Here is a 72,089-nt window from a genome sequence, read left to right as displayed (position 1 = left end):
CCTGGGCATGTGTCCTGACCAGGAATCGAACCACTGACCTCTTGGTTCATGGGTCGATGCTCAACCACTGAAACACACCAGCCAGGCTCCACACATTTCTTATGCTGAAGGGAGAATTTCACTTTGTATTCCCCTTTGGATTACACTGAAAGGGATCCCATTATGGTACATTTTGCATTGAAACTTAGCTACTGAAACAAGTAAAACTAAGAAAAAATATGATTATTCCTAAAGACTATAGAACAATCTTCAGGAAGGAAAACAATTATCCATAGAACATGTGTCTTTCTCACTGGTATTAGTACACATGTGTGCTCCACTCGCTCTTAGAAATACCCAAACCCTCCTGTGAACCTTCTGTGACTGAAATAATACAACTGTTTTGTATTAACGACACATGCTCAGGCCACATTTCATTTGTAAATAAGAAAAGCTATACAACAATTGTTTACCTATGTGTCAATTTTACCCTAAACACTACTTTGCCTCAATTATCTTTCTATTTGAAATTTCCTTTTATCCATTCAGACTCTCTCAAGGAACACATAAACTACCAGTTCCCATGGCACAGTTATTCAACTTCTTGAGTCTAGAAGCAACCTTCCATCTTGTCCATAATGTATAAATACAGTTTTTACACAGTTTTAATAAATGGATTATTTGTATATCATATTAGGTGCTATAAGGTAACAATAAGAGGAAAAAAATGTAAGTTAATCATTGTATTCTTACTCTCTGTGCTTGTAATTATTTTTGTCTTTCTTGTTTTTGTAGAAACCAGATATAATGACATTGAGACACCCCGACCTTTATGCTTGGATTTTATCTCCTGGCCATAGTTTAGATGTTCTGAATATTATCTAGAAATATATGTATGTGTGTGTATATACATAATACAAATATGTTTTAAATCTGAACTTTAACATATAGACTTTGAGAAAACTCTACCAATGTTTTAGCTTCACCTGAAGTTGCAAGGTATCTATCTAGATGTTTATCAACCAAGGAGGCAACTTCACAGCCCTTTTGGATGCAAGAGTCAGGTAAAAAGGATCGGCTTAAATAATGAAATCAGTTTGGGATGTGTGGTCGTGTATGCGCGGTGGCCTGCACATTCGCTGTGAGCTTTAATGATGGTTGGGAGTGTAAAGAAGGTATCAGAGGTGGGTGGGCCACTTTCTGCGGTTAGGATACCATCTTCATGTGATTCACTCTCTATTTATGAAAACTGGGGTCAGCATTGCTTCAAGGGCCCATCTCCTTCCCAATGAGATCTTACTGCAGTAGGCTTTCACCACCCCTGTCTCAAGGTTTTCAAGCTCCAGGAATCTGGCCAATAACATTAACCATGGTTCTTTCAAGGGTGCCTATGAAAATTCTCATCTACTTCCATCTGTCTTTTGCTCACTGCAGAACAACAATAGAAAACCGTTTCCTTGTTAATTTGGGGGATATGATTTTAAACCTGGAGTTTAGTAAGCCACCTGCTGGCTGCAGAGTGTGTGGCTGTACACTCTCAGGTTCTTGACATTGAATACGTTCCAAAGAACACGGTCTGGAACGTTTGAGGGTGGAAAGTAGATAAGAAATTTAGACAGGGTGCATTTTGGTATATAATTCATTCTCAAGTCGTAAATAAAATGCATATTCATGGATCATATGCTAGCCTCCCTCATAAGAGGCCACAGGGTGTTCTCAATACTTCTGTGCTTCGGAAATGATCACAATAATGAATTTATCTTCATCCAGTGGCCAAGAGTGGACTTCCCCAGTCACAAAAAGAATGCAACAGCATGCAGAACTTTACCAGGGAAGACTTCATGGAAGCCTAATTTATCAGTAAAGATCTGCAACCCCAAGAGCCACGGTAGAAAGGGTATGTCTGGGTGGGGGAACCAGTGACTAAGGAAAGCAGCTCTATCCCCTTGGGTCTCACTTTCCCTTGACGTTTCTCATTGTGAGTCCTGCCGTCTTGTACCATATCCGCCTTCGTGTGATACTGACAGTGAGCTCTGCTGGAACAAACCTCTTCCTTCTATGTCCTTTTATGCAGATAAGTGGGCGAACGGAGGCATTTTAATAAAGGGAGACAAACACCACGAGACATAATCATATCTCACATACAAAGGGAGAATTTTATTCATGACAACATTCACGTCTCTGTAGCTTACAGACCCAATTCCCTGATGAAGCCCAGGGGGAAAAGGGTCTTGCCCTGGCTTCGAACTCACAGCTCTTGCCTGTCTCCAACCATCTCCTAGACCTTCCAACCTCTTTACATTCAGGGTTCAGGGAGCTCAAGTTTTCTCTTTAACTATCCGAGATGCCCCCTTTGCCTTCCTCTGTCGGGTTGAGCACGTGCCCGTTGGCCGGGGATGCTGCCCGCGGCCGGACGTCCCTGGCCGAGGTCCGCGGCGGAGTCTGCGAGAGTCCCGGGGCCGAGAGCGAGGGTGGCTGCAGTGGTCAAACCTTGAAACCAGAGAGAGAATGTCTCGAGTTCAAGGGCAGGGGCCAGAAACTGCCATCAAGACACCACCAGGGAACGAGAAACAGGTTGAAATCAGAAGCAGCAGAACCAGTGAAGGGGAGAGGTTCGTATGGCCTGGAGCTGCGGTTCGACTTTTGGACCCACGTGCATGCAAGTTGCACGGTTTGGTGGCATGGATTTAAGATACACGCCTACGGCCAGAATTGACTTTACCTCTCCCGTATTTTCCTTATTTCTTAAATAAATGATATTAATACCAGAAAGGGATATTTATGCTTATAGACCGCGCATGTGATAATAGCACCTGATAAATGGGTACCTTTTACCTGCAGCACTGCTATCCTGTTGGCTGATAACAACTATAGGCTAAAATGACCACTACGCGCTCTGTCCTCACTCCGAAACCTGACATTCTCTCCAATAATTTGTTTTGTTGTAGAGGACTTAGAGCCTTTATTTCACTTTTCTCAGAGACTGATGAGGAAGTAAGTGCCACCTAGTACAGTAAGAGCTGAAGAAGAGAGAAGATCAGATCTCAGGATACTTTGCAATGTAATGAGGGCAGTGGAGGTCCGTTCGGCTTAGGGCCTTTAGTGTACGTTTATATGATGAGGTAGAGTGTTACCTCTTTGCTTGGCTGACTTATGAGGGACAGAGAGAGGGAGTGTGGGCTGGTAAAGCCACCCACAAAGAAAAATTAGCTGTTTCCCCCAGGGCCGTGACCTTGGAGGGCTCAAGGCACTTCTAGCACTCCTGCAGGAGGTGTGGGATGACCTTTGAGGAGCACCTTGTCCAACTACGGAGGGGACCAATATCCTGATTGATTAATAACCAGGAGCCGTCATGGGGCCTGATCCCTTGTGGTTAAAGAAATATTTGTTGCAAATTTGACAAGATTTTAGCTTTATCTGTGAAGCTTCAGATCTAGAGTCTCTCTGGCAATTTTCAGTAACACAATACCTTTGAATTGTGGGGGCGGGGCTTGCAATGTATCCTGTGGGGGGAAGTAGAGCCTTTGGGTGTTAACAAGAAAAAAACTTTGAAATCAATAGTTCGTCGTTGATGTGAAGGAAATAAATATGGATCCTGGTTCCTAAAGATTTCCAATTAAATGAAGGCTGCCTATAATTAGTTAACATAGACAACATTTAACTGTTAAAAAATTGAAATACTTTTTTTTTTTAATCTAGAGTTTGACTTTTACAATATATTGCGTGGGAAATACATTCCTGATAAAAGACTTATATTCAGTAAGTAATTTTCCTGGCAAGAAGAGTAAAAAAAATTCTGTGTGTAATTTCACTAGGCATCTACATTTCCAAGCAATTTCTGAATTGGTTTCTTCTGCTATCACTCACTGACAACCTGTGATTTATGGATTTGGAATAATTGAATTTCTTGGTTGTCATGTACGTGGAGTAAGAAATATGACATGTGTTTAAAAAAAATGATTTAAGGAAGAAAAGAATGGAGTGATGCCAAGGTCTGAAGCTTTATTTGGAAACTGTTCTGACTAAATGGTAACTTAAGATACTCTAACTTTCTGAAACATGTTTGCTAAATAATCTTTGAAGAACTTTTGAAGTCATTTTCGACACCAGGTTTCTAAGCATGCCACTTTTTTTTTTTTTTTTTTATCATCCTCACCCGAGGACATTTTTCCATTCTTTGTTCAGGCAGAGTGGGAGGGAGACAGAGGAACAGAGAGAGAGAGAAACATCGATGTGAAAGGGACACATCGAGTGGTCGCCACCCGCACAACCAACCAGGGCCAGGGACAAACTGCAACCAAGGTACGTGCCCTTAGCGGGAACCAAACCCGGGTCTCTCCGGACCGCAGGCCAATGCTCTAACCGCTGAGCCAAACCAGCCAGGGCTAAACATACCACTTCTGAGCAGAATCGGTGGCAGGAGCCCAGAGCAGTGCACTGTTACTCTCACCTTCCCAAGCACACAAAATGTAGAACTTTTCCTTGACACATGGTAAGAAGCAAAATACATTTCTTCGAAAGTTAAAGCGACACAACATTTCATTTCACCTGTCAAACAGAAAATATGTAATGATTTAGTAAAATCTTGCCATGAACAGAATTTTTTAAAAAACATGTAATCCCTAAAGCAACTTCTCAACTTTATTGTGGTTTTGGCCTTAACTGTATTTTTTGTAAGATTTTGTTAGTTTTGCTCAGTCCACGGATGGAGCTGGTCCATCCACTTCAAATTCCATGGAGTGTCTTGTTGTACATTATTACAATGATAATTGTTGAATGTGGCAGAACCTGTATATGAGAGCAGTTTCCTCTATGTGCTTTTTTTTTCTTTTATTGATTTTAGAGAGAGTGGAAGGGAGAGGGAGAAAGAGATAGAAACATTGATGAGAGAGAACATCAATTGGCCGCTTCCTGCATACCCCTTTCTGGGGATTTAGTTCACAACCTGGGCATGTGTCCTGACTGGGAATTGAACCGGGGACCTCCTGGTGCATGGGTTGACACTCAACCACTGAGCCACACTGGCTGGACCCTTTAATGTGCTTTTGACTAGCATTGTCCAATAGGACTTTCTGAGATGATAGAAATACACTATCACTCTTGTCCAGATGTGGCTATTCAGCCGTAGGAATGTGGCTAGTTCAACTGATAAGCTGAATATTTGTTTTTGTTTTAATTAACTTATATTTAAATTTAAATAATCATATGAGCTAGGATAGTGGCTATTGTATCAGATAATATAGGCCAACCTTAGAACAGTGAGTCTATGGCTCTGAGAAGGGCAAGTCTACATGTGTGGGTGGCATTAACATTGTCCGCTCTGGTCCAGCCAGTGTGGCTCACTGGTTGAGCATCAACCCATGCACCCAAGAGGTCATTAGTTCGATTCCTGGTCAGGGCACATGCCCAGATTGTGGGCCAAATCACCAGTGGGGAGCATGTGGGAGGCGGCCAATTGATGTTCTCACTCATTGATGTTTCTATCTCTCTCCTTCTCCCTTCCTCTCTCTACAAAATCAATAAAGAGAAGATGGCAGCAGGCAGGACTGGAGGGAGGGTGAGTGTGAGAGTGAGCGAGTGTGTGAGAGAGTGTGAGTGGACGTGAAGGTGGACGACCACACCCGAGCACTGCAGAGCCGGGAGCAGAAGGTCCCTGTGCTGTGGACGGAGCAGCCGGCTACCGAGGTGAGCCGCCCTTCAGGGGCTTCTCCCTGCCCGTGGGGAGGTCCCACCATTTGGAAGATCCTGGGTCTTCCCTGGGAGGAGGCAGTGGGAGAGGCCAGGGCCCAGCCACCTGAGCCCACAAGTGCATCTGGCACCACCAGACCAGAGGACACTCTGTCAACACAGACCGGTGCACAGTAGTGGAGCTCCCAAGGTGTGGGTCGCAGAAGCTGCAAACAGATGGGAGCCCAGCGCCATCCCCCACAGTAGCAGCCCGATTAGAGTCCAGATGTACCCCCAGCAACAGAGGCTGGGGAGCAGACATCCATCCCCAGGCTACAGAAGCACAGACAGGCAGCTGAGACCCATCCCTAAAAACTACAACAGAAGCTGAGCAGGAGCTGAGCCCCACAGGGCAGCAGCACCCCCAGGCGCCAGCAGTGGGACCTGGGGCTCCACAGAGGCCTGTGAGGTCCAGTAGCCCACAAGTACAGTGGGAAGCCTGAGCCCTAGAGGGGCTGAAGCACCAGAGAGGCCTGTGTAACCCAGCAGGGACTGCGCGATCTAATTACCCACAGGGCCTGTGGGATGCTGAAGCAGCAGAGAGGCCTGCTCGACCCAGCAGGGACTGTGCCATCCAGTTACCTGTGGGACCTGTGGGGTGCTGAAGCAGCAGAGAGGCCTGTGTGACCCACCAGCCCATTACATAAGCATAGAGCTGGGTCCCAAAGGGACTGTGTGATCCAGTTACCCACGGGACCTGCAAGGTGTGGGGGCACCAGGAAGGCCTGTGCAACCCAGCTGCGCACAAGATAGGCCTAGAGGATGTGAAAAATGGAAGCGGAGTGAATAGAAGCTACACAGACAATATCCCAGGACCAAACAGGAATTACAACTAAAATAAAGACAAATCCTCAGAAAAAAAAAGCAACAGAAAAACAGCAGGACAGGACCATATAACCAGGAACACTGGCAGGATCTGTGGAGGTGCGAGAGGGTGGCAGGCTGGGAACCCACAGACAGCAGCAGTCTTAGCTATGAGCAGCGCCCTTGGGGAATAAAGACCAAGCCCCCTCCACAGCACAGAGAGCCAGAATAGAGAGCTAATATAGCCACAGCCACTCACCTGAGGCCTACAGCAGAGGGAGGAAAGACTGGGCTGGAACTCTGTGGGGACACCTGAGATTTGGAGGACACTGAGAGTTTTTGCTGAGTTGTGGCCACAAAGGACAGTGGCCAGTGTGCTCCTTCCCAGAGCTGTGGGGGAAAAGCAGCAGCTTCCCCCTCGGAGATTCAGCCTTTCCCAGGTGAGGCAAAAAATGCAAATCGAGGCTCATTAACAACCACCATCTATCACACCCTCTGGAAATCCTCTTATGCAGAACACCAGAACTACATTCCAAGGCACCGAGTAACTGAGACTATTAGTCACCAGGAAAAAGCTAGAGGATAACTGAACCTTTCCTGGGCTTGCAAATCTACCCAGGAAAGTAAGACTTGACAGTGGTGGTTAACGTGGGCCCACCCAGGCTCATCCAAACCCAGTAGAGGGAGCCACAAACAGCAGAACACCAACACCCACAGGGAAAATTTGGCAGGCTCCATAATCCACTGAGATAGCCAAAATGGTGAAACAAAGAAACTAATCCCAAATGAAAGAACAAGAGAACTCTATCAAAGATGAGATAAATAAAATGCAGCTAACCAAATTGTCAGAGGTAGAGTTCAGAGCCATGATCTTGAGGAAGCTCAACAGCACGAGTAAGGACATCAGCACGAGTAAAGATACAGACACATTGAAAACCAACCAAGTGGAAATGAAGAATGACATAGCAAAAACTAAGAAAACATTGGAAGGACTAAAGAGCAGAGTAGAGGCAGTTGAAGACCGGATCAGTGAAGTAGAAGACAGGGTAGAAAAAAATCAACCAATAAGAAAGCCAAAAGGAAAAAAACAATTGAAAAACAGGAAGACAGCTTAAGAGAACTGTGGGACAACTGGAAACAAAATAACATTCACATCATAGGAGTCCCGAAGAGGAAGAAAATGGGCACGGGTTAGAGAATATATTTGAAGAAATAGTGACAGAAAACTTTCCTAACTTGGTAAATGAAGAAGGTATACAAGTTCAAGAAGCACAGAGAGCCCCAAGTAAGAAGAACCCAAACAGGCCCACACCAAGACACATAGTAATTAAAATGCCAAAAATTAAAGACAAAAAGAGAATCCTAAAGGCTGCAAGAGATAAACAACAGGTTACCTACAAAGGAACCCCCATAAGGCTCTCAGTGGACTTCTCAAGAAAACACTACAGGCAAGAAGGGAGTGGCATGAAGTAATCAAGGTCATGAAAAACAAGGATCTGAAATCAAGACTATTCTATTCAGCAAGGCTATCATTCAAAATAGAAGGTCAAATGAAGAGCTTTCCAGACAAAAAAAAGGCTAAGGGAATATATTAACACCAAACCAGCACTGCAAAATATGCTAAAAGGACTGCTGTAATTAGTAGAAGAAATAGGAAGAAAAATAGAACCACACTAAACAAAAATGCCAATAAATAAGTACATATCAATTGTCACCTTAAATGTGAATGGTTTGAATGCTCCGATAAAAAGACACAGAGTAGCTGACTGGATAAGAAAGCATGACTCACATATATGTTGTTAACAAGAGACCCACCTCACAACAAAATATTTACATAGGTTGAAAGTGAAGGGATGGACAAAAATCTTTCAAGCAAACAGAAAACAAACAAACAAAAAAAGCTGGGGTAGCAATACTCATGTCTGATAAAGTCGATTTCAAAATGAAGGTCATAACTAGAGACAAAAAAGGCCACTACATAATATTGAAAGGATCTATCCAACAGGAAGATATAACCTTGGTAAACATATATGCCCCCAATTTAGGAGCACCAACATATATTAAAACTCGTCTGGAGGACTTCAAAGGAGAAATCAACAGCAATACAATCATAGCAGGGGACTTCAATACCCCACTGACATCACTGGATAGATCTTCTAGACAAAAAATTAACAAGGAAACACAGACTCTAAATGAAGCGCTAGATCAAATGGATTTAATAGATATCTACAGAAAATTACACCCCAAAACTGCAGAATTCACATTCTTCTCAAGTGCACAAGGGACATTCTCAAAGATAGATCACATGTTTGGGCAAAAACGAAGTCTCTACAAGTTCAGGAGGATTGAAATCATATCAAGCACCTTCTCAGATCACAGTGGCATGCAACTAGAAATCAATTGCAACAAGAACATGCAAGGACATTTGAAGACATGGAGGCTAAATAGCATGTTATTGAACAATGAATGGGTTACCATGGAGATCAAGGAAGAAATTAAAAACTTTCTGTAAACCAATAAAAATGAACACACAACAACCCAAAATCTATGGTATGCAGCGAAAGCAGTTCTGAGAGGGAAGTTCATAGCAATACTGGCCTACCTCAAGAAACAAGAAAAATTTCTAATAGACTATCTAACCTCACAACTTAAAGAACTAGAGAGCAAAAAGAAAGAAAACCCCAGAGCAAGTAGAAGGAAGGAAATAGTAAAGATCAGAGCAGAAATAAATGACATGGAGACCAAAAGAACAATTCAAAGGATCAATGAAACAAAGAGTTGAGTCTTTGAAAAGATAAACAAGATTGATGGACCGTTAGCTAGACTCACCAAGAAACAAAGAGAGAGAACCCAAATATACAAAATCAGAAATGAAAGAGGAGAAATAATAACTGACACCACAGAAATACAAAGCATCATTAACAAACATTATGAACAATTATACGGCAACAAATTCGACAATCTAAGCGAAATGGACAAATTTCTAGAAACACATAGTCTCACAAAACTGAACCAAGAAGAGATAGAAAATTTGAAGAGACCAATAACAAAAAAAAAAAAATTGAAGATGTAATCAAGACTCTCCCAGCAAACAAAAGCCCAGGCCCGGACTGCTTCACGGGGGCATTTTAGCGAACATTCAAAGAAGAACTAATTCCCATTCTCCTCAAACTATTTCAAAAAATTCAAGAAGAAGGAAGACTTCCAAACTTGTTTCATGAGGCCAGCATAATTCTAATTCCAAAACCAGGAAAATACATCACAAAGAAAGAAAACTACAGACCAATATCCCTGATGAACATAGATGCCAAAATGCTGAACAAAATACTAGCAATTTGAATCCAGCAATATATAAAAAAAAATTAGTCTCCATGACCAAGTGGGATTCATCCCAGGGATGCAAGGGTGGTACAATATTTTCAAATCAATAAATGTGATACACCACATAAACAAAATGAAAGATAAAAATAATATGATCATATCAATAGATGCTAAAAAAGCATTTGACAAAATCCAGCACCCATTTCTAATAAAAACACTCAGCAATCTGGGAATAGAGGAATCATATCTCGACAAAATAAAGGCCATATAGGAAAGACCTACAGCAAACATCATACTCAATAGGCAAAAATTAAAAGCATTTCCTTTAAGAACAGGAACAAGACAAGGATGACCACTTTTGCCACCCTTATTTAACATAGTTCTAGAAAACTTAGCCACAGCAATCAGAGAGGAAGACAAAATAAAAGGGATCCAAATTGGAAAGGAGGAAGTGAAACTGTCATTATTCGCAGATGACATGATACTATACGTAGACAACCCCAAAAACTCCATCAAAAATTTACTAGACTTAATAAATGAATTTGGCATAGTAGCAGGATACAAAATTAACGTCAAGAAATCAATGGCATTCTTATACACCAATGATGAACTCACAGAAAGAGAAACTAAAAATCAATCCCATTTACCATTGCAGCAAATAAATTAAGATACCTAGGAATAAACTTAACCAAAGAAATAAAGAACCTATTTGCAGAAAACTACAGGTCATTGAAAAAAGAAATAGAGGAAGATATAAAAAAATGGAAGCATATACCTTGTTCATGGATTGGAAGAATTAACATCATTAAAATGTCCATATTGCCCAAAGCAATCTATAGATTCAATGCAATCCCCATCAAAATACCAATGACAGCCCTGGCCGATTTTGCTCAGAGGTTAGAGCGCCGGCCTGCGATCCGGAGACCTGAGTTCGGTTCCCGCTGGGAGCATGTGCCTCGGTTGCAGTTTGTCCACAGCCCAAGTTGGGTTGTGCGGGTGGCAACCACTCGATGTGTTCCTTTCACGTCAATGTTTCTCTCTCTCTCTCTCTCTCTCTCTCTCTCTCTCTCTCCCTCCCACTCTATCTGAACAAAATATGGAAAAATGTTCTTGAGTGAGAATAAAAAAAAAAAAATACCAACGACATGCTTTGCAGAACTAGAACAAATACTTCAAAAGTTCATATGGAACCAAAAAAGACCTCGAATAGCCACAGCAATCTTGAAAAAGAAGAACAAAGTTGGAGGGATCACATTACCAGATTATACTACAAAGCCACTGTAATCAAAACAGCCCGGTACTGGCACAAGAACAAGCATATAGACCAGTGGAACAGAACTGAGAACCCAGAAATGGACCCAAGGCAATATGCTCCATTAATATTTGACAAAGGTGGCAAGAGCCTACAGTAGAGTAAAGACAGCCTCTTTAATAAATGGTGTTGGGAAAATTGGACAGCTACATGCAGAAAAATGAAACTAGACCATCAACTTACACCACACACCAGAATAAACTCAAAATAAATAAAAGACTTAAATGTGACTCATGACTCCATAGAAATCCTAGAAGAAAATGTAGGCAACAAAATTTCAGACATCATACACAGCAGAATTTTCACTGATACATCACCTAAGGCAACAGAAACAAAGGAGAAAATGAACACATGGGACTGCATCAAGCTCAAAAGCTTCTGCACAGCGAAAGATACAATCATCAAAATGGAAAGGCAACCCACTGTAATGGAGAACATAATTGCCAATGATATATCAGATAAGGGGTTAATTTTTAACATATATATAGAGTGCTCATACAACTCAACAAAAGGAAGACAAAGAACCCAATTAAAAAATGGGCAGAGGAACTAAATAGACACCTCTCCAAACAGGACATACAAATGGCTAAGAGACATATGAAGAAATGCTCAACATCACTAATCATCAGAGAGATGCAAATTAAAACAACAATGAGGTATCACCTCATACCTGTCAGAATGGCTGCCATCAACAAATCATCAAACAAGTGTTGGCGAGGGTATGGAGAAAAGGGGACTCTAGTACACTGCTGGTGGGAATGCAGACTGGTGCAGCCACTATGAAAAACAATATGGTGTTACCTCAAAAAATTAAAAATTGAACTGCCATTTGACCCAGTGATCCCACTTCTAGGAATATACCCTAAGAAGCCTGAAACACCAATCAGAAAGAATATATGTACCCTCATGTTCGTAGCAGCACTATTTACAATAGCTAAGATCTCGAAACAGCCCAAATGTCCATCAGTAGACGAATAGATAAAAAAGCAGTGGTACATATACACAATGGAGTACTATGCATCTGTAAGAAAGAAAGATCTCTTATCCTTTGAGACGACATGGAGGGAACTGGAAAGTATTATTCTAAGCACAACAAACCAAACATAGAAAGACAAGTATCATATGATGTCACTTATTTGTGGAATATAATGAACATAACAGTCTGAGGAATGGAGTAGTCTGAGAGATGTGGAAGTGGGGTACAGACTGACAATCCCCAGAACAGGGGGTTGTGGGGGAGAGATAAACCACAGAACTTATATGTATATATGCATGAACAGTGGACATGGACAACAAAGCTGGGGACAGGGCGGGGAGGAGGAGAGGGGGGAATCAGTGGGGGAAAAGGAGAAACATCTGTAACAAAAATAAATAAATTAATTAATTAATGAGAAAAACAAAATCAATAAAGAAAAAAAATTTTTTAATTGTCTGCTTTGGATCATGTTCAGAGGTTTTTCTTGGTGGCTCTTAAGTAGGGGGCAATAATTCCCTATCAAAGAGACAGGTAAAAATGTGTAGGATAGTTTTGTTTGTTACAACTGTGATGTCCTCCTGGCATTAGAGACTGGGTCCTAGATGTGCTTAGTGGCCTGAAATGTACAGGGAAGTCTGCACAATGAATTGTCGACCCCTTCTAATGCCAGCAGCAACCAATCTGACAAACCCAAACAGATCAGCAGAGTTCTCCAAATTCAGATATTCCTTGACTGACGAGGTTGCAATACAGTAAACCCATCATAAGTGGAAAATATCATGTCCAAATGCATTTAATATACCTAACCTCCTGAATATTAGAGCTCTTGGCCTAGCCTACCTTAAACACACTCAGAAGCTTAGATTATCAGGACATATTCCCACCATAAACCAAGGAGCAGACGTAATTGCCTTCCTCTTCTTTTCACCAGAAGCAGGAGACATATAGGTGTTTTGTAGACATGATGGGATAAGAAAACAGAAAGCATCTTATCCAAAAAATGCTGGCAATATAGTATATTGTAGAGTAGCAGTTGTGTACCTTCATAATCACGTGGCCGACTGAGAGATGAGGGTCACTGCTACCCAGCATCAGGAGAGAGTATCGTACTGCATATTGTAGCCCAGAAGAGCAAATTCAAACTCTGAAGTACAGTCTCTACTGAGTGCCTGTAGCTTTCACACCATTGGAAAGTTGAAAAATCCAAAGTCAAACCATCTGCACTGCAGTTTCATTTGTGAGATCTCCTGTGAGCTCAATCCTATCTACAGTTAATTCTGTCTCTCATGATCCGATCTGATTCCCTTCTGCCTCCTCAGGGACCTCACTTTCCAATTATGCTCACTTTGCTTTACGAGTGCAACCACTCCCTCTTTATATCTGAGCACACTCTGATCTATTCTATCTCAAATAATACCTTCTCTTAATTCCATGTACTCAAGCTGGACCATTTCTGCCTCCTGTCATTGCCAATCTCAGAGCAGAGCACTTATCACCTGGCTATTCGGGGGAATTATTTTTCGTATTGTGATGAAAAGAAAGCCCACACCATATATAGTTTCAAAACACACCATTTTTATTATATAGACATATCAATAGAGTCATCATACCATGTTCAAACAATTGTATATATTTGTGTGTGTAGGTGTGTACACCTACACACACACATATATGGTTAAAAAATTCCATGAGTTCACTTTTGATCTTTTACGCTTACAGTGACTGTACCTTTTATAGTACTCTCTACAGCAAACCACCACACTAATTTTATGTATTTTTTTCTATTTTTGGATCACATTACTTTTTTTCCAAGGGTAGGCTCATACTTAAGCTGTAATGCAGCCACTTAAAAATATTCTCGTTCATACTTCAATGTATTGTGAAAATTAAATTTTCAAGTACTGCAACAATGTCTTCCTAATTTCCCCTACCTATCTCGAAAAGAATGACTACACATCTCAAATACATCAGTCTAAATAACTGAGCTCTAAAAATACTGGGTTAAAAGAATTTACATTTAAAGATATAGCTATACTTGGTTAAATACATTGTAGACTATTTGGAAAATTGTGATGATTGTATTTCCTTTTAACTCTATGTCAAAGCAATGATATGCCTACTTTTGTCCCTTAAGTGTGATTTCATTAATTATTTCAAAGGCATTAAAACATCTTACTGGTGTATTATAACTCTGTATTGTGCAAACATGTCTACGAAGAAATGCCACCTAAGATTAGAGCCGGTGGTTATTCTTTTAGAACAAGATTACATCTTTGGATACATTCAGTAGACCCACATACACATAAAATATGTGCGTTTTATGGTTTAAATGTTCAGAAGAAAAGATCATTCCTGCCTGTGGCATCCAACGGTGCTGATGCTGATTCACCATCAAAGGCTGCATTTATGGCAACTTCTGTAATCTACTGGGTGATGAGGTTATCCGAATGGGTTGGGAGACTTCAAAATGACACCACACAACCATGGTCCTGTTATTTCTTTAGACTAGATACAGCCAGAAACTTTTTACGAGCTGATTTAAATATAGTAGGTGATGAGCATGTCACTCTAAAACTAAAAGACCTTTAGATTTCCATGAACTGGAATTATTATTTTCTGAGCACGATTAAAACTCAAGTTATAACATGTTCTCATACTGGATATTGAAGGTGTTAATTTACCTATGGTTCAGTGAGCAACTCATAAAAAAAATGAGTTGAAATTGATTAGCTTTGGGGAAAAATAAAAGTATGCAATACAGTGAGAGTTATATATTTAAAAATATATGAGTTCTTTATCTGCTGCCAGAGGTTATGTTTTCATAAATAATTTCCAAGGCCACGCTGTTTCCTTGCCTGTGCATCGTCCCAGGTTGCTGGTTTAACATTCCACCATGGAAGGATTTGAATCTTGCTGTGTAAATGTGAGCCCACCTTTCTATTTTCTTCCACAGAGAATTCTTTCAGGTTCTTTGGATACATGCATTCTGGGAAATGCCTTGTCTGTATTGCTGCATGTGAACTGTAAACCAACCACAGCACTCATTTAAAAGACAGCAAAGCTGCTCTGGCTGGTTTGGCTCAGCAGTTGAAGCATCGGCCTGCAGACCAGAGAGTCCCGGGTTCGGTTCCCACTAGGAGCACGTACCAAAAAAATAATAATAATAATAATAAATAAATAAAATAAACGACAGCAAAGCTAGTTGTAATTTCATCACTTAGGCATACTTCAGCCATCCTTTCGCATAATGTAATTGGGCTCTAAAGTGTTTAAAATGTAAATATCATGAATAATCATGAGTCATTATGTGGAAGAACATGATTTAAAGTTATGTTTATAAATCAATATTAACTTGCTCCTGCAGAAATAGCATAATAATAATAAACTATCCAAACAATTAAATAATTTATCTTTATACTACATTGTTCAGATCACTCAACTCCATAAATCTCAGCCACAATAATTTTTACACAAAACAAACATAATAAAAAGAATAAAAATGAAAAAATTTTGTAAAAATTAAAATGTGATTTTGTGGGCATAGAAAAGCTTCGAACAAATGCCTTCCCATCTCTGTGGGAATGGAATCTCGAAAACCCCCCCACAGCATCACAATTTCCACTACTTGCTTACATCCATGAATGCTAGAAATATGTGCTGTATATATTGTCAATATTTACAGTATATATACGCACATGAACACACAGACTTAATTTAGCCTCATTCATGAACATGCAGATCAATCTGCACGGTATGATCAATACATGTTTATTTGCCTTAAATGATACTCATTTACAACTTTTCACTCTTGTGCAAAAATGCAAAAATATCATACAGATTAGTATTTTCTCTCTAAAAAATCTTTTTTAATGCTTTCGGGTTTTTGTCATTTACAAATAAATTATGAAATATAGTTCATTCACAAGTTGAAAATAATTACAATGTTTTTACAAGGCATTGCTGAGGTCTCGAATCCATTGTCTTTCAAAACAAAGACACCACTGAGTGATTGTTATTGATATTTGCACTTTCTGATTACCTATATGGAATACATCAAGACAGATCTAACGCTCATGCTAGTCAAAGAGTATTTGTATAGAATAGAAAATTTTCTCTTTTCTCTATTCTTTTTTTTCCCCCCGGAAAAGTCTTTTGTAGAACCATCTGGAAAGTGTTGAAATTTCTGTACTACAATCTTTCTGGAAAGTTTTTCACCCAATAAAAAAAAGCTGAAGACATCAGAGAGTCAAAATTGAGCAAGAATGATTTTCGTGGGTGCTCAGGAGTGACAACAGCGAATCTAAGAACAGTTTCAGTTTCATCGCCTCGACCTTTGGTATTTTCTTGCCTCACGAAAATCCTAAAAAATGTTCAGTTCTTTAAAACACTGATTATATTCTTCCATTAAATATCAGATGGGGTCCTCCATTGCTCATGTTGTCTGTCATTTCCTGTTAGAAAAAGAACATGAATGAATGAAAATTCCTTTCAGAGTGAAACATTGATTTGGTTAAAAGGGTTGCAAACCAGAAATTTCAAACCATTGAAAAACCTGCTGGGCTGGGGGAGGTCGAGGATTGGCACTGGCGTTGCGTTTGGGAAAATGAAATTTCGTGGCATCTCAGGGCACATGAAGGTGCCGAAGTGACATTCTAGAGGCCGATATGCTACCCGCAAAAACAGCTCGGTCTCTCCCCAGTCCCCAGTTTCCCCTTTTGTTCCTCAACTCTCTTTTGGAAAGCCCTCACCTTAAAAGAAGGTGATTGTAAGTTTCTCCAATGCATAGGCTCCTCTGCTGAGCATGTCCACAAAGAGACAAGTAGGGATACCTCTGTCCTGTGGAAAGGTATGTGGCCTTTTTGCGAAGCACTGAAAAGGGCCCTTAAGGGGGTCATTGCTTATTTGTAACTATGGCTCACTAATAAATCACAGTGAAGAGAATATTTTTATTTTTATGACACTGTCACTTATACAGTAAAAAATAAAAAAGTAAAACTCTTTTATTTATTTTTTCTTTATTGATTAGAGAGAGAGGAAGGGAGAGCGAGAGAGCTATAGAAACATCATGAGAGAGAACACCGATTGGCCGCCTCCTGCACGCCTCCCACTGGGGATCGGGCCCACAGCCTGGGCATGTGCCCTGACTGGGAATGGAACCCGTGACCTCTTGGTGCCTAGGCTGATGCTCAACCAGTGAGCCACACTGGCCTGGCAAAAAGTAAAACTCTTAACATGTTGTTTAAGGGATCAATTACTAAGTTAATAAGGAAAACTACAGGAGAAGGCAATACACATTTAAATATAAAAGATGACCTAACATAAAAAGTTCCATTTGCAATGATAGAAAGTATGTTAAGAAAAATTTAGAAGCTTTGAATTCGTGTTTTATTAAACATTAAGCTCTTTCCTACACAAAAATGGTAATGAGGAAATACCATATTATAAATAATATTTAGGCTGTCTAAAAATAGATGACACATCTTTCGTCACTTGAACAAGCCTATTTGCAACAGAGCCGTAAAGAATAATTCAAATGGAAATGATTTTCTCAATTATTTCCTGCCTATCAGTTTATATCTACTTGCAGTTGGGGTGAGTTAACAATTACAAAGTAAGTGTTTGCTTTTATAAATGTTAGAAATTCTTCCAAATATTTATTTGAAAATGAAAAGTTATCCACGCCTCATTTTCAGTCTTTTTCTCTTTGCAAATTCAATGCAGAAGGTGAAAGAGTGAAAACGCTTGTTCTTTTCTATTGGGTGGCTTTGCACCTTACTCAGGAGGAGCATTGAGGAACTTGAAGTTGGGAACTGGCCCGGTGTTTGAACTTAACTTTTGAAAACTTCGCTGTTTTTTAGAAGAGGGAGTAGTTTCTTCCAAGGAAATTCTGGGGAAGGAGACCATATCTAGCAGAGACTTCTCCTCTCTCACCTCAAGACCTGGCTTTGCAAGCAAAGTGCCCTGGCCTCTCCAGGCTGTTGGGGGGTGAGCTGTCTTGTCCCTGGGCATCCATTATACATGCTCCCCACCCCCACCCCCATGGTAAGATGCTAAGAAATTACCAGGAAAAAAAAATCCTTTAAAAATTCCAACCCCTGTAGCTCTGACAGGAAGTGGAGAACATCCCTCCAGCCTCTGTGGTCTGCGAGTTCAGCTAATTGAGGGGCTGGCTTGCTAGAGCTATGTGAGGTGCAAACAGGTCTAAAAATACACTGATATTGTCAGGCTGTGGTTAATTTAGTCATAAGAACCTGATTTGAAGCTTCATTCAAGAACTTAGTGTTCACAGCAAGATACGTGGAAATAGTCCCTCCAAAACAAAATGCTCTTGAACAAAATTTACTCATCCACCTTTTTCTTTGTCTCTGACTAGAAACAATACAATTCCTAATGAATTTATACGAATTAGGTTTCTTAGGTTCCCTCCCTTCTTCTAATATGACTTTGCATTGAAAATGGAGCTTCAAAACCATTGAAAAAGGAATCTAATATGAAATCTTCACTGTAAGATTCTATAAATCCTGTTTTTAAAAATCGTACCCCCCCCCCCCGGAAAAAAGGATTTTAATAACTAAACTCACCCGAATATAGAAACAATAAAATTACTGATAGAAAATAACAGTGAAAATTCATTTTTAAATGGCTGAGTATCTTCAGTTCATTTGCAAGTAGGCATGTCCAACATAAGAAGACGATTACACTCTAAATTTGGGCCTGACCAAATGAGAGCATTTGCAAATGGACGTATTTTCTGCAGTTGGCCCACAGTATCAGTGTGACTTTCCGTATTTCCAATTATATTGTTTAACCAAATCAAGAATGGCAATTATTTTCAGCAATCCAAAATATGGCAGATGAAGTTGAAGTGTATCGCATCAGATCATTTTACAAGAAGAGAGTTTTCATACAGAATTTTTACTGTATTAGTGCCAGACTTATCTGCTCATGCAATTTTGGCACGAGGCAAACGCAGTGTTTCTTTATCAGATGCATCTATTATTTAAAACAAAACTCTGGTCTGAGAATGATGAGACTGAGTCAGAATCATGATGCAGCAGAGAATAAAGGAGTCAGGAATCATCCAAGCAGAAATGGGTTTGGATGCTTAGAGGCAGGCTGAATATTTTAAATACTCAACCAAGTTTCAAGCTGCAAACTTCTGCCATGTTGGCTATGTCGGGTCCTCAAAGTTGCTCTCATGAAAGCGGTACTTTGAGGAGCCACATCCAGCATCAGTCCAGGCTGATCTGCTGTCACCATGGCTTCCCGGAAGAGGCAGCACTTCCTGCAGCGACATTACAACATGGTAACTCCCTAGAAATCAGCGTACCTTGTAGGTAACTCTGGTGTCGGGGGCACCACCGGGCAGCTGGGCAAGTCGGTTATTTCAATAGCCCTCAATCTCTAATATAAATATAACAATTATACAGTAAATATTGCACAAACATACACATAAAACACTAAATCACACTAGCATAAGAAATAGAGCACGAAACAGCCACTATCCAGATATATAATGCTAATCTGTTTTGAACAACCCCTTTCTGTAAATGACCAGTCTATTAGTACTATTAACTCTTTTCTGAAGGACACACATAAATCTGTTTAAAATTGCTCTCCTGAAACAATTAAAGAGCATTTACTCTCCTGATTGGAATGCATAGACTGTATACAGAAGAAAAACACATAAAACTACCAAATGAATACTTTTTCTTCAAAATAACATTATATAGAAATACGCAATAGTAACTCTTGCTATTCTTTCTTCTGGTCTGTGCTTGTGCAGTTTTATTTCCCAGATAGCCAGTAAAATATGATGTAGCCATTATCTTAGTGAGTTTATGTCACAGATGCTTGACTTTTCCTTAATAGATCCGGTAGCAGGAACTAAATTTAAGAAGATGGGCAAATAATTAGAAACACAGGCAGTTCACTATATCATTGGTCCTTTTCTGTGGTAAATGTAACTTCCTGTTTGAATGGGTTTCATGAAACAATTATGCAAAGACCATTGTTTAAAATACAGGCAAAGCTGCCCAAATATGCATGAAGTGTGGATGCGAATTAAATGAAGCTTTATGTAAATTATAATTTCTGCACTGATAGGCAAGGCTTTGGGTGGCTTTATTAAAAGGCCCTTTTATACTTGAAAATCTAATTTACATAATCAAATGCATCTACTTACAAGCACAAGGGGTGAGCTAGAAAGGCGAATTCACCCGATTTCTCAAAGTGGTGTTTTTGAGTTGAGAGTGTTTTTTGTGTTTTTCCTTAGTACAATACATAAAAATCCATACTTATAAGGCATTTACTATTTTATGAAATTCTATTTTAGAAACTGTGAAACTGTTTTTGTACAGAGAGAATAAAAACTTAGGTTGAAAACAGGTGTAGCCAGAATTGCAGAGAGAGAGAGAGAGAGAGAGAGAGAGAGAGAGAGAGAGAGAGAAATTCTACCCTTCCTACAATAGGACCAACATTTCATAACAGCTAATTTCTCACATTCTCATCTACAGCTCCAAGGCGATTCACCGAGATCTGACTGCGGTCTTCATCACAGACCAGCAGCGAGGGGCAAGGGGCAAGACTCACTTTCTCAGCCATTTCGTGAGAGTGATGCAGCGAATGCTCCCTCTCGGAGAACATCCTCCTCTGCTCATAGCTGGCCAGTCGACAAGTGAGCCATGAAGACAGGGTGCAGCCCCCGATCCCAATGCACGCCAGAGACATGGAGGCGACGTGCAGCGGATAGAGGGAAGAGGTCCTCTTTGTCACTGCCCGAAGGAACTGAAAATTCAGGATGCCCCCGATGAGTCCACAGATGCAGCAGGCGGAAAAGAGGATCATCTGATGAGAAAAAGCAAAGGAGTGTTCACGTTGAGAGAGCAAAGCTGACTCAACTCCGGGCACCGCCCTGCTGCACGCCCAGGACGCTTGAGCTACAATAAAGAGAAGAAGCTTTTGGTGCTTCCCAGAGGACAGGAGCTACGCTTTCACCAGGATTCTGTGTAATCTGACTCGGTGGAGAGGGTACAGACCACAGTGTTTCGGGAAATAATAGCTGACTATACAAAGGCCACGTCTTATGAAAGCTCTGAAGTAGGCAAAATTTGTCTTCTAGGTAGATTCAGATTTAAATAATATTTATTTAGTATCTATTGTGTGCTTCTATGCTAGGAACTTGAACTGATATCTTGTTCAGCAACCCTCTGAGAGGGGCAGGTAACAATCTTATTCAGGGACTGAACTCAAATCTAGTTTCACAATGTTAAGCCCCCTGCCCTCCAAGTATCGAAATGTCTTCTCATTGAACTGCCATTAGTTCCTCAAGGCTTTGAATTTTTATACATCTCTGGCTGTGTGATCTTGGGGAATTTAGTTGGCTATTTAATTGATACGAGTTTTATTTTGTGTGTCTATTTCCCCAGTGGGAGATCGAGGGGCTCCCTGTGAAGCTGCCTGGCCCTTTATCTTACAAATCTTTTGTTACTGTGAGACACCACAGGGAAGCACACACAACAGATATTCCACAAATTCCACTGGATTGGTTGTTTTGCAGAAACAGCATGTGGCTTTGCGTTTGACCCTACTATTGGCTTGATCTGGGTCTCTATTCATAAAGTCATAGTGTTTTATTTTTATTCAATGTAAATATCACAGGGTCTCTGGTAGAACTAAGTATAATGCCTTCTGTGTAGTAAATGCTCTGTGAATATTTAATAAATGTAATTGAATATTCTAGTATCTTTAATAATTTTGTTTTGTATGAGTATTTAGGGTTTTCATAATACTTTATAGTATGATACTAATTTAATCATCTAAACGTATTCCCATCATTCTGTGGAACAGTTTGTTCCTGTCGCCTCTCTTACTCATCAGTATAGCTTGTACATTCCCACCTCAACAATAGTTTTTCATTTCCTGAATACAACTTTGTTTCTTCCTTGGACTCTTAGATGAAAGGCTTTACTGATCTCCTCCTTTGGCATAATCCCTCAGGGCAAACAGCTAGATAACTTACTGTAGCATTTAATTCTACATTTTCAGGTATTTCGTCTGTTGACAGTCGAATTCAGCAAGCACTTATTGGGAAACTAACATCTGTTAGGTCTCGAGTTGGCATTAGAGAAAAGAACAGCTCATAGCTCTTCCCCACGAGTCCATGATCGTCTTGGAGAAGATCCGACATCCCACATGGAGTGGCACTTACTAAGAAAGAGGGGAGAATGGGTTGCCCTCAGAGTAGGGAGCAGGGGAATTGAGCCCGACCAGCAGTTTCAGACAAGAATTCCTTGACCGTATGTCATCTAAGCTAAGTGCTCGCAGTTGTCGCCAAGGGGAAGGTGTGGGTGTGCGAAGTAGCACAGTGAAACAGCGTGACAGGCAGAGGGAAGGACAAGTGGGTCCTCTTACTTCTCCATCCTAACCCAGCATTCCTCATTGCCGGTCCCACACTGCTTGTCACCAAGGCTGAAAATCCAGTGATGGATGAGTAAAACCTTTTCACAGTGGTTAAATATAATACTGTGTATCAATGACCAAGTCATTGAATTATCCCAAGTGGGAACTTGTAGCTCCCAATTTCAGGTAGAATCAACCATTTTAAAGTCTGCTTCAGATGGACTGCAGCTTCTGGATAATATATTTTGACGTTTTCAGTCATTCTCAGAAAATATGAAACGATATTACATTTTAGCTTTTAAATGATTACTGTTAATTGAGAAAAATGAAAAATGTAATTGACTGTTAGAGAAAAACACATTTCTTCTGATGTTTTTCTCAGTAATTTTTTTAAAGGCATGAGATTTCATTAACATGGGCAGACAGAACAGTCTCACTTAGAAATTAAAATGTAAAATCTATACCCAAGTTGATAACCATCTACTATTTTCAAATCACACCAGGCTGGAGATTCTAGACTCCAGAGATGTTTGGAGTGAAGACATTTTTACACAATTTGATTGAAGGACGGACAATCCTTGATAGGTAAATATCATCTATGGAACCTGAGATGGTACAGGAGGAGAAAGTAGATGATACTTTCTAAAAAGTTTAGATGTTAAGATATTTTTTCTAACTTATAAGACAATTATAAAGATAGAAGGAAGACATAAGAGCTTTGAAAAAAAAATTTCTTCCCTTCTGTTATGGACTGAATGTTTGTGTCCTTCCAAAATTAATATGTTGAAGTCTAATCCCCAATATGATGGCAGTTGGAGGTGGACCTTTTGGAGATAATTAAGTCACGAGTATGGAGCCTTCATGAATTGAATCAGTACCCCTATAAAGACTCCAGAGAACTCTCTTCCCTCTTGCTCTGAGAGGAAACAGCCATCAATCTGCACCCTAGAATAGAAGAAGACCCTACCAGAACCCAACGACACTGGCACCCTGATCCTGGACTCCTGGCCTCCAGAATCGTCAGAAATAAATCTCTGTTATTTATAAGCTACCCAGTCTATGGTACTTTGTTATAGAAGCCCCAATAGACTAAGCAATCTCCTCTCTCTCTTCAACTCTTTCGTTCAAATTCTAAGAAATTGCTACTACGTAGCCATAAAGAGTCTTGGTAGAAAAGGTGGAGAAAGAATGAAGACCATGTCTAAAGAGCGATGGGAGAATCGTAGATGCAAATTACAAGCAGCCAAGAAAGAAAGTTGATCCAAAGGTTTCCCTTTATGTATTTTTTTTTTAGAGAGAGAGAGAGAGAGAGATAGAAACTTCAATCAGCTGCCTCCTGTACGCCTCCTACTGGGGATGGAGTCCACAACCCAGGCATGTGTCCTGACCGGGAATCAAACTGGAACCTCTTGGTCCATGGGACAAAGCTCAATCCACTGAGCCACATGGGCCGGACCCTTTATGCAGTTTGTAAACATTAAATCTCACATGTCTAAAGCAATGGGGCCTTTACCCTTTTTGTCACAATAGCTATTCTCACAGAGAAAGATGTGATTAGAAAAGGAGTTGCACAAAATAACTACACTACTTCCCATTCCTTGCCCTCCTCAGATAACTGGTCTCCCCTTAGAAACTTATTTTAGGCTCAAAGATCTCTTCCTAGGGTTCATGTGTAGTGTTCGCTTTGCTAGTCTTTAAAGGTCTATGATCTTTCCTATTGTACCCAATAAAATAAACCATGCTTTTCCTTCTTTCCAAACTCTCATAAATGACGTGGCAGGCGGTGGGGAACCCACGCTCCAGCAAGCTGAAGCCGTCCTCCCGCCAACATCGGAGTTAACTGGGAGCATGTTCCATACCCCCGCAACCCACGATAGTGCCATAAAACATCTGAAAACACTTACATTTGCATTCACAGTAATAAAATAAAATTAAATAGAAAATATTTGGGAATTAACTGTAACTATAACAACACAGCTGTTTTGCTGCTTTGTAAAATTAACTTCACAGTCAAACAAAGCCAGTAATCCTTAGGCACGTTTCCATATTTAAACAGTTAAATTTCCCATGAACTCAAGTGATGGCTTTTTCAGCTTATTGAAGGATTCACGTGAATGTTTGAGAGACTATAAATTGGAAAACTGGAGACTGTCATCCACAGAAGTAATTGAGGGTGCATATTCATGTATTTAAAGAGTATATCAAAACTTTTCTTCTCTCTCTCTTTCATCATAATCTTTAATAATCTTGAAGGTTTTCTTTGAAAGTAAAAAAGGCAGGATTTGTTTATCAGTTTTTTTCTATCCTAAATGAGTAACATGCAAATATGAAAGCAGGCTGGTCACTATTTCCCGTTTGAGTTCTGACATTCCAACACTTCAACGCACAACAAAAACAAGGCAGAAACTTACGACAAGTCCAGACTTTTTTTTGGCGCACAGTATCCCACATATGCCACACAGAAGAAACTGAAAAGGAAAAGAGCAACAATTATTTCGCATCCAAAGATAAAGGAATGCCTAGTTTTTGCTTGTAATTCACTCATGACATTTGCTCCAGGGAAGCTGGTTGAGTTTATATTCCCATTCAAAGCTGAAAAGGAACATACTCCATTCCACAATAGGAAGGGATCGAAGTGCAAGCGCTAATGAGTTTGTTTTCTGCAAGGTTGCTATAGGCAGCTGTGGGATCTGAGCAACACGTGGACCAGTCTCACTACCAGGAAAAATTAGGAAGGACGTGAGTCTCAAGTGTGTTCCTCAGATTCCCATCCCCTGTCTTCTGGGCCAGCCCTACTTTCTCAGGGAGAACAGGGCTGTGATACAATCACTCAGATTAAGCAATTAGAAACCAAAGGACTTTACTACAGGTAAGGAGTCTGACACAAATTAACAATAAGGTATCAGATAGGGAGATGTTTTCCTATAGAGATTTCTTTATACCTCTCACACTATGTCAGGTGAAAAAGCGACCTCCTTTACAACTAATAATAAAAGAGAACAATTATAACTCTAGTGTACTAAAAGTTATGTGAAGGTATTCTCTCTCTCACTCTTAAAATACTTTACTGTACAGTACTCACCTTTTCACTTAAGGGAAGCACTTTATGGCTTCTCTTTGGCTTATCCGAATTGCCAGCGCTTTGGGGCCATTATTCAGTGAAACAAGGGTGACTCGAACATAAGCACTGTGACATCGCAACAGTTAATGTTATTTCATCACACTACTCAGAATGGCAGGCAGAAGAACATTTATACATTTTTTTTTTCCCCTGGAACTTTCCATTTAATATGTTCAGACCAAATCATGGTTTTCCACATGAAACTGAAAGAGCAAAAAAGCAAAACCGTGGACAAGGGGGGAATACTGCATGGATGGCATCTAAGTTCTTGTAAGTAAGCACATGGGCGACCCAATGGCTTTGCAGAATTAATCATCTGTCAATGATATACTACTGGACACTTTAGTTGTCAAAAAATGGTAAGTTGTTTAATTTGGATAGAAACATTTAGGGCCATTTGAATCCACATTTATGCATACTTTCAGGTGACAGCAAACCATATAAATAAAATAATCATTCATTAATAAATAGTAAGCCAACTGAGGGCTTTCCGTTTAGGGAAGAAAACTTTAAATGTGGTTAAACTCCTTTCCACTTGACGTTTTCTTTTTACATTTTGCTTTCTCGAGTCAAAACTAATAATATAAATGGTTGTAATGGACCCTTCACCAGGTGGATAGATTTTTTAAATATACACAACAAAATACTTGGAGGATTATCTGCAATAAATAATATGCTTGTGAGGAGCAGCAACAACATTTAATTAAAAATAATGGGTTAGAAAAGCCTCCCTTTGCAATGGAATCTTCTGTATAAGGGAACAAAATGATTACAAAATAGGCAGTGACACATGGACGGATCAGGAGACACAGGCTATGGAAGAATTGCTGTAGAATGTAGATGATCTTTCAAATTAATGAGGAGAAGATCAGGATGATTTATTCAATAAACAGAATTAGAACAATTTGTTACCCAGCCTAACATCATATACCAAAAGGTCTATGAAACAGTTTGAATATTTAAATGTATAAAAATATAAATGTAGAAAGAGATAATAAAGTTAAATATTTATATAATTTAGAGGAGTGGGAAGGATTTTTCTAGACGTAGTAGCAAAGTAATAGGTAAAAAAGAAAATACTTAGAACTATTAATACATAATATTTTAATTTTGATAGTCAAAAGATACAGTAACCCACAAAGGTAAAAATAAGTTGGTTTTATATTCAGAAAGCATAAGACAGACAAAGGGTTAACATACTATATAAATAGATCTAATGAAATCATTGTAATACCATAAAACCCTGAGAAGATAGAACTCAGAGCTTGATAAAGCTTGAAGACTTGCCTAATTTTCAGAAGCTTTAAAAGCTATGGGCTTTTAAGCTCTGGGTGACCATTTCCCATCCCCTTCTGTGTCCTTGGTCTAGATCATCTTGTCTTCATACGGACTCTTTCTTAGGGCTCCCATCTCACATCTTTCTGGGCTGGGCTCAAGCCATTTCAGTTTGGACCAGTTCTGTACTTCTCAGTACTTCCAAGTTTCAGATCAAAGCCTTAGCATGTCCTTCCCCTATTCACCCTGAAAGTCCATTCACCTCGAACTCATTCTTGAAATAACTTGAAAGCAGTTCCTTGGGTCTCTTTTGAAATCTATAAACATTGTCATTATTTATTCACAGCAAAGCCCGAGGGGAGCTCAGGAGTGTAAACAGAGTTCTCCTCCCAACTACTTGTTTGGAACATCTAAGTGGCAATAAAATTGCCTCTTTCCATTGTCCCACTAAGAAAAGGAACTTCAGGGCTTGGAATGGGGAAGCAGAATCAGAGGGGCCTCAAACAATATTTTTTCACCCTCAATTAGGCCTGGAGAGTCAGTACTTCCCAACAGTTAATTTTGTTAAGATGCCCCAAATCCACATTCCTTAGAGGAAATTTGTAATCTGAGGAAAAACAGACCCATGTGATCAGAAGTATATAAAATCACAAAATTTCTGAGGTTTAAAGGGATCCTGGCTGAAGTTTAGCCATCAGAGTTTACCTAAAAGTTAAAACAAGCACAAAAAGCAGCACGTGATACTTTATTTCCCTGGCTGTCTTTACTCAATTCATAGCACTTGAACTTTAAAGATGACTTAACTTGGCCCTTACATGGGGAGCCAGAGGTCCAGAAAGGGTTAGTGGCTTGATCAAGGTCACACATCACAAAATAATATAAAGTTTTATTGATGTCTAAGTTAATGAATGCTAATAATCGAACAGAATTGCTTTTCAAAAGGAGTTTTTCAGTACTAGTACAGAGCTAGCAAATCCAATCAGAGGTGTTCAGTGGGCACCTGATCATCTGTAATTGCTCTCCTTTGACTTTGACATTGTTAATGTTTGTTATAATAAATTAATTATAAGATTAGTAAATTGCATTGCATTCTACAATTAAGTATACCTTATTATATAGGGAATTTGTTCTACTACTTCAAGACACTTTTTTGCTGTTCAACATAACTTTATCTAGGAGGCCAAGTACTCACCCACATTATGGAAATTATAAAACAAGTGGAAAACAATTTAGTTAAAATAAGTAAAATTCATGGCTGAAGATTTTATATATATACATATATATATATAATTAGATACACACTTTTACTAGAGAAATTATAATTTTATTTCTGAGAAGCTGGGCTGTTTAAATTCAGGGAGAATTGTTTTTCTCTAGAAAGTTATGTAAATTAAACGATCTAAAGACAGGGCATTAAGTGCAACAATGTAATAAAACTATTTAGTCCTCCAAATGGAATTCATTTGATTCCAATTTAGATTGAATTCAATAAGTTACTAAGTTTGTGAACTCGTTGTAGGATGAAATGGTGCTCTTATGGAAATGGCATCCTATATTTTGAGTGTATTTTCTAAATACAATGTCCATGGAGACTTCTGCTCTTATTTAGGAAGTATAAAGTCCAAAGATATTCTCTCCCCCTTAACAATAAGAAAAACCAGATAAATTACAGACTTACAACTTTTCTAGAGCCCATCAGAGAGCTAGGGTTCCAAGGCAAGAGAATAACTGCAATTCAAAGAGGGATCTGGCCCTCCAAAAAAAGGTCTGGATACACAAACTGTCACCTGTTACAGAGATGGGAGGAGGAGATGCTGGTTGTCTTACTAATGTGTGTGTGTGTGGGGGGGGGGTAGTAAGGCAAAGCCCTACAGATACAAGGCCAAGTTTGGCTGTCTCGGAGCAGGATACAGAATATACTGAGAAAGCCCTGCCCACGAGGCCAGAGCATAGGACCGTCCTAAACCGAGACTGTACCAGAACAACAAAGAGCCTTCATCTCCACTCCCACCTGTCCTTCTCCATGAGCCTAACAGGTGGGAGGAACAAGCAGCAGCAGTCTACACTGAGGGCAGACAAGAGAGGGGGAGGAGCCCTGTGCTGTGGGGAGGTGAGCGGGGACAGGGAAGCTGAGGGTGAGCCTCGACCACTGAATAATGTTGTGATAACCACAGTTTCCAGTTGATGAAACTGATAGACTGTGGTGCACCAAAGATAACCATTGAAACAGTAACATCATCTCCTCACTAGAATGACTCCACCTTTCACACTAACAGCATGAAAAAGATACTAAGATAAAATACTACGAGGTTCTGTAAAAAAAGGACTTCGAGCTATACATCAGCTCAACTTGCACACAAGAGATTACTCATAACGGAAAACTTCGGAACGTGGTCGTAATGGAAGCAGATAGAAGCAGTGATTCGACCAGCTGCTCAGAGAACACTCAGTGTTGGGCAGATGGATCATTACAGACAATGGGCCAAGTGTGTTTTATGACAGCTTATTGACAACGCCCTGCTCATAACATCTACCCCCCTCAGATAAAATCATCTTCACTGAAATGTACTATTACAGTACAGAGGTACACTCATTAGTAAATAGAAATGGCACTTACTCCCCCCCCCCCCTTGAGATGAGCTAAATCACAAATTCAACTTACCACTTTGATAACCGTTAAAGATTTATATGATTTCGTCAACATTAGTCAGTTTCTTTAAAATGGGTAGCAAAATTACCAGGAAAACACACAGATGAATATTAAATGTTGACACACTGATACGGAAGAATCTAGCTCTGGTTCAATAGTGCATTTTCCTTGGATCTGGATTAAAAGTTTGACGATTTGCTTTTGCTACCACCAGTTGTCGAATATTTTTATACTATTTCCATCACTGGTTAAAGAGCAACAACTGGGCTCTCTTAGTTATTTTGCAGTTCAGCACACAGAATGCCAGTGTGCTGAGCAATTCCCATTATTTCCCTCTTACTGTGCTTATATGATTGTGACTGTCTTACACGATGCCCTGACTGGAATCATAAGGTGCCCTCTCTGCCACGGGCTTCTTTCCATTTGGGACCCATGACTCTACGACCCAGTACAAAGGATCCGTGTAAAACGGGTCAAGTCCATCAAGTTGGAAAGCCTGCCCGATGGTGGTGATTCTTGGCTGTGTGTTAGCTTTTAAAATTCCTGATCCCCTGACTAATTAAAAAACAGAATCTCCAGGTAGGGACTCAGGCATCAGTATTTTGAAGTCTCTCCAGTATTTTTCAATCTTCGATGTGTTCTTAACGTCCAGAATTGCAGGCGGGGTGTTCGCCGGTGCTTTGTCAGCAGAACGACTCACTTGAGGGCTCACCACCGAGGGACTGGCGTTCCCCTAATCACCCGCAGTGAGACATGAGCGAACACGGAGCTACGCAAAGTGCTCTTCAAGGGAAAAGCAGCAAGTCCTTGTTTATAACATAAGGTCAAACGGTCAGAACTGCTTGTTCTCTAATGGATCTTAGAAATAGAGATCATTATTTCACTATCTTTTAACTTATCCTACCCAGTGCCTTTCTTTCATCATTGTTAAGAGATTTTTCCTCCAAGCCCCTAATCTCTTCAAAATGTCTTCAAATTTTAGTTCATTAGACCTAGAATCATTCATGATACTCTATTATGGAGAAAAATCTAATTTTATATTGGGAATTGAGAAAATAGCCATAAAAAGTCCCACATACAAAAAAATCATCATTGTAAAAAATATTAGAAAGTAATAGATAGAAATCAAACAAGACCAACAAGAAGAAAATAACAATTGAATTGAAATATGGGCACAAGGTCTGAACAGATGCCTGACCAAAGAAGATCTGCTGATGTCAAATGAAAGTAGAGAAAGATGTTCAATATCATTTGACACTGAAAATTATGAATTTAAACAACAAGGAAGTAGCACTACACAACTATTAAATGGCTAGATCCAAAATGAAACAAACACACCTGGTGATAACAATTGGGGGTGGTGTGGACTGACAGGAATTTTCATTCCTTGTTTGTGAGAATGGAAAATGACACGGTTACTTTGGGAGATGGTGCGACAATTTTTACAAAGTCAACACAGACTTTCCATGTGATCCAACAATTGTGCTTTTAGGTATTTACTCAGCCAATTTGAAATGTATAACAGTGATATTCATCATTGGCAAATACTGAAAGCAACTACGTGTCTTTCAGTAGGTGAATGGATCAACTATGGCACATCCATGCAATAAATACTATTCGGTGATAAAAGAAATGACTTCTCAAGGTACTCAAAGACTAGATGAAATGTACCTATATTGCATATATGAAATATTCATACATTGCTAAATGGGAAAAAAATCAGTCTTTAAAGGCTGTATATTGTATGATTCTAATTATATGACATTCTGGAAAAAATAGAGACAGTGAAAAGATCAGAAGTTTTCAGGGTTTGGGGGAAGGTAGAAGGAGTTCAATAGGTGAGTAAGGGATATTTTTAAGGGAGTGAAACTATTCTACATTATATTGTAATTGTGGATACATGATACTATTGCCAAAACCCACAGAACTTTATAACACAAAGAATAAACCCTAATGTATGCAAAATTTAAAATTATTTAGGGGGTCAGGGACATCCCAGGATAGAAACAGAATGTGATGACAAATCTAACTGTATAACAATGTATAAGTGGTTTCAATGAAGGAGATGGAGGGAAAGATATTGGCCTAAGTAACTTTAGAAATGGGGGGAGTCTTCCCCAACTGGTATGGCTCAGTGGTTGAGCATGGACCCATGCACCAGGAGGTCGCTGGTTCAATTCCTGGTCAGGGCACAGGCCCAGGTTGTGGGCCAAATGCCCAATGCGGGGCATTTAGGAGGCAGCCAATTGATGTTCTTTCTCAATGATGTTTTTCTCTCTCTCTCCCTTCCCCCTTCCTCTCTCTAAAGTCAATAAGGAGAAGAAGAAGAAAAAGAAATGGGAGGAGTCTGTAACACTAAAGGCAAAAAAAAAAAACATGCATATGAGCACTAAATCCTGTTTGACAAAGTTGTTTCTCTCAGGGCTACTGGTCAACAATTCTGATACAACTATACATGTATACTGAAACTGAACAAGTAAATTAAATGGATAGTGGATGGTGGGAGCAGGTTTCTCACTGTTGGAGTGAGAATTTATAGATAAGCAAGAGAGACAGCTAGAATGACCCATATGATAATAGATTAGAGTCGTAGATATCTGTATGAATTAATTTTTAGCTTAACATTTATAAATATAGTTCCATCTATTTAAAGATCTGCTTTACTTAATCTGTAATGAGAGAAACACAATTTCAAACTAACTCAGATATGTATTATTATTATTATTTTTTACCTATCAGATTGGTAGTAATCCTAAAGTTTGATAATGTTAGCAAAGATATAGGGAACATGATTGTCATACATTGCTTTTGGGCATGTAAATTGATAATCCTCTATTGAGAGGAATTTAGCAATAATTATCAAAATTAAATATGTGTACATATATATGTAATTATAATACATATCTCCTTTGTCCCAGCAATCTTGGATTTGAGAATTTATCCAACAGATACAGCTGCATGTCTGCAAAGTGATCTGTGTGTCAAATTATTTACTTTAACATTGTTAATAAAAACAGAAGAGGAGCAAATGTCAGTCAATAGAGAATCGATTAAATGCAATGGACTTCTCTGAATCTATTTAAAAATGTTAGCAGGCTCTCTATACACTGATATGGAAAGTCCTTCAACATGCAAAGTTAAGTGAAAAAAGTAAGCTGTAGAATTTTATATGTAACAAATAACTTTTTGTGTAAAAATGCAAGAAGTATATAATACTTTATGTACATATTTGCTCTGACATGTATAAAGCAATTCTGGAAAAACGTATAAGAACAAATAGCCGTGATTACCTGGGTTGGAGAAGTCCTAGAAGCTGGATGAAGGGGGCTGCATTTTTTTTTTTTTTATCCTCACCCGAGGACATTTTTCCATTTTTTGTTCAGGTAGAGTGGGAGGGAGAGAGAGGAACAGAGAGAGAGAGAGAAACATCGATGTGAAAGGAACACATCGAGTGGCTGCCACCCGCACAACCGACCAGGGCCGGGGACAAACTGCAACCGAGGTACGTGCCCTTAGCGGGAACCGAACCCGGGTCTCTCAGGACTGCAGGCCGACGCTCTAACCGCTGAGCCAAACCGGTCAGGGCAAGGGGGCTGCATTTTCACTGAATGCTTTTGGTTATTTCTGTCTGAGCCATGTGTAGGCATCACTATTCCAAAAGTTCAATGAGTAGTCTTCTATTTCTTCCAGGTAAAGCTCTTTTTGAGGTACTAGGAAACAAGTGCTCATCAAGGTTCATCCTCACTAGTGGATGGCTCCCAGCCACGTGCACAGGCGGCAGGGTGGCCTTGGTGTTGAGACTGCAGAAACGCCGGTAGAATTCCTTGACTCCACAGTACGGGCTGCCACCTTCCTGTACACATTCTGAATACACATAGACTGGGGAATGACTCAAAGATCCTTGTGGGTATTTAAGAAGAAAAAACTAATAAAAACTCCCCAGTTTATATGTTTTCAGAATGTGCACTTGATAAGGAGGATGGCCGGCCATATGTCGGAGTGAGGGAGCTCTGCTTAGTGCTTCTTCAACCTCAACTCGGAAGACCATCACCTGTCTGATTCCACACACGGCTGGTTTGCATGTTTAATGGCACTGAAGCTGGAACCTGCCATGGAGGGCTTTCAGGCACACACTCAAAAGTGCCACAGAATAGTTTACAAGAACTGAGTTCAGTCCTTCTGAAATAAACACAGCCTATCCTGGTGAATGGAGATCGAAAGCTGAATGGAGTTTGTTCTCAGTTAAATGTAACACATCCTAAACCACTACCTATGAAATTCAACGTAGCTTCATCTTCCATGACCAACATATTTCATCTTTATTTAGAAAAGATTTTGTAGTTCTACACATAAGTGATATTAGCTGAAATAAAGCTTTAATTGTGCAAAGTATTTTGAGTCTCTCCGCTCTCTAGAAAAAAAAAAAAAAGGATTAAAAAGGGAAATGTTGCTCCATGATGAACAAGTCAATGAAGAAATTAGGGAGCAAAAGAAGCAGTTTTGAATCTCATACAAAAATAAAATCGAATGTATTATTTTATTTGGCATTACCGGCACTGTTCTGGTAAGAGATCATTTATTTTTATATCCAACTTTGCCATGGCTCCTCAGACAAAGCTGTGCTGTTGAAATAAAGTTTCTAGATAACATAATGGCATTTCAAACTGAATGAATGAATTAGTAGATGGATGAATGTATTTACAATTTGCATGGGTAGAGGAAGAAATCAATCAAATTTAGCCAATTTCAAGACACATACTGGGTGCAATAAAATCCAAATAATTTTTTTTTTTTTTTTTCTGAAATACTGTTGATCAGATTAGGCTAATTCTCTTCTCAGTGACAGTATTTTAAAATAATTTAGATGGTATATTGACCTTTTAAATGTCACACAGTTTTGTGGGTTTCAAAATTTCCTTCTCAAACCTCAGATGGTCTTTTATATGTCAGCATTAGACCTTTCTACACAAAAATTACCGAAAAAAGATGTAACCTAGGCACTGAGTGATAATTGCCACATCCTTTTTAAAGGTGAGAAGTCATTTCCCAAGCTAGAAAAGGTTGTGATCTTTAAAATTTTTTGTATCAAATCTTTTTATTGAGGTATAATTGATATATAATATGTTAGCTCATGTTCTTAATTATTCGAGACAGTAACCTATGAATGTATTTCCCAGCTGTTATTCCATTTTCTCTCAGAACACCAGGCTTGGCATCAGAATAGACACAAAACTAACCTTGTCCACTTTGGTAAACTAAAGGTTGGGCAGCGTCTCCAAAGCGCTCTCCTTTGAATGCTATGACCTACGACCGGCTATTCTGCAGTAAGCGGTGCTTAGTGATTGTAGTTCAATCTCCCCTTTAATCACTCTTTAACCTTGATGCACACATTATATCCCAATCCCATCTAGGAATTTGATCCTGGAAGAAATCCAGGTACTTTTTATTCAGTTAAGATCAACTAATGTGAAAACAATAAAAAATATCACAAAAAGCTTCAGGACATTAAAATATCAGAATGCAATTTGCTTTGTTACTCCGTGTGTGTGTGTGTGTGTGTGTGTGTGTGTGTGTGAGCCTTCAGTACCCCACCTGGCAAACAAACCGTCTGAAAGTTGAGTTTCTAGCCCTGGCTGGTTTGCTCAGTGGTTATAGCATCGACCTGTGGACCAATGCAAGTTGAGATTCTAAAGGAGGAGAGGAATACCTCATTTTCTGATTCTAGTCCATGGCCTGTCCTGGAAGGGCTATGACTCAAGGTAGGTATTTACTATTTTTATGTGTTCCTTCTGTCTCTGGTAGGCAGAGTAGGGTTCTTAAAATAACTCCATCAGACCTTAGGGTTTATGTCACAATTCTAATATTCCTGAATCTATGTACTTGAAATCCTTTGTATGATCTCAAAGTAAAGCAATATTTCCTCATTTGAGGACATACATTTCATGTAATAATTCCATCTGAGTATCTACCCAGTTTCAAGTAACAAGAGCCCCCTCAACACTCTTGGCTTCAGGCAATATATAAAAGTTGCTCATCTACACGTCTTTTCCTTCTCCACGGACAGTCTTTGAGAATTCATTTCGGGATGTCTTAACAGTTGGACTCACTTTAGCCCAATGACCCGAAATACAAAGCATTGACAAGAATTTTTCAAAGAATGACATCCACAAACCACTTGTATCAGAATGACATGGGGATACTTGTTATATCTGCAGTCATGGGCTCCCATTGAATTAAATTCTGATGGGGTTGGGTCTAAGAATCTGCATCTTGGATAAATCCCAAGGTATCTGTTATGCTCCCTACAGTTTGAGAAGCTTAACTGTAGAATCACAGGACGGATTTAATTTTCTAGTTTGGCTTAATGAGCTGGCCCTACCAAGAGCTGGCTGGAGGTGGGACCTACCAAGGGAGTGAGTGGTAGCCCTGGAGGTAGGTACACCTGATGTCAGACTCTGAACACTAGGCTGATAGGATGACCCACGCTTCTCTTTCTGAAGGGTTTAAACTCTCACAGAGAACACTTATTTCTCCATTTCCAAGTATTAAGCCAGTTAATAGGATCCCTCCAGCAGAAGTAGGAGTATTTTGTTCACACATATCTCCATCAATCACAGGGGAGGAAGTTGATGTTAATTTTTCTGGATCCTATTGTAGAGGTTTTATGCATTTGCCTGGCCGGTTTTAAGAGGATTATCTTTGACAGGCCCATTTTCCCCATTCATAGAACTGGTGGTATATTTGGGCTTTTAAGGTCCTTTAAACTTACTTGTTTTCTCTGTTTCCCATGATAGTGAATCATTTTTGGTGCTCAGAACATCAAAATTTAAGCAAAGATGGGGCTATCAGTATTCCACTTAGAGCTTTCAAGGAATAAGAGAATGGCACCTCTAAAGGGTGTTAACAGAAGGGAAATTTTCTTGCCCAAATGTTTCTGCTCATCTCTTTCTCTATCTGCCCCCCTCTATCTTGTAGGAGTCTGGACCAGTTGATTAGAGTCTTGCACAATAAAATCAGAAAATTTTTACTTCCACTCTGTGATTCAGCATTAAACTTGATATTCTTTTAACCAGGCTTTCTCTGTTTGCAACAGTTCTTATAATGAATATGTTGGATTAGGTAGAAAATTACAATTTTCTTTTTTAATATATTTATGCCAGAGCCTGTCAGTAAACATAAATGGACTGTGAAAACCACGAGTTTGGAAAGAGTCAGCCAGAATGAGGTGTTTCCAAACACTATGAGCTGCAGAGCATTATTCAGAAGGCAGCGGATTCCAAAAAGAAGAGGGTCCCTTCTCTCCACAAAGCGATTTGGTTAAGTTCAAACTTGTTTTAAATAAGGGCAAACGTACATTGCATCCTTTTCGAACCCGGTTCAGACAGATTGCCAAAGGGCCCTAACACCTTGATGAGGTAAACAGAGAGACTCGTTAAGTCAATTCTCGAAAAAGGTCGTTGGAAAACTTATAAAATTGAAACTGATGATACATTTCTCATTGCCTTAAAATGTTTGAAATATCTTACAAGAGCATGAATCAGGCTGTTAAAAGGAGCCGCTTCTGGGAAATTAATCTGGAGAGTGAGGTTTTTGAGGACTACATTTTGGAAGGGACCATTGTAATTGAAGTGCAATAATGCTGGGGAATATTTATAAACTTAACCTAATAAAGGATCCAGAGAAGATGCCGAGTTTCTGAGTTGTTTCAGAATCGATCTGAATGGTGGTTTCCGAGCCTCGTTGATTTGTGTTATTAATGCGATGGCTTTCTCTGGATAAAGAGGACCGTTATCAACCATTTGAACCCTTCTTCCAGGCTTCTACTGATTCATTTCTTCCTTACTCAGCAACTTTATTATACCTGTGTAGTTGTACAAACACTTACATGACTATGAAGTGTTATAAGATGATACTACAGTGACTAAGATGTAATTTATACACTCAAAAGAACCAGACAATAGGTTCTGACGCTTAAAGAAGCAAAAAAGATTTTCTATTTTCTGGAATTCAGATGTGCTTTGACTGAAAACCCCAAAAAGATTGCAGGAAAAATAATAATGTGGCAAAAAGTAATTTTGAAGCATAAAAATATACTTCGGGTGTGGTCTTTGAAGAGAATATTAAATGCTGCCCTCTCCATCAACATACTTCAGCACAAAGATTATTTGCCTTCCTGGAAGGAAGTTCACAAGTTGCCTTAGCAGATGGACCTTGTCCTTCATCATCCAATCTCTTTTGCTGATTCCTATTAAAGAACACCAAACTGAAACACTTTCTCAAGTATTCTGTTGAGATCAATTCGCAAATTTCCACAGTTTATTTTTTCAAAAGTTTGTAACACTTATTATTTTGGGTTTTCCCTCTAAGTATTTCTGGGAAGGCTTAGGGGGAAAAAAGCCCTCTTTAATATTTCCATTTTGTGGATATAGGAATTAATATGCCAAGAAATCACACAGCATGTCGTGGCATAGGTTCACTGAGAACTGAAGATTGGGGTTCCCACATTATCGCTCTTTGGGGGCGACACTGTTTCACAACAGCACTATTAGAAACATCTGGCCCAGAAAGCTTCCTTTCATAGAGAAGTCACCAAATGTTCCCAATGAAAAGCTTTGAGAAAAACCTTTCTGGAGGGAAGAACAGCTTACAAGTGTGCCTGTCACCTTCGTTTTAAGCTTCCCCTTGACCTTCTTTTCTCCTCTTCCTCACAGACTAAATGAGTCACATTTAGCCTCAGATTCCGGGCTGTATCTCTAGTCCTGTTGTGGAGGAAACCTAACGTTAAATAAATCCCTTTCTGTTTACCCCCTCAACACAATGAAAATAAGCTGATACTGTAGAAAGAATTCGAGGCACAAACCAAGGGGTGCAGCAGCACAATTAACAAAGCACTTGTAGGGTGCACGACAGCGATCCCCTTCCTGGTGCACAGCTCATCCACACGCCGGCTGTGTTCATGCCACATCCTGTCCGAGGGACCAGTACTGATGATCCCAAGAGGATGTCGAACCCTAGGAGACGAAGGGCCTGAGGCCTTCTCCGCGATCACTTGCTTCCAACTGAAATCATCCTTTGGACTATTCTGTGAGCTGACTTAATGAAAGCGATGGCCACTTTGCATTTTATTCTGATTTCTATTCAGATATTTAAAAATTGAAACCCCAAGGATCTTTATTTTTATTTATTTTAAACTGCTGAGAACATAAGAATAGCTGTCCATGGGATTACATGATTGGCGGACGATAAGCTGTACAGAACAGGTACATTTGGGTTGCAGCGTGTATACATTCAAAGGAGGAAGCTAACAGTACCAAAAGTTTGGTTATTTGCCCTATCTAGGGCATGGGGGTGGTCTAAGTTGTTGACTGTATTTTGGATTATAAAATATAGAACTAAGAATAATGCCAGGAGTTACATGGAGGGAGATTTTCATTCAGCACCAGGAAAATTTTTCTAATGAATAGGCCTGTCCACCAAGTAGCTTGGTCTTCCTCATAACATTAATGAGGTCCGTTTGGAAATGTTCCGGGAGTGACTGAATGACCGCATTTTGGGGTGCAGAGGACAGGTTAACTTAATTCTGACAAGGGGCTGAAGCAGGGTCCTGTGAAATATACTGGCATTCTGAGTGTCGTTTACTGGAAGACCAGATGATCAATTTTCCAAGGACTGGAGTTTGGTGACAAACGCGTGACTCGGCAATCTATCTCTGATGAAACCGGGGACATTTTAATTTTAGGCTCCTCGGTGTCCTGGGCTATTTATTGTTGTGACCATAAATTAGTCAAGACAATGTATAAATGTAAGGACTACTGCTTACTTGAGGCTACTGAAAATAGAATGGCAATAAGAGCTTGCTGTAACTGCAGAAACAGCCTTGCTATTGTTGCCTTTCTTTTTATTTAAGGTTAATAATAGATGATGCTTTATGGTTCCTAGTGGATAAAATTATAATTGGTCTCCATATATAGATTTTATATTGCAGGCAACTTTCCAAAGAATTAATTAATTCATACTCTTTAGAGCACAGTGTGAGTTAGGAGAGCTAAAAGGGGACTTAATTAACTTGCCCAGAACCTCAGGAGGAAGTAACGAAGGCCAGATCTAGACTTAGACTTTAGAGGGTTTCTTCATTCCTGTCTTCTCTCCTTAGTTCTCCTCTCTCTGGAACTAGACAAATCGCAGAGCATTCTCTCAGGGTTGGCAAAGTTTGTTGTTACAGTGATTTTGCCTTCCTAGCTTGTACCTCTTTCAGGTTGGGTCGGGTTATATTAATAATGATTGTAATGTAGGTTTAGGGATTGAATATGTAGTGTAATAGGCATGGTAATGGAACGAATCGGCTAACATTGACTGAGCACTTGCTAGAGACCAGACACTGGGCTCGGCATTTTACTTACATCGGCTGATTTAATCCTCAGATTCAACTGAGAAAACTGATCCTGAGATCAATCATGTCACCTACAGCTGGTAAGTGGCAGACCTGGCAGCCAAACACCGGCCTCTCTAACTCTGGAGGCTGAACTAAATGAGGATTTTCCGATCATCATTTCACTCCCAATTCTCTCCGCGTTCACTGCAGTTCTGTGTCTTTGTTCTTTCTGTGTTAACGGAAGCTCCTGAGGCAAAGATCAAAATAAACCATAAGGTGTCTCTGTTGACAACAGGTAGTGTGGTAATAGATGGAGAATAAATGGATCCAGTTGATGGAGAAGGGAGCGTGGGTGGGTGTGACGCAATGGGAAGACCTGGAATAAATGTGGTCCACCAGGTAATAACTCAGTTGTGATAAGGAAGCTTCCCCCACCAATGGCCATGGATTCATCTGTAAAAAAGTCTTTTCCTACCACTTGGTGGCAGTAGCTACCAATTAATTTACAGGATTGTTTTTCAATTTACCACTAAAATATTGGTCTTTATCTCTAGTTGGGAGTGATTTTGAAAAAGATTTCTCCATTTAATTAATCAACCTTTTAATGTCAATACATTTACTGAAACTAGTTCCTCTTCCATGTATATTTATGATGATTTCCTGCCTCTCCTAAGTTAAAGTCCTTTGCTTTCCTTCTAGAATAAAGACCACACACGATTACAATAGAAAAGTTTCTGCCATTCAACCTTATAGCTGTAGAGCTTGGAAGAAGTGGCTAGGAGGGCGTATCAAGCCATAAATGGAAGGGAACTTACAATCATTGAGTATTCACTTATTAGTATTCATTTACAATAATCAAGGAACTTCAAGCATGTTGTCTCGATCGATAAAACCAGTCCATTTTACAGAAGAAGAAACTGAGGATCAGAGAAAGGTAAGTGATCTTATGCAATATAGACTATGGTGGTGTTAATAAATGTCAGAATCAGGATTTAAATTCAGAACTGGCTGATTACCAGCATGTGTGCGCTCCACTGTCTCGGGCTGACTCCCTGACAACAGCGTTATCATGCTGAAGAAAGAAGCAGTCATGAAAGACATCTGATTTTCAAGCTGGAAAGGGAATATCAAAATCCTATGGATGCTCAACTCTTCAATGAGACAAGAAGAAATTAGTTTATCTTGCTAAAGAATACATTTTGCTGAGGTTTGATGTAAGGTAGAAAGTGGGAGAGGTCTACTAAAATGAGTGAAAACAAATATTTTTTAGGAGGTATAGATACTATTAGCCCTAAATAATTGTATAAAATTATCCGGAAGAAGAAGACTGGACTAAATAATGGAAATTTAGTCCTTAAAATCATATTTACTTAGAAGATGTTAGGCTATGATGAAATGCTTATAATACTATTTTAATTTTAACATAACAGAATACAAAATGTTACACACATTTTGTTTTTATATTGCAAAAATTATCATTTTCATGTTTACAAAGCTAAGAAAACATATCACAATATAAACAGTAATTATCTTTGAGTAGTGAGGTTACTGGTGATTTCAATGTTATTTTTGCTCTTTTATATTTTCCCAATTCTCTAGAGTAAACTTATATGAAATAATAGAATATTTCACCTACTATTTCAAGAACTTCACGTTACATAAGCCATTGATTATGGCTTTAGCATTTACAGAAGTTAATAAATATGAACAAGATGGAAAATAAGCCAGCAGACATAACGCTTCTTAAAAACAGAGAAGGACATAAAGTGTAATATGGAAAGAACTAATCAAAATATTTCCTTCTCTGGCCCTGGCCAGTTTGGCTCAGCGGTTAGAGCGTCGGCCTGCGGTCCTGAGAGACCCGGGTTCGGTTCCCGCTAAGGGCACGTACCTTGGTTGCAGTTTGTCCCCGGCCCTGGTCGGTTGTGCGGGTGGCAGCCACTCGATGTGCTCCTTTCACATCGATGTTTCTCTCTCTCTCTCTCTGTTCCTCTCTCTCCCTCCCACTCTATCTGAGCAAAAAATGGAAAAATGTCCTCAGGTGAGGATAAAAAAATAAATAAATAAATAAATAAAAATATTTCCTTCTCTGGCTTTAAATTCCCACCATGTAGAATATATATTTGAATTAAGCCACAGAATCCCTAAAGGGCATTCATTTAAGTTCCAATGTATAACTTGAGTGGATTTTACACTAAAAAAAAATTAGTATCCATATCGGGGGAAACAGCGTTTTCTTGTCTGTGTGTACATCAGAACCCTTGGTGGTGATCCACAGCAGTGCTAAACGTTCTGGCGAATTGTTTCCAATGAAAGAGAAGGTCACGGGTTTTTGGGAGTTAGCCTTGTGTTCATTAACAGCTCCTCCAGATTCCTCTCTTCCACTTATCTTCCTCCCTTTCCCCTCCTCCCTGTTCCTGCTTCCAAATAAACAACATTCACAAACAATCCTCCTACTTAGTAAATAGGATGTTAGTGAATCATACCGTCATAACTCGACCACCATCACTGTATTATTTGCATTTCTTACTTGACAAGAGTCTACAGTTCAGGATCAATCTTGTCCATTAAGAAAGTCAGCCTTTTTCATTTTTAAGTAACTCTGATCGTCAGAAAGATCTTTCTTTCATTAAGCCTGAAGCCTTTATCTCTGCGGTGTCTACCCATTGTCCACACTTTAAGACAAGGACACCCTGTGTTTTCTCTGGGACAAACATGCCCTGCTTTCTTATCCATCCTCATAATCACTCCTGAATGTTCTGTTGTCTTTCTCTCTCAGTCTCTTTAACAAAAAAGTGTGAGCAATGTAACTGCCTAGAAAATAGATCAATTAGTTGGTAGACCTTCTTTTTTGAGTCAAGAGAAGATTTCTTTCAGGCAAATCTCCGGATCATTGAGGTCCCTAATCATCACAACATCTGGTCCATAATATGTACCCTCCTTCCAGGTATCTGTATCTCAGAAGAATGAGCACATGTCCTAAACTCATGGACATTTGCAGTGGGGTGATAGATATTTCTAAGCAGTGGTCTTCTGCTGTTGGATATTCAAGGCCATTTTCTACTTCCAAATAGGACAACAGAGATGAAAATATCTGAGATCTGTAATGTTCAGACGTCTATAAACAAACTCCATCCATTATGCAATTCCCTTCCTTTACAGATTGTTCCATACTTCACAGAACTCAATCACATTAATGTCATTTCCTCAGAAATAAAGTGAGGCTTGTACAATTTATACCCAAAATACAGCTTCCGAGTCTCTGAAGGAGGAAATATCGTGTATTATGTCATTTTAAATATTTGTTTTAAAGGTTACAGTTTCTCAGTGCTCATTTCCTTGGATGATATTTTGTTTCCAAAGGTGTCTGAGAGGAATAACTTTAATACTTGGAACAAATGGAGGGGAATGGTTAAACATGCAATACAAGTTTAAGTTCTACTCTGATTTTGGAGCGGGGAGGGGGGGATAAGGAGAGCATCTGATTAGAGGAAAAGAACATTGTGAGCTTATTTGGGGGTTAAGGGCAGGACTAGGAAGAAGCAGGTTGGCATGTTTTGTTTTGTTTTCTGCCAAATCGCATAAAGAGGAAACATCAATATTGGAAGAGAACAGGGCCCCTTCGCCCTGACTGTCAGCGCGGTGGGTGGTTGTGCATCACCAGCAGATGAGATGACAAGGGGAGAAGGGGCCCTGCAGTGGCTTTTCAGGGGGAGCTGCTGGCCACTTTGACGCATTAGAGGAACCATGTGAACGCTTCAGGTCACTTCTCATTCTAAGTAAAGATTCATCTATGGGTACTGTCCCCTAAGGTCTGGGCTGCAGAACCAGCACTGTTCTTTAGAGCCAAGGCTTAAAGAAATGGATGGAGCACAGCATCAAGAATTCGGGCATGGACTTTAAATTGCTCTGCCACATATTAGTGACACTTCAAGTAGCTACGTAAACCTCCCCATCTGTAAAATGGTTATACTACTACAAGTATCCTAATACTTCCCTTGTAGTGCAATTAGAAAGATTGAGATAATTTTTGTGTTGAACTTGGTATAATTTCTAATACCTAACAAAGCATAACTAAAGATTATTAATAATTATTATTAAAATTTTGTAATATTTTAAAGCATCTAATGGGTACAGACTAGTGTCTGAATTCCTGACAAATTCAAAAATAAACTTGAAAAATATACATTCTTTGTTATTGTTTTTCCCTCTCATTCATAGAATCTTGCCTCAAGCCAGCCTGTGTGTGTATTTGCTTATGTTCCCTCCTTCATGGAATTGGGTTGTCAGACATCAAATCAATACGTACTCAAGGACTTGGGGATTATTATTCTCTCCAACTTTCTGGCCCTGCTGTGCTGAGCTGCAATTATCAAGACTTTAAGGCTTATAAGTGGACTACATTCTAGAAAGTAATAGTCAAATATACTCATTTCTATTTGATACAAGGGAAGTCTTTTCAATGTTACCAATATTACTTGCCTCTGAATGTGATATTTCAAAGCAAAATGTCATGTTTAAAGTGGGTTCTTGTTGCAAGAGACGAGAGAATAACACAGGATGTTGGTCGTCATGAAAACTTTGTCTGTTGTAGCTCAGCCCACAATCATTCTGCAATTCAGTGTGCTCACAGCCAGAGGCTCATGAGTCATTGAATAGATCCACGGGGATGCTGTCAGTTCCAAACACTCATGAACTACCCCTCTAATCTGCTTCTACTCGCGACTTTCCTGCTTTTGGTCACCCTTACTACGATCACTACTATGCTCTTAAAGCTCAGAGGCACTTTGGATCCCCGCCCCCTTCCATATCATTCCCATCAGACCAATTGCCACGTGCCATTAACTACATCCACAATTAAAACCCAATTTCATGCAGGCCCTCACCAGCCCTGGATTATCTTAGAGAGTCTTCCTGCCCTCAGTTTCCCTAATGCCATTCTAAGTTCATTCTACGCCTGAGTTTGAGCATCTCACACCTTTGTTCACACCCCCCCCCCCCATGGCTGATGGCTGTACACACTTCTTGGCCTGTAATCAGGGCCCAGATGGATGGGTCATAAAAATTTGCCTTTTTTCTTTCCACTCCCATTGGAGTTACCCTTCTTTCTGATCCTAAATTTTAATACAAAAGATGTACGTAAGCCCCCTGGCTCTAATTCTCTGCACTGCTGACTAGGTAATTCTTCCTAAAATACTCACGGGACTCCTATCTTCAAAATCTTTAAAGCATTTTTAGTACCGATTTCTTTTTATAACGTATATAATTCAAATTCCATAGTATAGCACTCAAGTTCCTCACAATCAGGTCAAGCCTACCTCTTCAGGTTGTCTTCTTCCTTCACATCCGTGCTCTGAACCCAATTTTCTCCACCGTTCTCAAGCCTCCCATGAATTCTGCCTCCACTAACCTGGGATGCTTTTCTCTCCTACCTCCCATCAGACCCTCTCTACTCCATGTTCCCAAGCTTGCCTCCAAAGACACCTCCTCTTCGTTTTCCTCTGTGTGTCCCTGGGAAGAGCATACATTACATTCTATAGTTAAGTGTATTTACTGTATATTTAGTAGGAGGTAGTATAAGTTATGATTAAGAGAGACTGATCTAGGTTGGCTGGCTTTGAATCATGGCTCCATCATTTTCCAGCTGTGTTACTTTGAGAACATCTTCAAATTATGTTCCCACAGTGTTCTTTAAATAGGCGCATCAGGCTACATCCCCCGTAAAACTTCTGTAAATATTAGGTAAAATAACATGTGTAAAGCACTTAGAAGAATTCAAGTGCTTAATATACAAGATCACTTCCCCACCAGCTATAAAGACTGTGGCGTCCAAGTCCAGTGTGCTATCACATCCTCAGCAAAGCGTTTCATTTAAGGTTAGACCAGTAATTATTGGCCAAGTTGATATATTGGGAAGCTCTAGGATCCTGTGTGTTCTGAGGCTTTGCTTTTCCACAACTATCCCAATTAGCTCAGTCCTGCTAGAGGAACAGATATTTAGGAAAGCAATGAAAAAAGAGGAAAAATCATCAGAATTTTACAAGGGGGAAATTGTGTGATAAAAATGTTAATACTATTATAATCGCAGCTCCTAGCAGTACAGCACTCTGACAGCATGCAGTAAATGGTGCGTAGGGTTGGATAAGTGTTGTTACCAAAGTGCAGCTTCTGATGGCATTTTCTGCAGCCCTGCTGAGGCTGTGGTTGTGCACTGTTGAGAAAGGAGTCCTGCACCTGACAGCGGACCCCCAGCCTCCCATTCAGTCTTCCTTTGCCATTTACTTACATTAGGCAAGTCAAAGGGCTTCACTGTTGAAAGGAGGGAGCTGGATTAGAAGGGATTTGCGAGTTCCTCCTTGCCCTGACATTTTCTGATCACTGATCTAAATGGTCCTATTTTTTTCCTACTCATTTTTAGCACACATTTCTCCAATATCTACCCTGACACATATCATAGCACTATGACAATGAGCATATCGTTTATAATAAAATGATATTCCCCATTCCTTTTATACCAATGAAATTAATTCAACTATCACATGACGTGAACTTAAAGGTGACAACCCATGTGAGAGGGCTTATCCTTGGCTGTGGGACACGGCAGGCCCAACACACGTTGATTGTTTTATTCCATTTGGAAATTCTTTCTTAAACATCAGATCCAGTGTAAATACTGACTTTATTTGTGAAACACTTTTCAACTCTTTCATTCATACATAGCTGAAACCTAACAAAATATATTATATTCACGTCTATTGTAGCACTGATGCTCTGATCATATTTTACAGTAATTATTCACTATATATCTATCATTCCAAAAAGTGTTTTGTTTTGTTTTTATCCTCACCAGAGGACATTTTTTTCATTTTTTGTTCAGATAGAGTGGGAGGGAGAGAGAGGAAGAGAGAGAGAGAGAGAGAGAGAGAAACATCGACGTGAAAAGGACACATCGAGTGGCTGCCATCCACATGACCCAACCAGGGCCGGGGACAAACTGCAACCGAGGTACATGCCCTTAGCAGGAACCAAACCCGGGTCTCTCTGGACCGCAGGCCGACGCTCTAACCGCTGAGCAAAACTGGCCAGGACTGTTTTTTTAATCTTTAAAACTTTAGCACTAACACAGGACCTTGTGCATATAAGAAGTTCAAATGAATATGTGTTGACGAATGAATAAATGAATGAATGAAGCTGGGGTTACTAGGAGAAGTAGGAAAAAGCCTCTCCTCCCTCAAACACTTTTGGGACTTGCCAAATGACACTTGAAATCCCATTTAAAAAGTCACACAAAGCCTGACTTCATTATTTTAAAAAAAGAAGGTTGAAAGGCTTGGACCAGGGAGCAGGTAACTTTGTGGTCTTTTCTGGGAAATACTGTACAGTAACACTCAGGTACTTCTGTGTCTCCACCAGCCAACTAAGCCGATTCCACCTTCCTAGTTCACTAATCACTCCAACTGATTTAAAGGCTTTCCTCATTTATTTTTCATATCTTAGGTAAACAAAGCTTGTAGATTTTCCTGCCCAGCTAATTATTTCTTTTGATAAAATACAAATGTACCTGCCTGGCCAGTGTGGCTCAGTGGTTGAGCACCGACCCATGCACCAAGAGGTAACTGGTTTGATTCCCAGTCAGGGCACATGGCACATGCCCGGGTTGTGGGCCCGATCCCCAGTGGGAGGCATGCAGGAGGTGGCCAATCGATGTTCTCTGTCATTGATGTTTCTATCTCTCTCTCTAAAATCAATAAAGAAAAAAAAAATGTACCTAACAAAAGCTGTCCAGTAGAGACCTTAATGTAAGCCACAATTGCAAATATACATAGCTTTGCATTTTCTAGTGGGTACATTTGAAAAGGTAAATTTTTAATAACAGATATTATTTAACTCAATATGTATTTATTATTATCAATTCTGTATATAATTAACATTTTAAAAATGAGATATTTTACATTTATATATATATCTTATATATATGTAACATATATATAAGATATATATATACACTCAGCCCTTGAAATCTAGGGTGTAGCTTATACTTACAGTGCATCTAAATCAGACAAGCTACATTTAAAGTGTTCAGTAGCACCCTGGCCAGGTGGCTCAGTTGGTTGGAACATTGTCTCCTACACCAAAAGGTTGTGGGTTTGATTCTGTCTGGGCACATGCCTAGGTTGTGGGTTCGATCCCACATAAAGGAGGCAACCAATAGATGTTTCTGTCTCACATCAATATTCCTCTCTCTCTCTTCCTCTGTCTCTAAAAATCAATGAAACATATCTTTGGGTGAGGATTAAAAAAAATAATAAAAGTGCTCAATAGCCACCTGTGGGTAGTGGCTACTCTATTTGACTGCACATAGAAATGATACCAAAGACCAGCTATGGTCATAAATCAAAGAAAAACAAATTTCCTCCCAAATGTCTTATCACCTGGAGAGCCGAAGCTTCCCTAAATTAGTTAATTTCAATTATATGAGAATTCTGTTTACTCTCTGCTGACCCTAATAAATAATCCACTGCATAATGACTGTCAAACTTGTATCATTTAATTCAGTAGACACTTTCAAATTGAAATTTCATAAAATCCTCATGTCTCCCTGTAAGAGACTATTCTTAAGGATTGAGGGCCTAAGATGCTTGATGATACTGCTTCTTGGCTAGAGCCAAAAATAAATCAGCTGCCAGGCTGGGTTGGCTTGTGGATTGAGCATTTTGTCCCATGAACTGAGAGGTCCCAGTTTTATTCCTGGTCAGGGCACAAGCCAGGGTTTCGGGCTCCATCCCCAGTAGGGGGTGTGCAGGAGGCAGCTGATCAATGTTTCTATCTCTCCCTTCCACTCTGTCTTTCTAAAAAAAAAATCAATAAAAACATATTTAAATAAGCACATTATCAAAATCATGAGTTAAAATTATACTTTTTTTCTCCAAAAGAGCTGCTCTTTTTGAGAAAATCTCTTACTTTGAGTGTAATTGATTGGGGTATAAAAGTGGTGACTACGTCTTATCTTTCATAATGATGCTTTAATTTCTTTCTTTTCTTTTCTAAATCCTCACCAGAGAATATTTTCCATTTATCTTCAGACAGAGTGTGTGTGTGTGTGTGTGTGTGTGTGTGTGTGTGTGTGAGAGAGAGAGAGAGAGAGAGAGGGACGGAGGGGGAGAGAGAGAGAGAGAGAGAGAGAGAGAGAGAGAGAGAGAGAGAGAGAGAGAAACATTGATGAGTGAGAGACGAGAGACACATTGATTGGCTGCCTCCCACACAACCCTGACCAGGGCCAGAACTGAACCGCAGCTGAGGTGTGTGCCCTTGACTCGAACAGAACCCGTGAGTCTTTGGTCCACTGGCCAGGGCAATACTTTAATTCCTTAATGTCACACTAGAAAACTCAGCTCACCCTATCACTAGTAAGAACATTCATCTATATACATGGCTAAGGACACATTTATAAAAAAGAGCACTTTTTTTTAATGTGGCTGTTTTATGCTTTGTTTTTTAATTAAATTTATTGGAATGATAATGGTTCATAAGATTATATAGGTTTTAAGTGTAAAATTCTATGATACATCATCTGTATATTGCATTGTGTGGTCACCACCCAAAGTCAAGTCTTCTGTCATCATATATTGACCCACTTTATCCTTTCTAACCCCCCACTCCCTTCCCTCTGTCACTATACTGCTGTCTGTGTCTATGAGTTTTTCTTTCTTTGTTTTTCTTGTTTGTTCAAGTGGCCCCTTTAAAGGCATCTATCTTTATATAAAATTATGTTGACAATTTTTTAAAGTGTTAGATGAAGGCATAATATATATATAAACATATTTGTTCTTAGCCAACTTAGGCCAATTATATACTAACTCTGACTGTTAATTTTGACTCCTGTATGTTTGAATTAAAATGAAAACAGAAAATACTCAGAGCTATAGGACTTTGATATTCTCTGCCCAAGCTCATTGAATGTGGACAGCTTGATAAATGAGCTTTGGAACCTGTTTTTAAAGCCTTCTTAAAGAAAGTTCACTTACCTAAATTGATCACTAGCTCTTGTGGGTTTGGAGACATTAACAAAATTTTAAAAATTAGCTTCAATTACTTAGAGGCTTTGGAAGAGCACCACGGAGAACACAGCACTATTTTTGTAGAAAGTTGTTTCCTTGAGACGCCTAACTGGAAGGAAACCCCGAAAATCTGTTAAAATGCTTATTATATCTCCATGGTAGTTTAGCAGTGCCAATAATTTGAGATCATTTTTATTCAGTTTGGGGTAGTAGCCAGACAACTGCATCTTCCTTTTGGTTGAGTACTTATTTTAAGGATATGCAATATTTTGAGGCATCTGTGGAAACAGTGTTGGATGAGGACTTGGACTCTTGTCCTGGTTCTATATCAGCAGTGTTAATTTTCTGGGCTCCCATTTGTTTAGTGATGTGATGAATTTGGAATAAATTGCATCTATGTCTCTATCCAGTTTTTATCGTGAAAATTGTAATTCTCAACAAACAAGGAGAGAAAACATTTTAATGAAATTCTCTTCAAACCAGACCTATCTCTTCTTTACCCTTAGCCATCAACAAATCTTAGACTAGATAGAAAATGCAGAAGCCACCAGAGATGCCTCTCAACACTCACCCTTAAGTGTGAAAAACTTTGCATTTTTACTCATGTTCATCTTTCTCTCTCTCCCTCTCTCTCTCTCCCTCCCTCTCTCTCTCTCTTTTTAATAAAAGACAAAGATAAACTCATGAACATGAAACCTCCATGTCAGCTCTAAATTCAGTCACCCTTCACCTACTCAAAGAGTTCCTCTCTGTCTATATTCCCCCTTTCTACTCCATCATTCACATTGGCTTATAGGTGTTCCAAAGGCTCCCTTAAAAATGAAAACCTTCCTGGATTTCAAATCTTTTTACATCTGTTGCTCCATCTCTCTACACAGACCCATTTCCCCTTCACCACTAGGCATCTACACGGAATTATTTTCATACTCTTGCTTCCCATTCTCCCTTTAGCAGACTTCAGACTGGCTTACATGCCCACTGTTTCACATTAACTACGTCTGCTACGCCTGACTGCCACCTTTCAGTCCTCATCGTCCAGGGAAGCCCTCGCCTTCGGGCTTCTCAAACACCATGCTCTCCTCTCTTGGTCTTCAACGTATTTCTCTGGTCACAAATTCTGAGTCTCTTTTTTCTATCTCCTTATCACTATCCAACTTCTGATTCTCATAGCAACTAAAGGCTTTGTCTTGGGTGGTTCAATCAGTCACATGGTTCTAAATATTTTTACTTGTATTTCAGTATGTATAGACTACTCCCATATTCCTATTTCCAACATAGTCCTGTCTTCTGATATGGACCCATCTAACTGCCTACGGCATCTCTCCATTTGGAGACCTCATAGGTACCTCTAACTTAACAGATCAAAATTAATCCTTGATCTCTCCCCCTTATACAGTTACACCCTCCACCCCATACACACACAGGAGTTTTTCTCTTTCTAATCATCTAAGTCTCAAAAGAGTAAACGGGATCCTATCAGTTGGTAGATCCAAAAATATGAGGCTCATTCTTCCTACTTTACAATGGCATCTAATCAAATGCAGTCTTGTCAACTCTGTGTCTCAAATATCTGTGTTTTCTCCATTTTATTTTATGCTTTAACTTTTTTCCATGTAACCATTGTATTCCATATCCTAGTAGCCTCCTAACTGGACTTGAGACTTCTTAACTTGTCTGACTCCAAAATGTTTTCTAAACCGCAGCCCCAAGTGGCTCCTATTATAATTAGGGCAAAATCAAAGCATGGTAGCATGTGTCTTAATGAGTGTTTCCCATTTCCTTCGCCACCTCCACCACTGCCTTCTGTCTTTTCCTCCTCACTTGCCATATATTCTAGTCACCCTGGCCTTGTTTCAGGTTCTCAAGCACATCAAACTGTTCCTTTCTCAGGCTTTGACCCTCGCTGTTCCCTTTGATTGGAACAATGCTCTCCCCCTTCTTCATTGGGGTAATGCCTCATCACCCTTCAGAAAATACTCATTTCTTACAGATGCTTTTCCTGGTTCTCTTATTATCAATAACAGTATTATTGTTCATAAGCCTATATTTCTCCTATTTAACATGTCACAACCCGTAACTACTAATTTGCACATTATTTGTTCATTATCTATATTATTTTTTTAAATTAAGCTTTAGAAGATCAGGGATCATGGTTGTTTTATTCACTGCCAAATCCTCAGAACCTAACTCAGAGCATAGATTATAGCTGAGGAATCAATATTTGTTGGCTATGTCTTACAGGAAAGAGAGCTGAGGAGAATGAGCATTTGGCTCATGAGACTGGGAACAGAAAACTCTCTTGATTTTCCATAGCCCTGCCTCCACACCATACTTGCATTCTTTTTTGTTTTAATTCATTCCATCCCAGTGAAGACCAGGTAGCTCAGACCCTTCGAGCGCCTTTGCCATTGACCTCAACATTGAGTTGGCTTCATCTCCGTAAGCTGTACCCTGGGAGTCCTGGGCTCTGAGCTATACTATTTCACAACTCAGTTCTTTGGGCTTCTTCTGTCTTTGTTAGATCTACTGATCCCCTCAGTGGCCTCTGCTCTCCTCTTTTCCAATTCTTCTGCATTTTTAGCCTAGTGTTTATCTTTAAAAGAATCGCTTTTCCCTAAATAGGCACTCTCCAAAGAGGACATACAGATGACCAAGAGACATGAAAAAATGCTCAACATGACTAATCATCAGAGAGATGTAAATTAACATCACAATGATGTATCACCTCACACCAGCCAGAATGGTTACCATCAATAAATCAACAAACAAGTGCTGGTGAGGGTGTGGGGAAAAGGGAACCTTAGTACCCTGCTGGTGGGAATGCAGACTGGTGCAGTCACTATGGAAAACATTATGGAGTTTCCTCAAAAGATTAAAAACGAAACTGCCATTTGACCCAGTGATCCAACTTGTTGGAATATATCCTAAGAAACCAGAAACATTATTAAGAAAGAAATTATACAGCCCTATGTTCATAGCAGCCATATGTACAATAGCTAAGATCTGGAAACAGCTCAAGTGCCCATCAGTAGATGAGTAGATAAAAAAGTTGTGGTACATTTACACAATGAAATACTACGCAGTTAAAAGAGAAGGAACTCTTACCCTTTGAGACAGCATGGAGGAACCTAGAAAATGTTATGTTAAGCAAAATAAGCCAGTCAGAGAAACTCAAATATCATATGATCTCATTTATCTGTGGAATCTGATGAACAAAATAAATTGATGAACAAAATAGTCCAGAGACATGGAAGCATGGAACGGACTGAGGAATCTCAGAGGGAAGGTGGGGGCGGGGGGCAGGAAGAGATTAACCAAAATACTTCTATGCACATATGCATAGCCCATGGACGCAGACAATAGAGCAGTAAAGGCCAGGAGTGGGGTGGGGATGGGGTGGAGGGGGAGAAAGGGAGGAAAATGGGGTTGGGGGGGCATTTATAATACTCTCAAGAATAAAGATAAATTTTTTTTAAAGTGACTTTTTGCCCTGACTGGTTTGGCTCAGTGGTTGGAGTGTTGGCCTGGGGACCAGAGAGTCCCAGGTTTGGTTCCCACTAGGGGCACGTAACAACAACAAAAAAAGTGACTTTTCCATTTTTCTTTTTATATTTCTCTTTCTTTAGTCCATGAAAAACCCTATTAATTATGCAGTTATTTTTTTCTCCTTAAGCTAAAACAATTTCTTATTTTCTACCCCAAATAGAACACTGAAATAAAGCAAGGCACATAGGTCTATATACCATATTTCTTTCACTCCAGAAAATTTTGAAATTTTCAACTGGAAAATGGTAAATGTACATTTTTATCAATAGAGCTTTGACCTTACAAATATAATCACCTTCGCAGAAAAATAAAATACCAAGAAGATAATATGGACGACAGATATGTTGATGTGAAAAGCAAACCTTTACCACCAGGCCACCTTGGAGGCTTAGCAGATGGCATGCGCTAAGAAGCAACCACAGCAAAAACAAGAAATCACAAAAAGCACTCAAGGGAGAGAAGAAAATAAAAGTCCCCACAGTGGTAAATGGGATGCACAGCAGGTACTAAGCGAAACCTTTTTAGAGACTGTAAAGTAATGGAAGGAAACCAACAATACACAAGAATGAATTTCAGAAGAACGTCAAACATAGCATGTAGCTGATTGGCATGCTTAGCTCTTCTAAATGAATCTACGTCCACATATCTCAGAACCTTCCCACTGGCTCAGGCCCCCAATCTTTTGTTGCACAGAAAGAATCAGCCTTGATTCTCAGAATGTCTTTCCTCTACACATTTCTCTCAGTGTTCATGTAATGGAACCTTTCTTGTATTTAATTTATTGTGTTCAGTTCCAATTTGGTATTATGATAAATGATCTGTTGAATATTTTGAGTATTCTAACTAAATAGGCTTTTTGCTGTTAGAGCTGTTGCTGCTCCAACAGTAAAAAGAAAAATTATAACAAAACTTGTGGATTGGGGTAAATGGGACTTTGAATTTGGTGTGTATTTAAATGTTAGTTGTCCAAATAAGCCTTAGGAAAGTCATTATTCGTGTTAGTCCTTAAAACGTAGCAAAATAAATGTCTCATAGATAGCAGTAACAAAACCTCAAGAGTTTATCTCCTGAGACTAAATTTTTGTTATTTTAGCCAAATACAATAAAGAAATAAATTGTAAAATTTATATAACAGTTTAAGGTAATGATTTAAACTTTGGAAGGAAGTAAAGGAAGTTGGAACAAATGTTAAACATCCAGGTATGATGTTGTCAACAACATTCTATTTACTAAAGTAATTTAAACTTTTTATATCCATTACATAGGACCTGTGTATGATATATTTCATAATGATAATTCAATATCTATTTTTATATAACTTAAGGTAGTTTTCACAAATTGTTATCCAAATGTGCATAACTTTTGTTTATATTTTTATGTTTAAGATTCCTTTGTGTCATATATAAGTAGCATTAACTTAGGTGTTGTCATATATTTGGACAATGTTCACATATAATGCTCACAACTTAATACATGTGGAAGCTATAACAAAGTTTAAAATGTGGAAGATGGATTTTGTGAAGAAGAAAGAAGAAAAACAAACCCTTGGGGCACATGCCAACTTTGAGTCTCTGCCTTGTGACCTGTCCTCACAGAGTTGAAGATAGCCAGGGACTCCAGGGGACTAGAGAACAGAAGTTCTGCTCTTCCCAAGAATTGTCAACGCCACAAATGAACGTCCATCCCACATGCCAGTATGCAAATAAGATGCAGTTGAGAGAGGGTCACCGCATTTGTGAATTTGTCCCCAAATTCACAACCCAAATGCAGTGTATATTGCAAATCAGTGACGATTGTGAACTTCCTCTGAGGATTTGCTATCTCTTCATCTCCCTGCACATGTGTACAAGGGCATGCACACACACACACACACACACACACACACACGTACACACACACATACACACACACACACACTCTTTCTTCTGGGGATTTCGGTTTTTACCCTACTCCGATTTCCTATATCACTTTCAGATCTTAAGTCACTCAATCCTAAATCCTTTAGGTTCTCATCCCTCAGTGAAGAAACCCATCTGCTGAAATAAAATGGTATAATGAAAGCAGCTGAAATTTGTAGACAATACAGTATACTATAAACATAGTATATTGCTGTTATTATTAATGTCATAATTATCACTATTATTTTGATTCCTTAGAGTAATCTATGCAGGAAAATAATTGACAGGAAACAAGTTAGGAAAAGAACTAAGATATCCAACAACCCAGCCCAAAAAACAAAACAGAGAGAAAATCAAGCACACATCTCTAGTTAGTAAACAATAATTATTCTTCTTTATCCCAATATTGACCCAGAAAATGTTCCTGGGACATGCACACTAAATCATAATGAACCACTAATGCCCCGAATTGGTTATGAAAAGTAAATATTTTCTAAGAGAGAGTACATGACCTAAATGTTACCAAGCCTTGAGTCTAAGGTCAATTTCATCAATGGTCTCACAATATGCTCCCCCTCAGGAATGTATAACAATAAAATGTCTAAAATACACAATTAGAAGCCACATACAGAAAATGGATTTTCTAGAAAGATGGTGAAAGCATGCACTCATTGTTGTGAGCCAGTCAGAGTTAATGGATACGTAACATGTAGAAAGCCCTTTACGTAAATGTTACATTTAAATTTTACAACTCCATGAGAGAGGGAATAGTATTGCTATTTAACAGATGAGTTACCTGATTGCTCAGTGAGATAACATAACATACTCAAACCTAAAAAAAAACACACAAAAAAAACAACTAGAAAATGCCAGAGCTAGAATTTGAACCCAGGTCTTAATACCTCCAAAACCTATTTTAATTTCTTTGTGTCGTGCTGACACCTCCAAGGAAATGTGTCTCTTATTTACATGTCAGGCAATTGACCAAAAGGACCCTGTGATCTTACAAATCCACCGTCAACAAGAAAGTCATTGAAATTGGGGGTAGGTTTGTGATGGTAGACTTGTCCTGTCCTCCCCTCAAGACTCAAGATTTCCCTCAAGTCTTTCTTTCGATCCAGGACATACTTCTTGGAACCAAGGGCTGGTGTTTTTCCTTGAAATTGAGCAGCAATGCCTGGCCCAGTTGCCTTTCCCTCATGATCATCCAGTTCTACCCAGCAGAGCTCACCAGGCTTAGTGGAGAATCAAAAGCAGACTAGTCCTGCCATTCTTTCCAGACACTTTTAAAACTGGTCCCATCCTACTTATGAGGTAGATCTCTACTTACTAGTTTTTATGCGAACATGTCTTCGCTCTAACAAGTCCAGTCTCCTCAATCCCCCACAAACTCCCATTTTGTTGTCCCTCCTTAACTTTACACATGGTAATATCTCACTTAGCACATTTCTCCTCTGCCCCCTGGAAACCTGCCCAATCCCCAAGGCTGGAAAAAGTTCTGCCTCCATGAGGAAGTCATCCTTGACCCCTCACTGACACCTCTCATTTCGAAGTCTGTTTAAGTATGTTGTTTTGTGTCTTCCTGACTTGCCCTCATAATATTTAACAATCAGTTGGATGCATCACTTAGTTTTATTTTTAAGGCTAAAGCTTAAACTTCAAGGGTAGGAACAACCTAATCTGACATTTCAAAGTCTTCTGAGAACACGAGGGTTGAGTTTGGTGATCAGCTGACTGTGCCAGTCTGTTCTGGAAAATGGATACAAAGAGTGATCAGGACCTGGCCTTTATGCCATCCTGCCTGACTCATCCTTAGGAGTGGGAGCAGATAATGAGGTCAGGACTCAGTGAATGACTTTTTCTTTAAAATTTTCCACACAATGCAACTGAAAAAGTACATATTTTGAAATAAGACTGCTGGGCTTTAAATACTATTCAGCTGATTAAGTAATAGTAGACTCTAGGTCATTTCTTTTTTCCCCCCACATAAACTTTATATAATACTAGGTTCTTCACAAAGTTGTTAAGATTAGAAATAATAATGTATATGAAAGCATCTGAACCATAGTTAATTATTAATAAATGATGCCTGGTATTATTTCTACAGGATAAAATAGTTCAAGCCACCCCATCTCCCAAGGTGATCTACTTAATCATTAACATTTTATTTTTGCCTTGACTACATCATTTTGTCCAATACTTAATAATAGATCATAAATTAATGGAACTTAGAATTGCTTCTCAGGAGTCTTAATACTGGTGCTAAAGATCATGGGCACTAACTAACCTCATAAGAATCATTGTTGACATAGAGATACTTCATTGATGTATCTGTTCATAATACAACATGTAGTAAACACTGTTTCAAAAACTACTTGAGTAGTTCAAGCAACATTATACAAGCCTTTAAGATATTAAGTATTCTTATTAGAAGTATTAATTTGTACTTTTATTTTGACTTCATGACAAGACTTACAAGTGTTTATATGGTTTTTGAGGACTTTGTTTTATGACATAAATGATAGCTACAATATTCCTTCTGCTTGAGTTGCCTGACTTTGATAATTGTCTAGTTTATCTGATTACAGAATGTTTTTATGATAGAATTTGTATCACCCTCTCCACTTCTAAAAGAAAACAAAGAGAGAGAGATGTTTTCATAGTGGCACCTGTTTCTTCATTCACTTTTTAAAAAAATATATGTTTTTATTGATTTCTTAGAGAGAGAGGAAGGGAGAGAGGATCGGTTGCCTCCTGCATGCCCCCTACTGGGGATAGAGCCCACAGCCTGGGCATGTGCCCTGACCAGAAATCCAAACAGCAACCTTTTGGTGCACAGGATGACACCTAACCAACTGAGCCACACCAGCCGGGCTCCATTCAGTTTTATCCAATGTAGATATTTTGGTAAATTTTTGTAGTTGTTAATGTATTTACCTGAATTAAATCAAAAGCTGGCTAGACATATACTACACACTAACAAAAATGGATGAGTCAGACTTGAGTTGATGCAGGGGGTTGAAGCAGTGCACCACGGGTGTGCTGTGGGTCCCAGACAGTCATGGAGCAGCATGAGGCAGGAGAGAAAACTAGCAGCTGATGCTCACTGAGCACTTCTCTGTGCCAGGCTTGGTCCTGGCAGCTCTGTAAGCATCGTACTAGCTGCAGTGAAATGGCACAGCAACCCATGAGTTAGGTGCTGCTCTCTCTCTCCTTGACTTAGTGAAGATACATAAGTTATCTAGTGCCACAGTTACACCAAGTGAGATGCATGGATCAAAGTATTAGTCAATGTAAACAAAATATATATACTTTAGATATGTACACATGAGAAGGACTGCGTGGCTTTGAATATGACAGATGACAGTAGTCATATAGTTTCTTCTCTCTGTCTCTCTCTTTTTCCCCCCCTAGAAGAATGACCAGTCAGTCTTTATATACTATGATCTAATTTTTCTGGCATTATCCATTTGGCATGTTGAAATACTCATGTATCTCCAGAATGGCCATCTGGTAATTTGACTAAATTACTAAGACAAAAGTATTTTGAACAACTCTGAACTTAGTTTCTTAGGTATAAAAATGCTATTTGAATTAATACCATTTCTATACTTCACATATGTGTGTGTGTGTGTGTGTGTGCGCGCGTGTGTGTGTGGTGCAGTAGTAAAATAGAAGTTTGTTCACTTCACAAGTGAATGATCTAACATCATTTGAACATAAAATCATTGGGTTTTCCTCCTTCGGTGGGTGTGTACATACTCACCAAATCTATTCTAGGTTTAATAAATTTTAAAAACAAGCATTTCAGTTGGGATGGCAGGCCTATGCTCTTATCTACCAATAAAATCAAGTATTATCTGAGGGCTAATACACCGAAACATTAAATTGCTTGGCCATGTTCAAAGCACATATTGGATGATCTGACTAATAATTAAGTCAATGCAGAGAGCCAGCTTGAACATTTTAGGCAAAAACACAAAAATGAAAGATGGACTCTATTTAGATTGTATCAAGCAAATTGTCAACAAATAGATGACTGAAGGTGACCAAGTTTCCTTGAATAATAATAACATTTTCCAGTAGTTTAGCTTGGCTAACTTATTTAAGTGCCTGCTATCTAACTGCCCTAACCTAACTCCAGTGGATAACAAGTAGCATTTGAGAATAAGAGTGTATATCAGATAAGAAAGAAAGAGATTCTTTACCTGGGCTCTACAGAGTTCATAAATAGTTTTATTATATCCTGAAATATGATCAAAATTGGTCTATATGTTCAAACAGTACTATTTATGCATGGAGAAATATCTATGAGATTATACACTAAATTTATAAGAGTGGCTAATTTAGACAAGATGATAGGAAAAAGAACTTTAGTTTTAATCCTTTTAACCCTTTAAAATAATAATTTATTTATGAATTACTTGCATAATTAAAATTATTTTAAAATGAGGCCCGGCCGGTGTTGCTCAGTGGTTGAGCATTGACCCATGCACCAGGAGGGTGCTGGTTTGATTCCCGGTCAGGGTACATGCCCAGGTTGTGGGCCCAATCCCCAGTGTGGGGCATGCAGGAGGCAGCCAATTGATGTTCTCTCTCATTGATATTTCTAATCTCTCTCCCCCTCCCTTATTTTCTCTCTCTAAAAATCAATCAATAAAAAAATTAAAATGATGTAAAACTATACAATTGTCATTTTTTTCTTACAATGAGACAGTATTTTAATTTCACACTAAATGATACGAATTCCTTCAATTATATATTTTGACTCTGGCGAATAATGATATATTATCTGCTCAGAGATATGCTAGGTTCAAATTTTGTACATTTGACGTAACTGTTTGAAGGATTTCTTTCACTTTGTTGTTTTGTTTTTTTTCCCTTAAATGAATCAGACAGATTTAAACATTAAAAACAATACTTTGGAGCATCTCTCATTTATATACAGCACATCATTTGTATTTCTATGGTATGAATCCGAATAGACAGTAGGTGAATTTCATTACAATCTTAAAATTGGCTGAATTGTTGCCATGGTGAATCAGGAGTCCACACAACAGGTATATGCCTTGATTATGCTATACATTTCATTCACCTAAATGATCAGATTTACTAAGCAGATAAAGTTATGATATACATATCAAGTATGCTCCAGAAAAATAAACAATAAAATTTACTCACACTTCATATGGTTCAGATAAGAAAATTTTCGAATATTGTAAAAGACTATGTTTATATGTGGGGCAAAGAAAGTTTAGAAAGTTCATTAAATATATTGAGTTTATAGAATGATTATCAGATATACATGATGGAATTTAGCCTGGGATAGATCAAGTACAACTCAGAATCGGATGTCCTGGGCACCACCATCTGAATCTCTAGATTTCCAACTGTCAACATAGAGCAACAAAGGAGAACTCTCTGGGATCTATGAATCCGGGTACCACTGAACACTGTCCATTCCCATAATAGAGAAGCACTGGAGACTATAACACAGCAACTTGGAAACATAGCCTTGTCTATTTAACTCCCTGTTAATAAATCTTATACATCAATTATACTTCACGTGACTATGTCTTTTCCAAAGCAGTTTCCTCAATGGTTCATTCTTTGTTATCTAACAGTTATGTCTTCTCTTATGCTTTTAATGAGGTGACTATATTAGCTATAACAAAGAATCAAGAGAAACCAACATCCTATAAAGGTATTCACAGCTTTGTCTCTATGAAATTGCAGTTAAATGACTTTCCTTCTAAATGCCCATAGCTTTTAAACTGACCACAGAAGCACCCTTTGCCTGATTGCGAAATGGTGACTAAAATGATCTGTATAAGCATCCATCTCATGGACTTTAAGCCCTTTATCCTGGTATTATTTTATTTTTAAGCCATCTTTTAATTTTTTAAAAATATTTTGGGAGCATATAATCAAAATAGTTATCTGAATTCTTAGTGCATTTGACCTACATAAAAAGCTATGATATTGGGTAAAAAGTAATCTTTTCATAGTACAATTTTTATTTGCATTGACTTCTAAATTGTTTTTCTTTATTGATTTTAGAGAAAGAGGAAGGGGGAGGGAGAGAGAGATAGAAACATCGATGAGAGAGAACACTGATTGGCCGCCTCCTGCATGCCCCCACTGGGGATCGGGCCCACAACCTGGGCATGTGCCCTGACTGGGAATCAAACCGGTGACCTCTTGGTGCATGGGTCGATTCTCAACCACTGAACAATACCAGCCGGGCTGACTTCTAAATTTTAAGTCAGAAATCTTGTAATAATGTGTTGAAAAAAACTTCATGGCACCAATCAAAACACTCTGATTATAGACTATTATCCTGACTGGTTATTATAAAATACCATGCTGTGTTCATACATCATAGAGATTTTTAATTCATAAAATACCAGAGGGATTCATAATTTTCTGCATAGTTTTTCTTTGCATCTCCCTACAGTCTTTTTAGAAAGTAAGAATTTTATTTATTTATGTATTTAAAAAATAGGAAACAATAAATCCATTGCTTTGAACTGGCAAACAACCTTCCATGGTCTGGCCTCAACCACTCTTCCCAACTTTATCTCCGCCTCACACACCTAAGCCCCAGAAAAAGAGAGGAGCCCATTCTTCCTGAAACATAACCCGCTCGGCCCCAGGTTTCTGCCTTCATCCACGCTGCCTGAAAGGCCCTCCTTTCTCACATTCTTCTCTGCCAGGCTGTGCACCCAGTATTAGCTGCTCCCACTTATTCAGTGCTCGCAACAGGCTGTGCTTTGCACTCAGAGCCTTCTTTCATTTGCACCTAACAACACTCTTTTACAACGTGTGAGGAAACGTGGGCTAGTCATGCAGATAGTAAATGGCAGATCTGGGATTCGCACCCACGTTGACTCCAGATGTCACACTGTGCTACATTACTTAACACTGTGATATATTAATTCCAAGTCGCAATAAAGTCACAGGATCAAAAGAAAAATCATCATCTTCCCATGGATGTTTCACTGGCCGCCCTACCTTTCCTCCCTTTACCTGCCCCTGTCTCGCTCTGAGGCCAAACTGTAATTTGTCACTGATGAAGGTAGAGATGTACCCATCATGTTTCCTCTACTGGGCATTCTGATTCATCTTAACAGTCTTTTTGTTAAATAGTGAAATGCCTTGCATATGGTAATCCCGCTACATATGTTGGTTATATGAATTCACCATTGACAGAATTAAGAGAGAATACAGACTGTATCAGAAATGACCTCTGAAAAATAACTTAAAAATTGATTTAGCAGGCCTATAATTTGATAAACAATTATCACAACTTGAAATAGATTCCTTCAAAAAAAATTTTTTTTTTATCCTCCCCTGAGGACATTTTTCTATTTTTTGTTCAGATAGAGTTGGAGGAAGAGAGAGGAACAGAGAGAAAGAGAGAAACATCGACGTGAAAGGAACACATCGAGTGGCTGCCACCCGCACGACCAACCAGAGCCAGGGACAAACTGCAACCGAGGTACGTGCCCTTAGCGGGAACCGAACCCGGGTCTCTCTGGACCGCAGGCTGACACTCTAACCGCTGAGCCAAACCGGCCAGGGCCAAATTTGTTTTTTTAAACTTGAGTTTATGAAAGTGATCAGTGGTTTGGGCATTCCAGTTAAATCCACTCATTCAATCACATGCAGATTTTAAAATTTTTACTGAATCAGACAATAGTATTCAAAACTATTGTTCTAGGATAATAGGTAAATTTTTGTTACTCTAAAGAACCAGTTAAAAATGAAAATAATTCTTTACAATGATGACTATATATACTACTATTTTCTTTTCTTTTCACTGAGCTCATTCACATTTCTGCACATACACATATATCAACTCATCAGATAATAATAGATAGTCTGGAAGGAAGAATAAAATCATCTAATTTTTCTTACATGATATCAAGCAAATAAGACTATTTTTCATTCTTAAAGATAAACGGAAGGCTTGAATACTATTTAGAACAACCTAAGTTTATCCACTTATTCTCTTTCATTTAAGAGGGGAAGTGATTTGAAAAGTTTGAGGCTTCTCCCTCATAAGCCATCAAAAGATCACACTTTCTTCCCTTTGCTTGAAATGTTGACATTACATTTTATTTTGACAGTTGTTTGATAGAAGTTTTAGAGTCTGACTATTTCTGTTAAATAATAATAACTACAACTCTTCACATAATCACTACTACATAATAAGATGTAAAATCAGATTCAAGATTTGCCTTTTAGACTTTCTTACTTAAATTTAAAATATGCATTGATAAAATTACATAATAAAGAAAAAGGTAATTATTCAGAGGTTGGTAGCAACTTACTAATGAATTTAGAACAAAGATTCTTGGAAGAATTCAATATTAGAATTGAACACCATTTTTTCTTTTAACTTCTGCAATTTAAAAACATTCACTTCACTTTGAAAAATTGAAATATTAAAACAAATTTTCTAAAGCAGAATTATACTACTTTTAAGAATACTAGAGTTTCCCTCAAAAATGAATTACTTTGGAATAATTTTTCTTGGACTCATAAATGATCCTTTCCATCCTCAGTAACTTAAAGCACAAGTAACTAAGTCATGATTGTTAATTACACCTATTGATTATCAGTGATAGCCTAACATCCTATTCAATTATCTAAAGTAAGACTGAGCTTGAGACCCAGATAATATAGCAGCTTTATAACTTAGAGGAGAAGAAAAGTTGGTTTTCACAATTAGGCCCATACTAGGATCAGTGCTGAGTTATTTTCTTGCTTCTTGTTGAAAGGAATGGGTCACTTTATTTACTTTAGGTGAGTTTCTGGAACCTAAAGTAAATAAAGCAGTAGCTCTTTGGGTCAGCATTCTGACTTAGAGAAAATTAAGACATTTTCTCCAAGCATTAGGTGCTCTTTGAGCTGAGTTCTTCTCCAATTAGAATGCTGTTAAATGCGATACCATTTGTTGTTCAACTTACTGCCTAGAACTTACAAAAGAGTTTTTAGACACGAAATACAGAAAGCTAAAAATTAAGGGCAGTGTTTACCGGGATAAAATGCCCCTCTCACACTCACACCACATTTCTGTTTATCATACTGGTGTTACCTTGAGTGTACTCTGAAATACATGCATAACTCTATCCCTGTTTGCTCCTGGTACAAGACAATGATGTGACACTTTCATTTCGATTTTCCTTGTAAAAGAAACAAGAGGCTGGGTCTGCCCTTGACAGGTTTGACCCCTCATGAGCACCTTCTGCAGATTCAGCTGGTGAAAACGGCCCCCTCCCCAACTTTAAACAAAGGCATTTAATTTGGTCTTAAGCCAAGGTAAGGAACAAAACAATTACTGGGCTAAATAAAAGACAACATAAAGAGGCATAGCCTGCCAACATGAACCTGCACGCAAGCCTGGGGAGATTTATGATTTTCGGCCCCTGGGAGGGGGTGACTAACGCACGCACACTGACCCGTCACCTTAAAGAGGTAAAGAGAGTGAAATGGCTCAACGTACACACACCCCGCTCCATACCGGGGACGAGTCTCCGAGCTGCGGCTTGTGCTGTCGGAGGGCCAGGCTGAAGCTGACCGCCCCCACGGCCACGCTGGACACCCCCAGCCCTATCTCCAGCACGGAGAGCACCAAGAGGCTCCCAATAATCTGGCTGCTGGTGCACATCCTTCCTCGGTCATCATTCCTTCCAGATCAGAGTGGGAAACCGACCATCCACCTTCTGTCTTCCGCTGTCCTCCTTCCCCCGTTCCCCCCCTACCAGACCCCAAAACTTTTCTTTCTTCACCAGTGAAGCATTATCCACAAGGGCTGGATTTCCAGAACCGGAGACCCTCTTCCCTGACTGGGCCAGAGGCGAGAGAGCCGCTCCACCCCTGGCACGCTCAGACAGGGATCGGGGAGGATCAGAGGGATCTGAAGGATCGGTGGTCGGTCGGGGTCCAGGAGAGGAGAGGAGAGGAAGCCAGGCGCAGGGCTTCCCAAAGGCAGCAGGAACCTGGAGCCGCCGGGAGCCGGAGTCCCGCTCGCCAGGCGCTGTCCAGAGTTCTGCCGCGTCCCGAGTCTCCGCAGGGAAACCCGCTCCCCCTTCGCCTCCCAGACCGCCGGCTCCCCTTCCTTTCCTTGCCAAGGAGATGAGCTTTGCTTCCGGAGATGCCGAGCTAAACTGCTCAGAGCCTCTCCCGCTCCCGCGCCTCTCCTCTCCTTTGTTTTTGTGGCAACACAAAGTGCTTCTGCAAGTCCCTCGGTCCCCAGGCTCAGCGGGGGGATGATATTCAGCACCACGCTCCTTGCAGTTGCTGTGTCGCCAGAAAAAGCGACCTTGTCTGATGGCCTTTTCCCGTCTGGGTTTCTTCTCCCTCGTCGTCCTCCCTCTCTCTCTTGATCTGATTCTCTCTCATCGCAGTGACCTCATTGGGATTTAAGAGGTGGATGAAGGAGGGAAAATCCTGGTCGAATTGTGGGTCTAGAACCAAGACTTTTGGCTGGCCCTTAATTGGTCCCACTCGGGGACTCTAACCTCAGCGACACAAGCAATCCCCACCTCCGCATCTCCCCCACTGGCTCCCTTCTGGGCTTCTATCCAGATGGGAGGGGAAGTGATGCCTACGTCAACAGGGCTCCTTCTGTGTAAAACTTACTTCTGCGTGTATGTGAGGTGGGGTGGGGGCGCAGCAGGCAAAAAGAGGCAGAGAGAGCGCAGGGGATGGAGAAGGGACAGACTCCTAAGTTCACTAGGACTCTGGAGGACCCTCACCGTGAAATTCCTCTCTCCGGAAGAGGAGACTCAAGGCTGCTCATAAGAAGTATCCACCCTCCTGTCACCTTTGTTATCTGGGGGTGGAGGGCATGCAGTTGGCTGGGGCCACACTTAGACGAGGGTGCGGCTGACAGACCCTTGCTGTCTCCTGGAAGTGCTGCTCAATGTTCTGGGATGCGTTGCCTGATCCAGCAGGACTGGGACCGTGTGTTCTCACTGGAATTCAAGAGATGTGTACATTTAAGTATTACATTGAAAAGGATGCTATTAAAAACAAAAATCTGGCCAATTGCACAACTATTTGTCAGCCTGCCCTTGTCAGAATCATTAGGTCAGGGGCCAACCTTGACTTGGGTATTTTGGTGTGGTAGCCTGATGCACACGGGACTCTAGAAGGCTGCAAATCAGTGTTGGGACCCTGTTTTCATGTCTCTGATTGTTACCCAGTGAAAATCACAAGGTATTCCAACAAGAAGACAGGAAATAGTGGACTGAGAAGATGTTTGAGGGCGTGGATTATCTTTCTCAAAAAGTGGATTCATCAGTTGTAAATGGATTGATGGAAAATAGAAAAGAAAGGAGGATTGAATTAGGACATATTGACAAGACCAGGGTGTCTTGACCTCTGAATACATGCAGACTAGCATAGTGTGGGCACTTTTCTCACTAGAAGCTTCTTTTTTTTTTAAAAAAAAAAATCCCAGTTATGAGAACATAAGCTGAGTGACAGTCAAGCTGAAGCATAAGCAGCACTTTCAGTTTTCTTACATTTGAGTCTGGGCTTGTTCCATAGTTTAATTCAATTTTACACTATAATTTAATTTGCTATATTTATACTCTACATTTAAAAAATTGAGTCTTCGCTTATAAGTCAAAAGGCAAGGAAGATAGAATTTTAAGTTATTAGGCTTTAAAGAGTCCTCAGTTATTGGATATTTGGAGGACAACTAAAACATTTATGTTGACTAATTGGTGGATTCACCTTCTACTTCTTAAAAACTCATTCCACCAAGCAGTCAGTTGTTAAAATCCTTCAACTAGTTTTTGGCTTTAATGAAGCATAGGTTCCTTTATTTAAATCTTATAGAAGTCATCTAAATGATCCGATTTATGGGTGGAAATCATGAAGCATCTCACTACATAATTTTGGTTTGTCTTTAGTCATTGCTGTTCTATTATTATTATTATTATTATTATTCCCCATTAGGAAGAGAATATCAAGTTATAGTTATTGTTAAAATAGAACACACACACATATATAGAAAGGAATATAACTTGTATAAAGGGAAATGAATTTTGTAGAGAACATAGAGGTAGTGTAAATAATCGATGACTTTCACAGAGAAAGAAATGGGAAAATCATGTATTATAGTTGAATTTTTGTCTCTGAATGTTATAGATAGAATATGTTTACTTAAATATCCCAAAACCTAATCATATACTTCAATATAACCATTGATCCTTATTGGTACAAAATCTAAAACTTGAAAATCAAATGTACATGAAAGAAATTAAATTCATCTTCATGTGTCAATTACTATCAAGAAGTCACACTAAAACAGAAATATCTGTAGAAATAAAATAAAATAAAAATTATTACCCACCAAAGAAATTACTGTTTTGTGTTTAAAAGCACGAGGATCATTGCTGTTAAAACTTTCAAAAGAATATTATGTTACCTGTTCTGAGAGACAAAGTATATATTGCATTACCGTTTGAACAATGTAAAGACCTCCCCCAAAGTAAATGTAAGAGCAGCTAAAATTTACTCTTAATCATGGAAATTACAGCACAAAAATAGGTTCAAGCTGGCATTCTGTATGTTTCAAAACTATTTGTTACAGAGAACTAAATAAGTACATTGCTATCCGAATACCAGTGGCTCCATAATTAGAGGGTTTAATTTTTCTTTTGCCATGGTACACCAAAAGAACTATTCATGAAATCCATTGATATATTGTTTAATACATCTTCAACAAGAGCAATAGTACAAAAAAATCTTAAGTTTGCCACCTGCTGGCTTATATATGATACAATGAATATAAATGTGTGCATAACCTCAAATTAAGTCTTATTAATCATAGCAGGTAATCAGAATAAAAATCCTTCACAATTATTCTCTTTAAGGACCTAAGTTCTGCCAATAAGTATTTATTGAGATCCTTCTGTACCCATTTAGCCAAATAACATTTATAGACACTTTAATATATGATAAAGGAGAATCTAGAAGTTGGTAAACAAATATCACCTGTCTTAATCTAATGAAGTGAGTTGAAGAAATAATTAAATCACTAATATAGGGTTAGTGACTGAAAAGGTCAAAATTTGAAACTGATTGATTTTGAGATCTGGATTAGTGTTCAAGCTATTATAAGCTAAATTTGTATTGTGATCCTAGGCACTGAACTCAATGACCAATAAATGTAGTATTGAAGATTAAGGAAAAGAAAAATCACAAAATTGTTACAAACCATGTAGCAGTTTTTAAGTGCTGTAAGTCTATTTAATATTTTAATACTATTGTCAGTATGGTTAACAATGGTTGTACCCGAAGACCAGGTTTTGATAAAGTAATTCAACCAGAATGGGAAAAAAGAAAACAAACTTTTGAGAAGTTTTTTCTTATTTAAAGATCAAGAAGCAAAGATAACTGAATCTGAATTTAAGTTTTACCTTTTTTGTCTATGGTAATAATATAGTTTAGAAGTTATTATCTAATGGTAATGTCAGTGCTTATGAAAATAAGAGCAAGTATAGTACTTAGTATGGTATTTATTATAATTTCCACTTATGTCTAAAGTATATTTTTATTATTAATGACTTTTAAAGTTATTTCTGTTTTTTAATAAAGAGTGTGGGTATTTCTACTCCTGGCCATTCTGGAGTAATTGGCATTGGACTTACTCTCCTACTATATATAATATATTTAATAAACAGAGTTCAAGAGTCCCTGTTGAATATTCAGGCTTCATTGTAGAACACAGGTGGGGGGCATATGTAAGAAGTGGGGCTAAGCCATATCTGGAGGAAAGACAACTCTATAGTTTACCTTTAGATACTTAAAACAGACCCTTGAAATATCTTTCTTTAAGTAATGTATCGAAGTCTAACACAGTCGACCCTCCTTTATCACAGTTAATCAGTTCTAGACTCTACCGCCATAAGTGAATTTCTGCAAAGTAGGATTCTTTATTTATATACAGTCGTCCCTCGCCACTCTATCACGGTTTTTTCAGATACTATGCTATACTATACTATACTATACTATACTATACTATACTATACTATACTATACTATACTATACTATAATTTGAAAAAAACACAATAGAGTGAAGCTGTGAAAGTCGAAGCACGAAGTGGCGAGGGACGACTGTACATCTTTAAAAAAATGACAAAAACCATGACTCAATAATGTGAAACGCACAATATACACTACCCAATTCACAACTGAGATGTAAAGATGCAGGAAAACGTGATCCATAACTAGGATATTAGAAAGGATGGAATTAGCTAACACTTTAAAACCTCTATTATAAATATCAGAAATTGTTCAAAGATGAAGAGACAAACATTGATGTAATAAGGATATAAATTGAAGATATAACAAAGGAAAAAATATAATTTCTATAGATGATAATGATATATCTGAAATGAGATATAGTGTATGTGAAATTAATAGACTAGAAAATGAAGAAGAAAAAAAATCAGTGAACATTAAGACACTAAAAAATTAAAATAACAGATAGAGCCCTAGCCAGGTAGCACAGTTGGTTAGGGCATCGTCCTTAGGTGCCAGTGCTGTGGGTTCTGTTCTGGGTCAGGGCACATGCAAGAATCAAACAGTGAATGCATAAATAAGTGGAATAATAATGTGATGTTTCTCTCTCTCTCTCACTCTTGCTCTCTCTTCCCTTCTCTCTCTAAAATCAATACATTAAAAAATTAAAAGTAAATAAAATTACAGAAAGAAAAAAATCACAATATAAATTAAATCACAGAGAAAATAAAAGACAACAATGATTAAAAAAACACACACGAAAAACAAAAAACAGCAACCCAGTGAACTGTAGGACAATTCAAGAAGTGGGACATGGATATAAGTTCTAGGGGGGGAAAAGTGAATACAAATATTTGAAGTTTTAAAGGCCAATTATTTTCCAAATTTGGTGAAAACTACATATCCAAACAACTCAATAAATTGCATTTTGGATAAACATGAGTAACTACAAGATAAACGCAACAAGGCATATCACAATCAAATTGTTGGAAACCAGTGATAACAGTTGAAAATTAAAAGCAACCAGAGCAAAAAAAGATACATTACATACAGAGAAAAAGGGAAGAATTCTAGATTTCTCACCAAGAACTATTTGATCTGGAGGACAAGTGAATGCCATTTTAAATTAAAGACATTTAAAAACAAACAAAACCCTATCATTCTATAATTACATAGCCAGCAAAAATACCTGAAAAACAAAGGCAAAGAGATTCTTTCATACCAAAAACAGCTGAGAGAATTTACTTAGCAAATTTATGTAATAAAGATATTAAATCTTCACCACAAAAAGAATTAAAATAAACATTCTTCAAGTCGAATTTAAATAAGCCAGAAGGGAACTTGGGTCTATACAAATGAATGTTGAATCATAAGGGTACATTATGTAAGCAATATTTTTTCTCAGTTTTAATCTTCAACAGACTCAAAGATGCACCTGAGACCAGAGCTGCCATGCAAGAAATAGAGTTTACAGTTCCAGCACAGACAAGAAAATTAACAACTACAACAAAAAATATAGTGTCCACTGGACATTCTCAAGTGACAAAAAACAAAAAACAAGCTATTGACCACAAAATAAACCAGATGTTGGAACTAACAGATAAGCATTTTAAGACACTAATTATAATGATTCCCAATAAACTAAAAAGAGAACATTTTTTTTAACCAGTGAATATATCAGCAAAAAAATGGGAAATTTTAGTAAAGACAAAAACAAAAAAAAACAAATGGAAATTCTAGAAGTAAAAAATACAAGTTTTGAAATAAAAAATACTGGAAGGACTTAGCTGAATGAATATAACAAAGAAAAAAGTAAGTTAATTTGAAGTTAGATCAATAAAAATTGATAATTTTAATAAATAACTATTTTAAAAATAAATGTAGGCCCAAGGACCCATTAAATAACACCAAATGGTCAAATATAAGTATAACTGGAAAAGGTGAAGAAGAATGGGAAAGATAATTGGACAGAAAAATATTTAAAAATATAATGGCCAACATTTTACAAATTTATGAAAGAGAGAAATTCATATATTTGATATGCTCAATCCACACCAAGCAGAAAAAAATTAAAAAGCTAACAAGGGACAACAAAGAGAAGCTGTTGAAATCCAAAGCTAAAGATCATCTCTTAAAAGCAACAAGAGAAAAATGGAATATTATGTGTCAGAATCAATGGCTTCTTGTCAGAAACCATGGAAACTACAACAGTGGAATAACATAGATTGATTTTAAAATATTAACCCAGAATTAATAGAGCTAAAATATTCTTCAAAAATAAAGGCAACATATAAATCTTTTTAGATAAAAGACTATAAATTAATGTCCTTTTGATGTGAACTACAAGAAATTACTAGCTCTTCAAACTGAGAAAATGGATACCCAGATCCTAAGAAAGAAATAAGGAATATAAGAAATAGTCAATATCTGGATTAATTCAAAATACTATATTATTTGCCCCTTTCCTTTAATCTCTTCATAAGCTATATAACAGTTTAAAGCAAAAACATAACATCATCTTGTAGGGTTTATAATGTATGTAGATGCATTATCTATAACAAACTATAATGTAAAGGATGGGAAATATGGTCATATATGTTTG

The 72,089-nt window shown here is 38.8% G+C and overlaps 1 protein-coding gene across 3 annotated transcripts; it reads right to left on the bottom strand.

Moving 5' to 3' along the window:
* Positions 1–16,077: 16,077 nt before the first annotated feature.
* On the bottom strand, positions 16,078–65,160 carry TMEM196 (transmembrane protein 196). Of its 3 annotated transcripts, XM_036247307.1 has the most exons (5): positions 64,970–65,160; positions 24,932–24,988; positions 20,712–20,966; positions 19,450–19,523; positions 16,512–16,570 (listed from the first exon to the last, which is right to left on the bottom strand). In XM_036247307.1, the coding sequence occupies exons 1-5, from the start codon at positions 65,114–65,116 to the stop codon at positions 16,564–16,566; spliced, it is 540 nt and encodes a 179-aa protein (XP_036103200.1). In that variant the 5' UTR covers positions 65,117–65,160; the 3' UTR covers positions 16,512–16,563. The 3 variants fall into 3 exon arrangements, with proteins under 3 accessions (XP_036103202.1, XP_036103201.1, XP_036103200.1); XM_036247309.1 differs by lacking the exon at positions 19,450–19,523 and having other exon boundaries at positions 16,078–16,570; positions 64,952–65,160; XM_036247308.1 differs by lacking the exon at positions 19,450–19,523 and having other exon boundaries at positions 16,078–16,570.
* Between the last annotated feature and the right edge of the window lie 6,929 nt (positions 65,161–72,089).

Source organism: Molossus molossus, unplaced genomic scaffold (genome assembly GCF_014108415.1).
Source record: "Molossus molossus isolate mMolMol1 unplaced genomic scaffold, mMolMol1.p scaffold_m16_p_7, whole genome shotgun sequence".
Classification (NCBI taxonomy): Eukaryota; Metazoa; Chordata; class Mammalia; order Chiroptera; family Molossidae; genus Molossus; species Molossus molossus.
The sequence above is the reverse complement of the archived record's forward strand: the minus strand, read 5'-3'. Positions and strand labels throughout refer to the sequence as shown.

Bases quoted from the DNA above. Each gene is read 5' to 3' on its own strand.
- TMEM196 (XM_036247307.1), bottom strand. From the start codon at position 65,116: ATGTGCACCAGCAGCCAGATTATTGGGAGCCTCTTGGTGCTCTCCGTG. The intron at 24,989-64,969 runs GTATGGAGCGGG...TTTCCTTTTCAG, and splicing joins AGCTCGGAGACTCGTCCCCG to TTTCTTCTGTGTGGCATATG. The intron at 20,967-24,931 runs GTAAGTTTCTGC...TTTTCTCATCAG, and splicing joins AAAAAAAGTCTGGACTTGTC to ATGATCCTCTTTTCCGCCTG.